We start from the raw sequence: 72,089 nt of genomic DNA, 5'->3' as shown, positions 1-72,089 counted from the left end.
GGAAACTGATGTAAAATGGGGATCTACGATCAATGTTTCTTTGTTTTTCTAAACATTGATGGAGTGTCAACGAGTTTGGATCAAGTTAATGCGACTAGGGAATTTGGCTCTTGAGAGCCATCTGTATTCTTTTACTTGAACTGCTCTGTATTAATTGTGGTATTTACTTATTCCTTTACTCGGTGCTTATTGTTGATAGATTAAAGTTCTAACTATGTGATTTCGACTGCATGACCTGTGGCACCTTATTGGGCGAAAGCTCACCCTGTCACATTTGTTTTCCTTACAGGGGCAAAGTTTTGGATACGTGATTTTGAAGAAGAGTGGAGCTAGTTCTATACTTTAGACATTTTTGGTTAAACTCCTCGGTATTAGTAAACCTTATATGTAATTGTATAAGTTTGAATCCTTTGACTTGTACTTTAAGCTTAAATTGTATAAAATTTTGGGTTGCGGTATTTTGAAATAATGTTGTACGTTTTAGTACCTGTGGTAATTTTGGGTTAGTTAGTCCTGACGAGAGTTGAGCAAACAGTCCGCTAACCTTTAGAGTACGCCCTAAGGGAAGGTGGGGCTGTCACAGTCTAGAACCACAAGTTAAACATGTTACTAGGAACATTGTTAAGGCTAACATTAAAAAATTACATGTTAAAGAGTTCTAATTGAATTTGTTTAACTTCTGATGCATGGACCTTTATAGTTATTGATGCATATTTGAGCTTGACTGCACATTTTATTGATCGGAGTTGGATACTACAGAAAAGAATTCTGAATTTTTCTTGCATGCCTCATCCACATAGTGGAGTTGCTTTAGTAGAAAAAAAAAATTATAGTTTGACTAGTGATTGGGGTATTGAAAAGAAGTTATTTAGTATCACTTTGGATAATGCTTCTGCAAATGATTATTTTGTTCAAATACTTGATAATCAGCTTAGATTGAAAAGTGCTTTGGTGCATGATGGCATTTTATTTCATGTGAGGTGTTGTGCTCATATTCTAAATTTAATTGTGTAAAATGTTTTGAAAAAAAATTGATGTTTCGGTGGATAGAATAAGGAAGTGAAATACGTTAAGGGCTCTCAAGCAAGAAAAGTTAAGCATACCCAATGTGTAGCACAAAAATCCCTTGATTCTAAAAAAGCCTTAGTTCATGATATCCCAACTAGGTAGAATTCCACTTACAAGATACTCTCAAGTACTCTTTATTACCATCTTGCCTTTGTCACTTCAAATTATGTGATTCCAATTTTCAATGTTGTCCAACTTAAGAAGAGTGCGAAAGAGTTGAAAAGATTTGCAGTTTCTAGAAAATTTCAATGATGCAACCGTTGCACTCTTAGGATCTAAATACTCGACTGCTAACTTGTACTTTCCTCAAATTTTTCTGATTCAATTATAGTTGTTTGAGGAATGAAACAGTTCATATGCTTTATGTAAAAGATTACTAAACTAATGTTTTTGAAATTTAACAAATATTAGTTTGAGTTCAATATTTTATTAGCCATTGCTATGGTATTTGATCGAAATATAAATTTCAGCTTCCTGAGTTTAGCTATCAAAAGATATATGGTTTGAGGTCTAGAGAACTAGCAAAAGTGAGGGATACATTTTATAGCCTCTTCAATGAATATGTTAGAGTTAGTAAGACGTCTTAGGCATCATCTTCGTGTTCTCGGGGTAGCAATGAGATGAATGAGATCCCTTATGATGCAACAAAAATATAAGGAAAAAAATCAATGAATCTTTTCAAGGTATGATGATAATATGTTTTAGTATTATTGATTTATTAGTTTATATAGTCCTATTTGGTTTTAAACATGTTCTACTGTCATGTCGAATATACCTCTCTTTCAATGTCATGCTCACAGGAATTTGAGGAATTTGATAGTATTATGGACTTATTAGTTTATATACTCCCATGTGGTTTTAAATATGTTTTGTTTTCATGTCTATTATATCTCTCTTTCAATATCATGCTCATAGGAATCTGATAGTCTTGAGTATAATGGTGGTGCACAAAATACTCAACTGAAAATGTATCGAGATAAGTCTCAAAGTAAAAGAAAATATGAGATTCATATTCTTGACTACTGGAAGACTCAACAATATCAATTTCTAGATCTAGCAAAATTAGCTATGGATGCCTTATGTGTTTCTGTATCAACTGTTGCACCAGAATCTACATTCAACCTTGGTAATAGAAAAATACCAAAAAAAAACTTTAGTAATAGAAATCTAGACCAATTCCATAGTTTGTTGTCACCACAAATAGTTAAAACTTTAATATGTACTAAAGATTGATTGTTTGGGGATAAAGGTAAAATTAGTAAATTAATGTTTTTTAATATCTACTTTATTTCTTTAGTCTTTTGCATTCATTTATTTTTCTCATCTTGTTAATGCAGAGATGACATATTTGAGATTGGAGTATATAACTCAAGACACCATATCTTTAAATATATCAAAAGATAAATGTATAATTTGTTGAAGATTCAAAATTTAATGTGGTCAACCTCTAAGTCATTGAGTTTGGTGAGTTGAAAATTGTAACATGATATGTTTTATTGTACCTATATGTGACAACATTATTACTGTGATGTTTGTACATACTGCAGGTTACTTAAAAGTGCTTGTGTGACGCCCCCACTTCTCCCTAAGGCGAACCAAAGGGTATCTGCGGGACGCCTACCCAACTCTCGCCAGGACTCACGCAAAACATTCAAGCTTATTACCAAACTAACTTCACAAGTACAATAACATAAATACAATAATGCAGAGATGACATATTTGAGATTGGAGTATATAACTCAAGACACCATATCTTTAAATATATCAAAAGATAAATGTATAATTTGTTGAAGATTCAAAATTTAATGTGGTCAACCTCTAAGTCATTGAGTTTGGTGAGTTGAAAATTGTAACATGATATGTTTTATTGTACCTATATGTGACAACATTATTACTTTGATGTTTGCACATACTGCAGGTTACTTAAAAGTGCTTGTGTGACGCCCCCACTTTTCCCTAAGGCGAACCAAAGGGTATCTGCGGGACGCCTACCCAGCCCTCGCCAGGACTCACGCAAAACATTCAAGCTTATTACCAAACTAACTTCACAAGTACAATAACATAAATACAAGCTTATTACCAAACTAACTTCACAAGTACAATAACATAAATACTCTCGCCAGGACTCACGCAAAACATTCAAACTTATTACCAAACTAACTTCACAAGTACAATAACATAAATACAATAATGCAGAAACGATCAAGTTTAACCATGGTCATCCATTGTCCAACCCGTACATCGGGTGTTCAAAATACAACTTTAAACCCAAATATACCTTATGCCCAAATACTACATTCCAATTACAAAAGCACAACCCAAAACCAAGAGGCATAGTCAAAATATGATAGAAACCCTAAACAAAAGTACATCAGGAGGGTTTCTCCAATATGTCTCCGAATCCAGTCCTGTTAAGGAAAACAAATCTATAGGGTGAGCAAAACGCTCGTGAGGCCAAGAACGCACAGGCAAGCACATTGCTCAAATAACAATCCCAATTTACAAGTCAAGCAATCATATTTTAATAATTAACAATTTACTGGAAAGATAACCAGAAACAATTCAAGGATACTGGAGCTCTCAGGAGCTATATTCCACTTGCACATTCAATAACCTCCACGAATTGACACTCCGTCAATCGGGTAGGTTTAGTCCGTAGAACTCCACTTAACCTGTCCCCTTTCACCTTACATACCCCTGTATCGGTCCCGCCTGTCATTTGTTTGTGGCGATACTACTCGAGTATGCCAAGCAAGACCTCTCATTAGGTCAGGCTTATATATCTCATGGCTCGCCAAGGTTCCCGACCAAGCCCCTGCCGACTCGAGTCCAAGGTCGGCCAATGAGATCTGGGCGTCCCCATGTGCATTTGTGTGTCGAGGAGATTCACTCCAACGACGTATGCAGTTATAGCATACTATTACATTTCATTCATTCATTCAATACGTTTCAATCATTCATTCAATACATTTCAATCATTAAAATTTCATTTCTAATGAGAACGAGTGTGGTAAAGTACACACTCGACTCCACTTTCAAGATTTCCAATCATTAATAACAGTTAAGCATGTAACAAGTTTACATACATTTGACACTCACCAAGTATTAAGTGTAAGTAAGGTCAAGGAAAGTTCAAACGTCCACCGTGGGATTCTCTTGAAGGTCCTCGTGTGCGCCTGAACAAATAATAGTGAATTATCATTCATATCCCAATTATCGAGGAATAATTCGTTCACTAGTATTAATCTAGGAAATTCCGTGAAAATGAATCTCAATTACTCGTAAATCGAGATTCGAGTGGGGTTCGATAACGTTCAAAAGTATTTAAGTCTTTATCTAGGAAATCGGGGATAAAACGTTTAGATAATATCAAAAGAATAAAGAGTTCTTGAAAAACCATATTTCCTTGAAAGTTGGAAAATTTCAGTTTTGTTATGAATCTTTAAAAAATCGTAACTCACTCGACATAAGTCGAGAATTGGAAAATGTTATACCATTGGAAACCTCTTAAAAAGTATTACAAGTTCCTAGAAGACACTTTTCCATGAATCGAAGAGGAAAGTGCTCAAAAATGAGCTTGAAGGTACTGACTCGGTTCACAAGGCAGAATTAAGTTGAATTTTGGCCAACTTTGAAAATTCGGCAAAATTCACACGTTGCGAACCGGCCTTTGAAATTTGTAACTCGATTAGAGTTACAAGTGAGGTTTATAGCAGAGCAAGCGGATCAGGAATCGGAGTTTCGAGTACCGAGATACGGTAGCTCAAAGTTGGGGAAAATTCAAGACTGGAGAAGAATTTCCAGATTTGAACTTCCAACATTGGAAGTTTAGTTAGGTATCGAAACGAACTTGGATTGTTACCAAAATTGGTAATATTTTACTCTTATATGAAGGGTATCTCTCTATCAAGTTTCACAGAAAAATACCTTCGGGAAGGTAGTCAACGAACCAACTAAAGTTTGGAAAAATTCTTAAGGCAATCTGCCTTTAATCCTTTTCTTTCCAAATCCAATCGTTTGGCTAAGAAAATCCTCCAATCATGGTTCATATGTGAATGGAAAGTCTAAGGAACATTCATGGTACATTTGGTAGGTGTTTAACACCAAGAATTTCATTTAGTAAGACCACAACAAGTCTCATCTCAAATCTGTCCAAAACTAGGTTTTTCCAAAACAGAGTAGTGTTCTTGTTTTAATCACAACTCAGTCGACTTAACTCAGAATTTAGCATGGTTTATGGCGTTGGAAAATAAATTCATAGGGCTAAAAATTCACAGAAGGAAATGTTCTGAAATTTGGCAAACAACCAGCTCGAAATTGAGCCTCAAGTTGCTGCCTCTACAAATCATTCCAGCAGAACAGAGAAACAGGACAGCTATCTTAAAACGAATGGTTCGGCTCCTACACATGGAATCAGAATGTTCATTTTATACCGTTGGAAAGATATGGATGTCTAGTTTCAAATTCCACTGATGGCACTCGAGTTCGACGTTAGAAGACAAAGTTATGGTCGAAATACTACCGCTGGTCAGGGTTATCTGAAAACAGTTTTCCAGCTTGACTAGTTCACAAATAAATTCATTTGCCCAACCAAACGTTAATGTTTTCCAATGAAAATTTTTACACATCTAATACAACATATAAACATCAGGTTCAAGCCATTATATCATCAAAAATTGGCCTTATCATGGCCGAACAAAGTAGGGGCAGTTTCGGAAATTTTTGTCATGGCCTCAACTTTGAGTTTCCAACAATAATACTCCATAAATCTATCATTTTAACCACTAAACTACCATTAAAACCAACATTAAACCTCTTATCAGCAACAACCCAAGAGTGGGAGTTCATAGAGCCCACTTTTCAAATTTCCAACAATATCAAGCCATCCATATACATGCAATTGCTTAGAGATGCATTTCTACTACCATAAACCAAGTTTAAGGTGTTGGATTATGTTATACCTCCTTAGTGCTTTAGATCAGAAAATTTCGGTTCTCAAGAGGCTCCAAGAAACCATGAAATGCAGCCCTTCAGTTAGCTAGATCCAACCTCCAAGTAGTTTGCTAGTTGAGCTACAAGTTTGGTGAAGATTGGTTGGAGTTTTGTTGTTGATTTGGTGAAGAAATTTTTGAAACAAGGGAGTTAGAAAGGGAGAGGGGCTGGCCGGCAACCGGAGAGAGAAGAAAGATTGAAATTTGATCAAGGTTAGTTTCCAAGAGAAGATTAAAATGAGTGGTGTAAATTCACTCCAAGGTCAACTCTCATTAGGGCTCGTTTGGTGCGTTTAGGGCTCGATTTCTCTCGCGTTTGGTTCACTAATGCACTAAACCTCTAAAGCACTTATGCTCATCTAAATATTATTCACTCTTAATTATCCCGAAATAAGGGTCTAAAGTCCCTCAAATAAAGTCGCACGTGTGAAAATGCGTACCGTCAATTTTAACGCGAAACCTCCGAGAAATTCTTATAACGATAATACTATTAACTATCACTTAAGTATTTAAATCTAAAATTACCTATTTTAAAACCGTTGTACATGTCTCAAATTTTTCCAGGCTAATTGTACTCTTTATTGGCAAAAATTTTCCAAACGCGTTTTCACCTTTTCTCTAAACAAGCTCCTAAGAAAATAATTTTTGAAACGAAACACTTTAAAAATGTAACGAAACTATAATATCATGTACTTAGGTCTAATGAGCCTAGAAAATAATAATCGGAGCAAATATTTGAATAAAAAATTAAATGAGCAAAAATTAGGGGTCGAAAAATAATAATTTTACGAGTCCTCACATCCTCTCCCCCTTAAGAAAATTTCGTCCTCGAAATTTACCTTGATTGGCGAACAGGTCTGGATACTTTTCTTGAATTGCTTCTTCGACCTCCCAAGTTACTTCCTCCAACCCATGGTTCTTCCAAAGGACTTTTACTAATGGTATCTGTTTATTCCTCAATTCCTTCACCTTCCTATCCAGAAGGTTAACCGGTTTTTCCTCATAGGTCAAAGTCTCATCAATCTTAACATTTTCCGGTTGCAAGACGTGAGAAGGGTCCGGATGATATTTCTTGAGTATAGATACATGGAACACATTATGGATTCGAGACAAATTCAGCGGTAATTCCAATTTATAGGCTACACTCCCTACACGTTGAATAACCTTGTAAGGCCCTACAAACCTTGGCTGTAACTTCTTTCCTTTTCCTGACATCAAACTTGCTTTCAAAGGTGTAATCTTGAGAAATACCAAATCTCCAACAGTAAATTCCAAATCTTTTCTTCGATTATCGGCATAACTCTTTTGGCGGCTCTGGGCGGTCTGAATTCTTTGGCGTACCAACCTTACTTTCTCACTGGCTTCTTCAATCCAAGATACTGTGGTCGGATCTAAGATTTTCCGTTCACCTACTTCATCCCAACAAATTGGAGACCTACATCTCCGACCATAAAGTGCCTCATACGGGGCCATCTGAATAGAAGAGTGGAAACTATTATTGTAGGCAAACTCCACTAAAGTCAAAAACTTACTCCAACTCTCTCCAAAGTCCAGAACACAAGTCCGTAACATGTTCTCAAGAATTTGAATTGTCCTCTCCGACTGTCCATCCGTCTGGGGATGATAAGTGGTACTAAAGTTCAATTTAGTTCCTAACACTTCTTGCATCTTTTGCCAAAATCTCGAAACAAATTTTGGATCTCTATCCGACACGATACTGACAGGTATTCCATGCAACCTAATGATCTCATCCAAATACAATCTGGCCAACTTCTCCAATGGGTATTTCATATTAATCGACAGAAAATGATGATTTGATCAATCTATCCACGATTACTCAAATCGCATCATGGCCTCTCTGTGTTCTTGGTAACTCCGATACAAAATTCATAGTGATATTCTCTCATTTTCACTCAGGTATGTCTAGAGGTTGCAAAAGCCCTGATGGTTTCTGATGTTCGGCTTTAACCTGTTGACAAATTAAGCATGTTTGAACAAATTGAGCAATCTCCTTCTTCATATTCTCCCACCAATAAAGACTCTTCAAGTCCTGATACATTTTATTCCCTCCTAGATCTACTGTAAACTTTGATCGGTGTGTCTCTTCTAAAATTTTCTTTCTAAGCCTTTCATCCTTTGGCACGACTATCCGATTCCGAAATCTCAATACACCATTCGGTCCCAAGTTAAAATTCGATTTGTCCCCCTTTTTAACCTTTTCCGACCATTTCTGTACTTCAGTGTCCTTTCCTTGAGATTTCTTGATACGTTCCATCAAAGGAGAATTCAATACAATGTTCCCCAGAATTACTTTTCTCGGCTCCAGTCGAGAATTCCACAGACTAACTTCTTTCAACAATTCAAATTCCTTAATCATCAATCCAGCCATCTGTACTTGGCGACTCAAAACATCAGCCACTACATTAGTTTTCCCTGGATGGTATTTAATCGTACAGTCATAATCTTCCAAAAATTTCATCCATCTACGTTGCCTCAAATTCAGTTTCTTTTGAGAAAATAAGTATTTAAGGCTTTTGTGATCTGTAAAAACCTCAAATATCACTCCATACAGATAATGCCTCCATTTCTTTAAAGCAAAAACCACAGCTGCTAACTCCAAGTCATGAGTCGGGTAATTCCTGACGGGATTTTTACTATCAATGCAAGTTTAATTCCGAATTTACACCCGTTGGACTGCAAGTATACAGGTCGCAATTGTAGTACAAGATGTGTATCGGGTCGATCCCACGAGGAGCAATTAAAACAATTATTAGATACTAATTTACTCTATTATTTAGACTTACAATTAATTTGAGCAGAAACTTCAGAATTTAATTCAACTACAAAAATTCTTAAATAGATAAATGCAATTTCACAATAGAAGTAGAATTCACTAAATATTAAGATCTAGGGATGTAGATTCCACATATAACACAAAAGATCTAAAACGAATGAATTTAACACTTGTTACTGCTCTTGTTTAACCAAGGATTCATTTCCAACAATACCAAAATCACATTTTCATGATAATAATGGGTTGAAACAGATTAGTTTTTCCTAATCTCTTGGAAAATACTAAATCTGTTTTGTGCATACCTGAAATATAGATTTTATCCACTTGAATGTATTTCTATTCTCATGAATATACTACTCAAGCTCTACTTATGTCATTCCATTATTTTTACCATTTCTCAATGAGTAAAAACAACTATAAACCTGCTATTGGTGATCAAGCAACAACAAGTAATCCAACATACACAAGTAGATAAGTTAATACAAGACATAACAAGCATAAATCACAATCACTTCATATCATTTGGCCATAAGCTTCATCTACTCCCTAGATAAAGGAAATTAGCTACTCATGAATGATTTAACAATCAAACTCACAAGTTTATTAATGTAAAACATCATGAAGTACAAGTATAAGAAAGGTAAAAGAAAGCTTAGCCAATTGAAGGTAAAGCTCTCCAATTCCTGCTATGTTCTTGTACAAGATGGTTACAAGTGAAAAACCAAATGCTTCTCTAAGAACTCTTAACTAGAGAGAAAACTTGTTGCAAGAAGGAAAACTAGCTACGTATGGTGATGCCAGGCTTCTCCCCTGTGTTTCTGCATAAAAGGTGGTAGAAATTCCATTCCTCTCACTTCATAATTTCCTCCACTCAGATTTTGTAAAAAGAAGTCAAAGATATGATGTTTCCTTTTTGTCCACACTCATTTGGTCTTCTCTTTTATTGCAGAAGCATGTGCACCAAATTCCCTTGCATCTTATAGCTGGAAAGTGGTATGAATACAAGAGAATTGACTGAGTCAAATTACAGAATTTCGGCTATAAAACGCGCCTACACAAAACGCGGCATAAACTCGCGTTTTGTCTACTCGCGTTTTCACTCTGGCCTTATTTCAACTGCGATTTTCTCCATGATAAAGGCCAAACTAGCTTTTGTGCAAAACACAAAAGTTGTAGCCCTTTGAGTTACTTTCCAATGCTTCAAGAATCATCCAAATCGGAGCTTTGTAGCCTGAGATATGATCGAAATACTGTCACCTGTTCAAACCTCTGTTTTAACTTCCGACCACAGAATGCAGCTTCTGTATTCCAACGTTTTTCCCATGAAGATGGCAGAAATGGATTTCGATGTCTTCATACGAATTGTAGGTCCCTTTCTTAGCTTTAAAATGGTATAAAGATCACCTAAATCCGATAAGTGTAGCTCCAGATATGGTCAAAATACTGAAGAGTGTCAAAACTGACTTGTATTGCATTTCCTCACTTGAACATTTTTCACTTCATTCTTCTTGTTGCCACTTGAATTCATCACCAAATCTCTATTTTTTACCTCATTTGACATCCTTTGGTGATTGAATCATCATTCCTGCATAAAAATGAAGTTTTTACCATTAAAATCAATAGAAATGCAATATTATCCACTTTTACCAAAAATATATAATTTTACCAAAAACCTCTTTATTTTATTTATAAAACTAAATAATCAACTCAAAATTAACTAATAAAATGCACTTAAAAATACGTAAAATAAACTCTTATCAATTCCCTTCATACGGTTTCAATTTCCTAGAGGCATATACTATCACTCTGTCATTTTGCATTAGAATACACCACAATCATTCCTTAGAAGCATCTGTGTAAACCACAAAACTATCCTTTCCGTTTGGCAAAGCTAACACAGGTGCCCTTGTCAACCGCCCTTTCAATTCCTGAAAACTTTCCTCACACTTAGGATTCCATAAAAATTTCCCATTTTTCTTGATCAATTCAGTCATGGGTCCAGCAATTTTCGAAAAATCTTGAATGAATCTCCGGTAATACCGAACCTCGGTAGGATTTTCCGGTCGTTTCCATTTCGAAACAGCCTCAACTTTAGCTGGATCTACTTTAATCCCATTCTTAGAAATTATGTGTCCCAAGAAAATCACTTCTTTTAACCAGAACTCACACTTACTAAATTTAGCATATAGTTGATGTTTCCTTAAAGCTTGCAGAACAATCCTCAAATGCTTCTCATGATCCTCCACATTCTTAGAATACACCAAAATATCATCAATGAACACTACTACAAATTGGTCCAAATAGGACTTAAAAACCCTATGCATTAAATTCATAAAAGCAGCAGGAGCATTTGTTAACCCGAATGACATCACGGCAAACTCAAAATGCCTATATCTCGAGTTAAAAGTAGTCTTGGGTATGTCTTTCTCCAAAATCCTCAACTGGTAATAACCCTATCTCAAATCCAATTTCGAGAATACTACAGCTCCTTGCAATTGGTCAAACAACTCGTCAATGTGGGGCAGTGGGTATTTATTCTTAATGGTGACGTCATTCAAACCTCTATAGTCTATACACAGTCTCAAACTCCCATCCTTTTTCTTAACAAACAAAACTGGGGCTCCCCACGAAAAATCACTCTCTTTTATAAATCCCCTTTCCAACAGGTCTTGCAGTTGTAATTTCAACTCTTTCAATTCCGCTGGAGCCATCCGATATGGTGTTCTAGAAATAGGTGCCACTCCCGGAATCACATCGATCTTAAAAGCTATTTCCTGTTCCGGGGGTAGAGACTCCAATTTTTCAGGAAAAATATCTGGAAAATCCTTTACTACCGGTGTGTCTTCCAAATTCACCTTATCACTAGGAGTGTTAATAAGAAAAGCCAAATACCCTTGAACTCCTTTACTTAATAATTTTCTAGCCCGAATTCCTGAAATAAGTGCAAACGAAGCTAATTTACCCCTTACATCTAGTTTTAGGGTTGTTTCTCCTGGAATACGCAACTCTACAATCTTCGTCCTACAGTTTAACTGAGCATTATAACGGGCTAACCAATCCATTCCCAAAATTACATCGTATCCCTTAATCGTCAAACCAATCAAATAGGCCCATAATTTTTGTTCCCCTACATAGATTTCACTATTCCTATACTCCAGATTAGCAATTAAGCTTTTATCTCCAGTGGGTGTTTTAACCTCCAAGTCATAGGGTAACTTAATTGGCTTCAAGTCTATTCCATTCATGAAGTTAGGGTTTACAAAGGAACGAGTTGCACCCGGATCAATTAAAACCCTAGCTAAACGGTGAAAGATTGGGATTGTACCTTCTACCACCTCAGTTGCCTCAGGAACTTGTTGATAATCCAGTGCATAAACCCTGGCCGGTACTTTCGGTCGGCTCCCTCCGGCAGTGGTCTGCTTAGAAGTTGACTTTTCTGGCCTTTGAGCATTTCCCCCTGTCTTTGGTGATTTTGGACAATTGGCGACTTGATGTTCAGTACTACCACAAAATAAATATTTCCCCGACTTTCTCCAGCAATCGTTCTCAGAATGGTTGGATTTACCGCAGTATCCACATGTAACTTGAGGAGTCACGGCTGATCCAGTAGGAGGCGCTCCCCCAAATTGAGTCGTCCCACTACGACTCCCTCTAGATAGAGCTCCCCTAGAAGCTCCAACAGACTTCATTCCTCCTGCTCCTCTTCCCATCTTGGAAGGTTGTGCACTCTTACTTGCTTGTCCAAAGGTATGGCTAGGAAAGTTTCTTTTTCTACCGTGGAAGTCTCTCACTTGCATCCTTGCATTTTCTACCCTTTGAGCTTTCTCTAGTGCCTCAGTAAATGTAGAGATTTGGGCTGCAGCCAAATCCTCTTGTATCTCCACATTAAGTCCCTGAACAAACCGTCTAATTCTCTTTCGTTCATTGACCACTAGCTCAGGGGCATACTTGGAAAGCTTAGTGAATTTTCCCTCGTATTCTGCTACGGTAAGGGTTCCTTGTTTCAACTTAATAAATTCATCCTCCCTCTTCTCTTGGATTAAGGGCGGAAGAAACTTTTCATTAAATTTTCTTGTGAAATTCTCCCAAGTCCAAGGGGTTTGAGCCCTCTCCCATTTTCCTTTTATTAGATCCCACCAAGCACGGGCTACTCCCTCAAATTGGAAAGCAGCGAAGTTCACTCGCCTATCCTCAGTGTAATCTAAAGCAACGAATATGTTGATCATCCTTTCTAACCAATTCTCCGCTACCTCAGGATCAGATTCGCCAAGAAACTTAGGCGGGTTAAATTTTAAGAACCTCTCTAGGGCTCTATCCTCTCCTCTTTCCTGACCCCCGGGTTGGTTGAACGGTCCAAGTCCTGGTATATCAGCTAAGCGTTCTAGGATATCAGTCATTCTGTTAATGGCAGTAGCCACTTGATTACCCTCTATATTTTCTTGGCCCTGGGTCGGTCCAGTTGCCGATCCCTGGTCATTCCCCTGAGGTTGGGCCAGTCTAGTTTCTCGCCCACGGTTTCGACCCCTTCTTAGCCCTTCCATAACTTAGGCGTGTCTAATGCAAGAAATAAATAAATAAATTATGCGGTACAAAGTAAGGAACAGGAACCGATCAAGAAAATATTGGAATTAACAATAATTTACATTCATTAGCATATCAAGTTCATACAATTAGCAAATCATGGGGTAGTCACAAAAATATAGCACACAAGTGCCACAGAAGTACTTTTAGTCACAGAAAACTAAAGTAAGAGTAAGTGCTTCAAAATAAGCCACACAGTATGTAAAATACAATGGTCTCAGCACTTAGCATCACCCCAACTAATTCTAGTTATACTGGTCAAAAGAGTGGTCAAACTGCCTAGACCTAGTCCACAGTAGGACTATCAGGTGGAACCTCCTCCTCAGGATCCTCCTCAGAGTCCTGAGCTCCACCCATCGCCTCGTCCACTAGCGTAGTGGCATCAACTACGATATCGGAAGCCCGACTACGGACCTCCTCTCTCAACTTAGTAAACTGAGCCCTAGTGCTCCAGAGCTCCTCATTAACCACAGCAGATGTGGCCACCTCGCCCTCAATCACCTCCTCAAGCTCGGCGACCCTCTCGCCCTGAGCGCTCACCATCTGTCGAAACTCGTCCACCTCAGCCTGTAAGTCCAAGTTGGCAGTCACCAACTGACGACGCTTGTCGTTCAAGGCCAGTACAACATGGTTTGGGTAAGCAAAAGTCACCCTACAAGCACATCGGGGGTATCGAGGATCAGGCGAGTAGCGTACACGAGCTTCCCCAACTAAAGCTCGGTAATAGATAGGCCTAAGAGGCACTACATCAACATTCGCATGGCCATCCCCGTTAGCTGCCGGAACTCCATTTCCGTTTTCCATCCCTGCAAAATAATAGCACTTTTCGAGTTTTAAATCACTATCTAGTTCGAATGTCGTTTATGCATGCCTAACCCGATCACTAGTATGTCCCAAATACCTTTTAAAGTATAACTTAATTATCCGGTGTCAGGTCTTAAGGGTAGAGTATCCAATATGTCTCCCATATAGATCTCTAACCTAGCGCTAACCTAGCGCTCTGATGCCAACTGTAACGCTCCCACTTCTCCCTTAGGCGAACCAAAGGGTATCTGCGGGACGCCTACCCAGCTCTCGCCAGGACCCACGCAAAACATTCAAACTTATTACCAAACTAACTTCACAAGTACAATAACATAAATACAATAATGCGGAAGCGTTGAAATTTAACCATTGTCATCCATTGTCCAACCCGTACATCGGGTGTTCAAAATACAACTTTAAACCCAAATATACCTTATGCCCAAATACTACATTCCAATTACAAAAGCACAACCCAAAACCAAGAGGCATAGTCAAAATATAATAGAAACCCTAAACAAAAGTACATCAGGAGATTTCTCCAATATGTCTCTGAATCCAGTCCTGTTAAGGAAAACAAATCTACAGGGTGAGCAAAACGCTCGTGAGGCCAAGAACGCACAGGCAAGCACATTGCTCAAATAACAATCCCAATTTACAAGTCAAGCAATCATATTTTAATAATTAACAATTTACTGGAAAGATAACCAGAAACAATTCAAGGATACTGGAGCTCTCAGGAGCTATATTCCACTTGCACATTCAATAACCTCCACGAATTGACACTCCGTCAATCGGGTAGGTTTAGTCCGTAGAACTCCACTTAACCTGTCCCCTTTCACCTTACATACCCCTGTATCGGACCCGCCTGTCATTTGTTTGTGGCGATACTACTCGAGTATGCCAAACAAGACCTCTCATTAGGTCAGACTTATATATCTCATGGCTCGCCAAGGTTCCCGACCAAGCCCTTGCCGGCTCGAATCCAAGGTCGGCCAATGAGATCTGGGCGTCCCCATGTGCATTTGTGTGTCGAGGAGATTCACTCCAATGACGTATGCAGTTATAGCATACTATTACATTTCATTCATTCATTCAATACGTTTCAATCATTCATTCAATACATTTCAATCATTAAAATTTCATTTCTAATGAGAACGAGTGTGGTAAAGTACACACTCGACTCCACTTTCAAGATTTCCAATCATTAATAACAGTTAAGCATGTAACAAGTTTACATACACTTGACACTCACCAAGTATTAAGTGTAAGTAAGCTCAAGGAAAGTTCAAGCGTCCACCGTGGGATCCTCTTGAAGGTTCTCGTGTGCGCCTGAACAAATAATAGTGAATTATCATTCATATCCCAATTATCGAGGAATAATTCGTTCACTAGTATTAATCTAGGAAATTTCGTGAAAATGAATCTCAATTACACGTAAATCGAGGTTCGAGTGGGGTTCGATAACGTTCAAAAGTATTTAAGTCTTTATCTAGGAAATCGGGGATAAAACGTTTAGATAATATCAAAAGAATAAAGAGTTCTTGAAAAACTCTATTTCCTTGAAAGTTGGAAAATTTCAGTTTTGTTATGAATCTTTGAAAAATCGTAACTCACTCGACATAAGTCAAGAATTGGAAAACTTTATACCGTTGGAAACCTCTTAAAAAGTACTACAAGTTCCTAGAAGACACTTTTCCATGAATCGAAGAGGAAAGTGCTCAAAAATGAGCTTGAAGGTACTGACTCGGTTCACAAGGCAGAATTAAGTTGGATTTTGGCCAAATTTGAAAATTTGGTAAAATTCATACGTTGCGAACCGGCCTTTGAAATTTGTAACTTGATTAGAGTTACAAGTGAGGTTTATAGCAGAGTAAGCGGATCAGGAATCGGAGTTTCGAGTACCGAGATACGGTAGCTCAAAGTTGGGGAAAATTCAAGACTGGAGAAGAATTTCCAGATTTGAACTTCCAACATTGGAAGTTTAGTTAGGTATCAAAACGAACTTGGATTGGTACCAAAATTGGCAGTATACTACTCTTATATGAAGGGTATCTCTCTATCAAGTTTCACAGAAAAATACCTTCGGGAAGGTACTCAACGAACCAACTAAAGTTTGGAAAAATTCTTAAGGCAATCTGCCTTTAATTCTTTTCTTTCCAAATCCAATCGTTTGGCTAAGAAAATCCTCCAATCATGGTTCATATGTGAAAGGAAAGTCTAAGGAACATTCATGGTACATTTGGTAGGTGCTTAACACCAAGAATTTCATTTAGTAAGACCACAACAAGTCTCATCTCAAATCTGTCCAAAACTAGGTTTTTCCAAAACAGAGCAGTGTTCTTGTTTTGATCACAACTCAGTCGACTTAACTCGGAATTGAGCATGGTTTATGGTGTTGGAAAATACATTCATAGGGCTAAAAATTCACAGAAGGAAACGTTCTGAAATTTGCCAAACAACCAGCTCGAAATTGAGCCTCAAGTTGCTGCCTCTACAAATCATTCCAGCAGAACAGAGAAACAGGACAGCTATCTTAAAACGAATGGTTCGGCTCCTACACATGGAATCAGAATGTACATTTTATACCGTTGGAAAGGTATGGATGTCTAGTTTCAAATTCCACCAACGACACTCGATTTCGACGTTAGAGAACAAAGTTATGGTCGAAATGCTACCGCTGGTCAGGGTTATCTGAAAACAGTTTTCCAGCTTGACTAGTTCACAAATAAATTCATTTGCCCAACCAAACGTTAATGTTTTCCAATGAAAATTTTAACACATCTAATACAACATATAAACATCAGGTTCAAGCCATTAGATCATCAAAAATTGGCCTTATCATGGCCGAACAAAGTAGGGGCAGTTTCGGAAATTTTTGTCATGGCCTCAACTTTGAGTTTCCAACAATAATACTCCATAAATCTATCATTTTAACCACTAAACTACCATTAAAGCCAACATTAAACCTCTTATCAGCAACAACCCAAGAGTGGGAGTTCATAGAGCCCACTTTTCAAATTTCCAACAATATCAAGCCATCCATATACATGCAATTGCGTAGAGATGCATTTCTACTACCATAAACCAAGTTTAAGGTGTTGGATTATGTTATACCTCCTTAGTGCTTTAGATCAGAAAATTTCGGTCCTCAAGAGGCTCCAAGAAACCGTGAAATGCAGCCCTTCAGTTAGCTAAATCCAACCTCCAAGTAGTTTGCTAGTTGAGCTACAAGTTTGGTGAAGATTGGTTGGAGTTTTGTTGTTGATTTGGTGAAGAAATTTTTGAAACAAGGGAGTTAGAGAGGGAGAGGGGCTGGCCGGCAATAGGAGAGAGAAGAAAGAGTGGAATTTGATCAAGGTTAGCTTCCAAGAGAAGATTAAAATGAGTGGTGTAAATTCACTCCAAGGTCAACTCTCATTAGGGCTCGTTTGGTGCGTTTAGGGCTCGATTTCTCTCGCGTTTGGTTCACTAGTGCACTAAACCTCTAAAGCACTTATGCTCATCTAAATATTATTCACTCTTAATTGTCCCGAAATAAAGGTCTAAAGTCCCTCAAATAAAGTCGCACGTGTGAAAATGCGTACCGTCAATTTTAACGCGAAACCTCCGAAAAATTCTTATAACAATAATACTATTAACTATCACTTAAGTATTTAAATCTAAAATTACCTATTTTAAAACCGTTGTACATGTCTCAAATTTTTCCAGGCTAATTGTACTCTTTATTGGCAAAAATTTTCCAAACGCGTTTTCACCTTTTCTCTAAACAAGCTCCTAAGAAAATAATTTTTGAAACGAGACACTTTAAAAATGTAACGAAACTATAATATCATGTACTTAGGTCTAAGGAGGCTAGAAAATAATAATCAGAGCAAATATTTGAATAAAAAATTAAATGAACAAAAATTAGGTGTCGAAAAATAATAATTTTACGAGTCCTCACAGTTTGCATCCCTTAATTCAGTGAAGTTTGGAAGAGAAGTATAAGTTTGACTATTTGAGTTTGGAACCTTGGATCAATGATTCTATTTCAATTTGTAACCATCTATGACTTCAAAGTCAGTTGTCTTTAATTAAGTTCACAATCATCAGCATGGTTGAAAAATTTTTATAAACTTTAATTTAGTGCTATTTAGTATGTATGGCTTGCAGCCATTTGGATTTGATGATGGTATTAGAACTTGTGATTATGTTATGTCTTTTTATGGTTTGTAACCATCTCGATTTGTATTATGTTTGATGATTACCTTTTGCATAGTAGCACATGAAACTATGATTGTTTGAATGAATTTCTAAATTCTGATAGGCAATTAGACATTGCTAATTATTGTAGGTAATTAGACTAATTAGTAGTTTTGTATTAGGTGATCAATTGATCATTATCAATGCATATTGAAATAGGTCACCTTAAGGTGATTAGTAAAAATTGCAATTTGTATTCAGGTCAAGGGATCTGACCCAAAAAAATTAACGGATCGTGTTTGGGTTGGTGACTTGTCTAGAATAACCGTGTTTCAACTCGATCCATCAGCCCATGACCTACCTGATTGCAACTCCTATGAGATACCAACCAAAAATGCATGAGACTGAAAATCAACTTTTTTTTTTCTTTCAATCCACCCAGTCAAGCAGTGGTAGCATTTATATATTATTTTATTATTGATGATTTGGACTAGAATATCTTATTTATATCGACCCAATCAAGCAGCGACTAGAATCAAATCAAATTTGGACTAGAATAATAAATTATCCAACCCAGTAAAGGGATTCAGCCTAGTTTCGATCTTTCTTGACTCCTTTTTTCTACCCAACTTCCCTAACAGGCTAACATATACTGTAGCTGTATTTTTTTTGGGTAAATTTCACACACGTCCCTTGTTGTTAAAGGATTAACTCCACTTTGCACCCCTAAACTTATATCACTTTCTCACTTTACACTTTAAATTTCAATTTTGGATATTTTGCACCATAAACTCTTAATTTTGGACATTTTACATCCTAAACTCTCAAGTTTGTCCTATTTATATCCAATCAATGATTATCTTCATAAAATTAACGTAATAAAGAATAGTGAAAATTAATGATAATGTACCGATTTGTTCCAATTGTGATTCCTCAGCTTTTTTGACCATTTTAGCACATTATCATTTATTTATATGGTCTCAACTATTATTATTACTAGTAAAATTTAGAGAGATAAAAAATGGTGCAAATTAATGATAATATATTGTTTTATTTTTCCTATGATACTTTGGCGCCTTTTGATTACTTTCGGTGCATCATCATTGATTTGTTAAGTCCTTTATGCCCTAAATTTTGCAAAAATTGTTATTGACTAGATTTAAATAGAACAAATTTGAGAATTTAGGGTGTGAGGTGTCCAAAAGTGAGAATTTAGCATGCAAAATGTCCAAAATTGAAATTTATGATGCAAAATGAGAAAGTGATACAAGTTCGAGGGTGCAAAGTGGAGTTTATCCTTTGTTAAAGGTTTTCAAGATACGTCTCCTGTGATTCAAAAATATTCACTTACACTCCTTATATCTTGATTTATGTTTTTTTTTTGTTTATTTATTTTTAAGCAGCAGAGGAATGGATTTAAGAAATGATAGGGAAGAGATATGGATCTAAAACTTTTAAGTTCTAGACCCTCATACCTTAGCCATTAGATCGAATCCTTCTTTATTTAAATATGAAATAGATAAAGATGAATTTCAATTTTAATTATTAAATTAAAACTTTCTCACCTTGATTTCAATATAAAATGAACAAAGATGGACTCAACTAGTGGAGATTTTCCATACATGATCCAAGAGTCAACACTTGATACTAGTGATATTACATATAACTAAAGTTTTTTATTTCAAAAATGCCTTTAAATAAATATTTGTAATATATAAAGAGGTTCAAACATTTTGTAATCTATAAAAAGGTTCAAATGCTCTACTAATGACATTTTAAACCTTTTTGATAGATTGCAAATGTTTGTTTGGAGGCAATTTTAAAAGAAAAACATTATAAAGGTTTCACATCATTAGAATTAGGTAACAAGTTATACTATCAGAGTACATAGGTGAAATTTCTATTATGGAGTCCATTTCCATTTATTTTCCACTTAAATCCAAAGAGGGATGTAAGTGAATATTTTTAAATTACAAGTGACGTACCTTGAAAAAGCACTTAACCACATGGCTATATGTGATACTAGCCCTTTTCTTGCTAGAGGATATTATCTTATCTTTTCTTATCTTACTAATCTTTTCTTATATATACTCTTGCACGATCTATAAAAAGCACAAGAGGCAAGAGGCAATACACATTGATGTTAATATACTGTGCCATTTTTTATTGGTTAGGTTTTTATCCTTTTTGTCGTTTTGTTAATTTAAGATAGAAGCAAAAATTATCATGTTAGTTACTTATTGCATAATAAATAATTTCTAACCATATTGTGTTTTAGTGTTAATGCTAAGTTTTATTTGTTTGATAACAGTAGTTATCAATTTAACATTCCCCATTTTTAAGGGAAAATGAAACTTTTGAACGATTATTGTCCTTAAAGTTTCACTAAAAACACATTTTATGACTATAATTTTAATTTCAATCAATTTAATACAATTGACGACAAATCAACAATTTGTGGAAAAAATAAATTTTGGCTAATAGATCATTTACCCTTTTAACTTTTTATCTAAAGTATCTTTAGTCTTTGATCTTTTTATTACCTATTTAGTCATTTTTTACCTTTTTTAATCAACACAAAAATAGTCTTATTTCATATCCCTACACCACCAAATTTGGTGATGAGTATAATTATTAGTTAATGATAAAATATACTGAATCTTATTGAGCTATCAATCAGTTCCACATTAACTTTTTGAACTATTAGTTGTATCAATAAGGTCCCTTGTATTGTTAATTAGCACTCCCTCCGTCCCACTTTGATAGTCCTATTTTCCTTTTTCGTATGTCCCAAATTATAGTTCACTTTTCAATTAAAAAATATAGTTGTCTTTTAATTTCTCTAAAATACCCTTATTCAATGTAAGTTGCTATTACTATAAATTGCCTTATTTAATATAGATTGTTAGTATTGAATATAACTTACCCCACTTAATGCATTTAGATTTTCCAAAACATATTGATATATGAAAAGCCAACTTTATTTAATGTAAGGGTATTTTAGAAAAATAGCAATCTAAATTTGTTTTTCCAATAAAGTTAACTATTTTTTCTTAAACTGTGTGAAAAAAAACTAGAACTATCAAAATGGGACAGAGGGAGTAATAAATTTAGTATAAGGTGCTTATGCACTCTTAACTACGTGAAACCTGTAGAGGAATAATACGAAAGGACTCTTCTACCCATTCCAAGCACAAAGATCCAAAGATCTTCTATTTTGGTTATCAACTTAATCTATTCTCAATTTTCATTCTCAAATCTAACCAGTAGGTGTACTATCTTTCCACCAGCAACATCACTGTATGTTCGAAAGAGATTGCAACATCCTTTCCATCCCATAATAAACTCACAGCAAAAAGAGAAAACTAATTTGCATACACATGAGAGTCAAGTAATGTACCAACTTGTGTTTAAATATCCTTTTAATGCTGCCAACTGGGAATTTTTGGAATGGACAATGCAAATTAATGTGATTGATAGTGCTCCTATTCATAAGCCTGTGACGTGACTGACAAAAGCGTCTTAAATATAGATATTTGCTGCCCAATTAACCAATGGATGGATTCATTTGACACATACAAGAAGTTGAGGGATAGATTGTTACAACTAAGTGTTCAAATTGGGCAATGTAGAATTGACCATTAGTTTAATTAGAATTTAGAAATAGTAGTAAGAAGTAAATAGCACAAGTTTCCCCATGAAAGTCATTTAAAAAAAAAAAAAAGCAAATGCCTTTTCCCAATCTGTAGTCTATATCAGTAGGAGAAAGATGAGGGAGTTTGCCTCGACGGGAGGAGGTTCCTTCTTTATTTAGCTGAATGCCCAGCAGTGCCCACCGGTGGAGGTTCCTTCTTTATTTAGCCAATTTGAGCTCGACTCGACCCGCTCGCAAGCGACTCGATTCGTATGTAGCTTTAGAGGCAACACATGCCATTAGAGTGAGTATTAGGCCAAGGGTAAGGTTTTCTGCCTAGGCCAACTCCGACTATGAGTCATTCTGACGCCTTAATAAAGATACAGGGCATTAGATTAGAACATCTAGTGCACATGGTTTGATATGAAATACACCCTATTTTAATTGAAACAAAATCCAAGGCTCAAATGTTCTTAGGCACAGTTATTATAGTTAATATTAACACTATATCATAGAGAGCACATGTCATGGTTACACATGTTTCAACCGAAACAAACTCAAGTATGTATATATATGTATATATACATAACGAACTTCTAAAAATCGCCAATATATATATATTGACCTTAAGTTTTTCTTGTGTGGAAAGAAAACTCAATACCTACACACATTTCCCCTGCTGCTTGTTGATCTTCTTCAAAGTTGGCACTCTTCGTTTACTTCTTCATCTTCGCTCTATAAACTTGACCAAAGAGTGACCTTTTGTTCAACTCTTAACAACATTTCAACTTAAGCAAAATTTTCTAGTTTAAAGATAAGAGTTATGGCTCCAAAATGTTCAAATTGTAATAGAACTCAGAGCAATGCTGCTAGCAGGAAAGAGGCCTCTTTCAGGAAGAAGATGAAAAGCCATGAAAAGTCCGAAACTCTAATAAGTACTTAAGCTTAACTTACTATTTTGCCGTCAGGATTGTGCTTGAATTTCACACTCTTCCTCATTAAAATATTTTTGTGCTGAAAGGAATTTTTAGCATTGTTGGACTTCCAAGCATGATATAGTATTGCTTCATGACCCAAAACAATGCATTAAAGATTCCTAAAGACAAAAATATAGTCCAAACTAACACATTTATGAACCACATGATTTTCGTGGAGGAAATGGAGTTCTTTTAATGTTTCTATCATAATCAAGGCAATAGAATCTTTTAGCCAACCACCACTTCTTTAAGTCCACAAAAGAAGTCACAGTGAACCCTTATCAAACGAAGACATGGACACATAATAAAGGATAGATTGAACAAGGTGATCGAGGTGAGAGAGTGCCTCTTGACTGAGCCAATACGGAACAAAGAAGACCTCATAGATAGCAAGCTTATAAGGAAGACGTATCTATTAATCAAATAATGATTAATTTTGCAGAGAAAGCCCTAATCATAGGGGTTTTCAATGTCAAAATCGAGAGTCTGAAAAGTTTAAATTGAAGGTAGATGTTCATTCTTTCAATAGTAATCTGGGTAACGAGAATTTTTTAGATTGAATTACGGAAATTAAGAGATTCTTCAATTATATGGAAATCACCAAAGACTGATAAATCAAATTGGTAAGTTACTACTTGAGAAGGAATGGAGCATCTTATTGGTGGGTGTAATTGCAAAATTAGAGATGACATTAGAGAAAGCAACCCGTATAATCATGGCTAAAGATGATGCTTCTCTTGATAACTCTGTTCCTTCTCCTAAACTATGATTAGTACCTATTTTCATAATTTCAATTGCACTCAAGGTAACTAGATTATTCATGGACACTATGTTGATTTTTGCACCTACTTCCCCATAATAATTTGATGGAGACTAAGGAACATCTCAGTCAAGATTTCTTAATAGGTTGAATAAATTTGTACTCGAAAGAGATTGGTATTCAATCAATTCTTACTGTAGCGAATGTGAACAACCTAGCTTTGAAGGGTGAATTAAATTTGGCCTACAAAAAGAACGCAAGGAAGAAAGTTGGCATAGATGTGTAGAGGAGTCCATAGAATCATTGGTTAAAAACGAATTGTGGCCAGTATTAGAGACTCGTTGAGGTGGTAATAGGGAATAAAAGATGAAGATTGGTGAAATGAATGGGGCTTTAAAGAAAGTTCATGCCAACTTGAATCCTCTATAAAATATCAAAACTAACACAAATTCCTATGCCATACCAATGGAGGGTAAGTAATAGTAATGTCAGTAATCTGGGCATCACTCAAACAACTATCCACTGCATAAGACAGTAAATTTTGCTGAGAATACTGGAGTGAGAGGCAAAGGAGAAGAAGAAGATGAAAAATATGTCTATGAGCCTGAGGATAATGAGTGGTAGACTATGAGTGACCTGTGCATGACCCAAGAAGGAACCCAAGAAGGAAGTTGACACACATAGCGAGCAAATCTTCTGAACTAGGTGTAAAATTTTCAATCAACTTTTTGACTTGGTGATTGATAGTGGTAGCTGTGAAAATATAATTTCTAGTGCTTTGGTTAAATTGTTGAGCTTGCCTATTGAGATACATCCTGTTCCGTACATTAATAGTTGGATAAAGGATGTACAGCCTATTAAGGTACTTGAGAGAAGTTTAGTTTCATTGTCCATAGGCAAATATTACACTAATTGTGTCATGTATGACACTATGGATAAGATGCATGCCATGTGTTATTTGGGAGGTCATGGGAATATGACTGGGAGGTGACATTCAATGGAAGGAAAAATATCTATTAATGTTTCATCAAGGATAGGAAAAAGATTGTTTTGGTGCCAACGAGATCGTGGTCACGGCCCAAAGCAGTCCACTTGGTTAACAATAACTTATTAATTTTTTTGCTATAGATTGTGATTTAAATGTAGGTGATGATCTAGATGATGTTCTAGTTAGCAAGCTACTAACTATTAAGGAGGATAAGGTGCATCCTAGCAAACCTTCAGATTCACTCTTGAAGGAGTTGATACAATTTCCCAGTGATGATGGTGTCGATCAAAGTTTGATGAATTTTCAAGCAACGGATGTCAAGATAAAACCTAATATAGTGAGGACTTTAATTGTTCAAGAGTTGAGGTACAAGTTGTGTCAACAATAATGGATAGTGTGGTTACTACTTTTAAGCTGGTGCCTAATTTCGTACCAGTACAACTATCAATCTACTTTTGATCCAATTTGTGTTTAGTTTATGTTCGTGTTCAAACCCTATAAATTGCAAGGAAAATTATTAAAGTGTCGATTTGCTCAAGTGTTGAAAATTCCTCATAGAACTCGGGGTCGAGTTCTTTTAAAGTAGAAGAAACTGATGTGAAACGAGTTTTGATCACCAAAAAAGGGATTTGAGTCACTCAACAAGGGGGTTGGAGTCAAATACTAGAAGCTACAATTTCGCACTGATCCATGCCCGATCAAGATGACAGCACCTCGAATCCGAATCTTAGATCTAGCCCATAATCACGTCTCTGGCTGCAATCGAGCCCATAATCCGTCCGTGGATTTAGGCCAGAAAGCAATAACTTGGATTTACAAAATGGATCCGCACCTAGCATATTTAGATCCATCTGCACCTTGCATAGTTGGATCTGTTCGCAAATCCCATGGTGGCCAAAATGCGATGTATTGATCGTTTTCCTATTTTAATTGTATTTCTTTTCCTTTTTGGTTTAAAAGATTTATATCTTATAAATAGGCTTTATAGGGTTTATTTTATAGACTTTTGACAATATTTATCAATTTTAACACAATTGTGTTGGATTAAATCCTCTTCTTAAGTGCGCTCAAGTGTTAGATTCTTGTTGAATCCTAGTTTTCCTCTTAGGGTTGGTTGTGAATCTCTCTTAGTTCATTTATTCAGATTATTTATGTAATTATTCTTACTCCTATGCTTCCGCCACTAAGTCATCCATCAACTTTTTTTTCTCCCTGTTTTTTATTTTGACATTAGTTTTCTAAATGTTTCAAAATTTCAGAATTGCATATGCGTTGACTATATGTAAACTGGCACTTGACCAACCTCAGCAACCAATTTCTACCAGAATTGTGTTTTAGAATTGATTAGATACAAAAAAATTAGATATTGAATTGATGCACAACTAAAAGCTAAAATATCAAATTAATATTTATAGAAAAGTTTAAATACCATTGGTCTCATTTATTGGAAAAAGTATTCACATAATGAGCACAACAGAAAGCAAGCAAAGCATTCTATAGCAATTTCAGCTTGTGCATCGACCTGTTGATTTTGGTCATCGCAACAGATTAGGGCATGTTCCTTGGATTAAAGGTAGCTTATAGAGATTCTTATGAATTGACAATTGCCTACCAATATAATCCTTACATCACACACCCTTTCTTAAATAGTAATTCAACCTTATCAACTAATCCAACTTATATAGACAACTTGTGTTGACTTTCAATCAATTTCCATGTTGGCACTAGTTGAAAGACACCACAGCCACCATCCTAAATATGCCCAATTTAAAAAGGAGTGAAAAAAAAGGAGCCCAATTTGTTAACTATTCTCTCTTGCATTTACACTCGACAAAAAAAATTGAGATTAATTAAAAGAAATTTTTGAGTCGGTTAAAATAGTTCACACATGGTTTCGTGTCAATTTTAAGCGGAAAAAGTGGAAGAAGATGAATTGAGATTGAAACCAAATTGGTTGGTTTTACTTTAGTAAGAAATATAACTATAAAAAAATATGTAAGTGTAAGAAAAATGTGAATGTCTTACATTCAGGCTATGAATAGGGTTGGGCTGACGAGATCACAATCCCTTTGGCCCTAATTTTACTAAGCTGATTTTTATGCAATATGAGTTTAAATTGAGCATGAATCAAAATATTTGGCCCGATTCGAATGTGGGTTGAGCTTGAATTGCATTAATCCCAAACTACTTAATACTTGGCCCAGCAATGATGGTATGGCATATATATATCATCGCTCATTTTAGAGTACCAAATACTAAAATACTAGAATTTTTAACTTATAGTTTGTTTTATAAAATATTTCTCTTTTTTTTAGTATTTTATAGGTTATATGGGAATTAAGAATATTTGTTTGTCTAATTCTAATTAAATAAATTTAAATTTATATGGCTAATTTTATGATTAATTATTTTTTTAATCTTTAGTTGATAAGTTTATGGACGATATGGTAAACTATATATTTTGCAAAGGGGCTAAATCCATACACTAACACCCTATATCCACACCCTAAAAATCAATATGACATTAAAACCCTTTACATTTAATTGTTCCTTTAGTCATTTATTCCATTACTTTTTCTTCTAAATGTTTTCAACAAAAGTCTCATGAGTTTTAAAAAATCTTGGGCTTATAAGATGTGTAATGTGTGTTTTTAATTTGTTTTTCTCTTTTTTAATATTAATTTTGTTTTTCTAAATATATAACAACCAAAATTATCATAGTACTATTCATGTTCCTTATAAAAATTTCTAATAGTTCAGCATTTATGTGTAACCTTATTGGAGGTTTTGGCTATTAATTAAACATTATACTAAATTTATGGATCATTGGATGTTTCTTTTGCATTTTTCAGTTTCTTTTATAGGATGCATATCTATTATGTTGAAATAATGAAGTTATTTGTATAGTAACACTTTTGAAGTATACAAGATCTCTAATTCAATTACCTAACTTGATCGGTTTCATGAATTTATTATTGTTCAAAGACACTAATGTGGTACAAATTATTAAAAACAACATGCAATGAATTTAAAAAATTAGAAAAATAATTAAAAGAATAGTGTTATGGCAAATCGTTTTTATTATATGAAATGATAATTTTGGAATTGTAAAAAAATTATAAGTAAAAGTTATTAAGTGATAGGGGCTTAATTGTCATATTGGTAATTAGGATCTGAATTTAGAATGGGAGGGTGTAGATTTAGATCCTCCCTATTTATTGTCATGAAATTCAAAATTTTATTAATATTGCAACTTTACTTAGATATTATTGGACGTTTGTGAATCGGCTAATTATTTGGTTTAACTATTTTGTAAATGTGTCCTTAAAAATTTTTTTTGTAAATGTGAAAAATATATGATGTGAATTAAAATGATACAAAAAAGTGATTGTAACTTAATTAAACTTGCTTGGGCTCAAGAGAGTGATATTTTCTATGAATTGAATTTAAACATGTTAAAATCCAACTCAAATATTCCAATTGACAACCTACTTTAGTCTCCTATGTGGGAAGGAGGGATGACGGTAGTGAAAGCGTAAGATGTGAGAGACTTTGTGTGCAATTTCCTCATAAACACTTAACAGAACTTCCAAGAAGAGATTTATCAGAAAAAAAAAAACTGTCAAGAAGAGACAAAATAAAAAAATTAAAAGAAAAAACAAAAAGGTTAACCAGCCGTCCGTACCACGTTAGCGCCCACCGGATCATATCTAACCGGGCCACGCGTAGTCTGCACTCTTCACTTCTACTCCCACCACTCCACTCCAACCCCAATTACCCAGCCAACCTCCGCCCACCCCACCCCACCCCACTCCCTCCGCCGTCTTCCGCCGGACCGAAAGATGTACAGGGACGTTTCAGCTTGCAGTACATACAACTATGGCGACGCGCTTTACTGGGACGAGCGGTATATTCAAGAAGCGAATTGTGGTTCTTTTGATTGGTATCAACGTTACTCTGCACTTCGCCCTTTTGTCCGCAAGTATATTCCAACTTCCGCCCGCGTCCTCATGGTTGGGTGTGGCAACGCCCGTAAGGAATTTCTTCCCTTTGCTCTTCCTTTACTTTTTTTGGCTGTGGCAAATGCTTTTAATGTCGTTGTAGACAATGGAATTTTATAAAATTCCATTGTCTACAGTCGTTTCCTAGTTATTCGCTAAAATTACGAATTTTTTTATGATAACAGTGTTTTTTGAGCTTTTGCTGCTCTAAATTTCGTTGGTTTTGTTTATTTTGCTGTATTCTTATGACCCATTTCAAAGCTAGACATATGCATGCCTTCCTAATTCATTTCCTTTCTCAAACTTGAGGTGAAATTTAAATTTTTTTTGCTGATTATAGCTGTAGTTGTTGGACTTTTGCTGCTTATTTTTTATGGGTTTCATTGTGTTTCCTACACTGAGAACTGCATAGATTTGTGCCATGAAACAGTTCAATATTTAGTAGAGTTTTGTTTTTCAGTTCTTTGTTGGGTGTAATTTTTACTGTTGTAGTTGTGAGTTTTGTGCATTATGTTGATATATAGGAGTAAAGATGGTAAAGTTCAGTGAGCTGCGTGCTAGTGATGAAAAGAACGAGTCTTGGAATGAAAGAAGTTGAAAATCAAGGGTAAGGATGGGATTTTAGCTACATGATAGTAATATTGTTGATTAAGTCAGGGAAGCTCTGATGATTTTGCAGGTAGTTAGTTTCCTTTTTCTTTATTGCATGGGGAAAGAATTTCATCATTTGGCAACCTTTTCCTGTGGTGGCTCTCCTTTGTTTTCCCCTTATTGTTTCTGGGGTGGACTACCTTTACTTGGCTGCATGAGGTTTTGAAACAATCCAAGAACAGGGCTTTAGGATAGAAACAATTCCAATTTTGCAATGAAAATGAATTTCAGCCGCAGAGATTGTATCTTTTTGAGATACTTCCTTAATTGATGTATTGGTTATTCTGCCCAAGTTTTCTGGGGCAAAGATTGCAGCTTTATTTTGAGGAATCCGATTTTGTGATTGTGTTCAATATCCAATGCCATGTATAGACAGGAAAAAGAATGCTTAGAAGTATCAAAAACATGAAGCCTAGAGGTTGTATTTTGAGCTATTGCCTTATGATTCTGTTGTGTTGGTACAATTGCTGTAGAAGCTAAGAATTTAGTTCTGCAGAAGTTGCCCCAGAATGCTTAGAGGAATCCGATTTTGTGATTGTGTTCAATATCCAATGCCATGTATAGACAGGGAAAAGAATGCTTAGAAGTATCAGAAACATGAAGCCTAGAGGTTGTATTTTGAGCTATTGCCTTATGATTCTGTTGTGTTGGTACAATTGCTGTAGAAGCTAAAAATTTAGTTCTGCAGAAATTTTCTGGGCCAAAGACTGCAGCTTTACTCTGGGGAATCAAAATTTTAATATTCTGTCCCATGTTAGGCACTGTATAAAAACAAGGAAAAAGAAAATGATTAGAAGTGTTAGAAAGATGATGCAAAAATAGTGATACTTCAAGCCTAGAATTGGCAGTGTTGGCTCTCATCTTGAAGACAATGCCTTAACTTTAGAAATGAGGAACATAAACTTCAAAAACACAGTGGAAAAGATAGTCCTCAGAGATCAAACAAAACCTTGGCACGAAGTAGGGAACTAAAAAACTCCACAAACCATAGAAAATAGTGAAACAAATGCTTGAAAAGGAAATCATGCAAAAATGAAATACAAAATTTAATAAACGAATGTTGGCTGACCTGACCTGGAATATAAACAGGATAATGGAAAGCTTTTTGGCAGTAGCTGATAGCAATAGAGGGAATGATGTCTAAGACACAATGGAAGTCCTAAGAACTGTGCAGTGAGATCATTGCAGTCCCAGAAGACTGGACAGAATGAACTTTTGATCAACGTGAACTCATGGTGCAAAGGTGAATAAGGTGACAAGGAACATAGAAAAAGTAGTTGAATATTTATTATCTTAATTTGGGGTCAGGTAGTTAAGATATAGTTTTGCTTTCCAAGGAGACTGGAAGGTAGACATCTTTGGTTGTGGGAACTGTAATTAGAAAATGATACGTTTGAGGATGAGTATTTCTGAGGAAAGGGATTTAACTGGGTTACAAATTGTCTAACTGAAAATGATCAAAGAAACTTCATCTAAGAAGAATACCTTTATTCTCTAGTAAATTGCTTCCAGGGAACTATTGTGGTGAAAGATGTATTTTAGATTATGGGAACTGGAAAGTTAGCAACCAACTGATAGTCCACTGAGGCCCTGTGCTTTTGTTAATACAATGGAAACATAAATTAAAGGTATGATGGAATTCTTCCTTGCAAGTTTAGTGATATGCCATGTTCCTAATGATGCTGTTTTAAGAGTTTCCAATCCTTAAAGCATTCTAGCTTTTATGATGCTGAGCTGTACATTGTGAAAGGTTTTAGTTTAAGAAGTTCATTGATTGGGATAGCATCTTAGTTGTGTAGATTAACCCATACTTGAAGTCAGCTGCTTATTGAAGTAGTCATGAGATGTAGACCTAGATTGACCGTTTGATTTGATAGGTTTCATCCTATTGCTTGTGGTATCCACACCAAAAAAGTTTCTGTTCAACAATAATAGGGAATTAGTATGTGTCTGAGCCGTATAGGTAGGGATGGTTATAAGTGGGCAATATGTAATGTACTTTCTTTGGACAAGTTCAATGCAAAAAAGTACTATTAGGATTTTTATCGGGAATAAATAAAAATATGGTATCAAACTGACATGTCTAAGCTGCTTCATGTCAACCAAACATGATATTCTAGATTTGTGGTTCTATATTTTCTAACTTGTTTGGTGATAGGGGTGGCTGCACTTCCATTTCAAACCAGCTTCCACACCGAATCTGGAACCATGACGTGAACCTTTCATGTTTTGGTTCCACCTCGTCAAAATGTGGAATTGAACTGGAGTCACAAAGCTGCAACCCTTGTCCATGCCCAGTTTTGCTACTTAAGAGACTCAAAATTAAGCCATTGCATTGAAAATGAATGACAGCAACTGTTATTATAGACGGTGCCATCTTTTTATTTTTTCAAAAGTTTTGAGCTAAATGCTGTAAAAATCTTGAGTTAAACCCTATAAAAACCTTATTAAAATTTTTGTTCTTCTTGTTAACGTAATTTTTATATCTTGACTCCCTTGTCCTGAAACATCTGTTGGAATTTCAGTATCATCGGTGTTGAAGATGTTAATTGAGTCAAAAATGCGCGTAACTTCTTTTTCCTTGTAGTTCCTTGATTTAGAAGATGAACTACTGCCACCAAAATGTGCCATTTTGTAGGAAATAAACAAAAGTACATTGTAAATATTGTTGAGAATTTAAAGGTATTAAATAAATCATGCATGCAGTAATATGAGAATATATGAAATTCAACATCATCAATGTTGAAGATGTTAGTTAACTTGGTATGGCGTGTCATAATTTTTTTTTGGGAGAATTGTGAGCTTTATATAAACAAAATAAAAGAATTTTCTTTCTAACAGTCAACTTCCGCCTATGTTCTTCCTCTACAATTCTAATAAGATTGCCCCCCCCCCTGGGGGGGGGGGGTGATTTGACTCAAAAATAACTTTATCTACCTATTGAGATAACCAGCCATAAAGTCAGCAGCTTGATTACATTGGCGATATACAAAATACACATTCACCTCCCTAAAGGATGGGATTAAGTCCTTTATATCAGATATGCAACTGGAACCCTCCAAGGATAGCATCTTTTGCTATTTTAAGATATCTGCAGTAAGTTTTGAATCAGTGTGGACTTCAATATGTCTCCATCCATTGAGTTTGGCAATCACCAACTCTTTCTTGATAGCTTCCAGCTCATGGATTAATATTGAATCATCACATACCTTAAGATTTTGCCATTTTCATCTCTAAGAATGAAGCCTTCACCCCCTATTTCACCTCTAACTGAATCATCACAATTCAGACATTTTAGTCCAGATTTGGGAGTTTACCGTTTGCACCAATGTATGGTTGGATGAAAGAAAGCAGCTTGAAGTCCCCATCTCATAGCTAGGGATCTGTTGCTTGGATTGTCCTTAACAGTTTCTTCCACTCTTCTTATGGATTTGATCCAAAATAGTTTGAGCTAATGCTGTTGGTGGTCTACTTTCCTGCCGAAACAAGTGTATGTTCCTTTCTTGCCATATGAAATAGACAGCAGCACAAAGAGAGAGCTTGTGTAAGAGACCTTTTAGTTCTCCCCCTCTGATGTCTTCTTTAAATAAATTATGTAAGTAAAAGGAGAATGTAAAATAATAATAGTACTAGTGTTGGACTTTAAAGGAATAAAAGAAATTATGGGATTATAATGAGTGAATGGGTAATTAAGAGAATTAAAGGGTAGAAGAGGGAGAAAAAATATGTGGTGTGGTGAGACCATGGGGGCTTTTATAGGGTTTAATTCAAAATTAAATAAATAAAAAAAAGATAGCAAATGCTATTATAGCCATTGCTATCATTCCTTGCCTGCTGTTTGTTAATGCAATAAATTTGTCTTTCGCTTTGGATTGAAACTGCTAAGTTTTGAGTCGTTGCTGTAGCATTGACTGGGCCTGGGCAAGGGTAACAGCTTATATGGTTCGCTTGTCACTTGGAACTCCAGTTTCAAGATTAAGTACCAGAACCGGATCCTGTAGGCAAGGTTCCGGTTACAGGAACTGCAGGTGCGGTTCCCAGTTCAAAATAGAACCATGGCCATCCCTAATACAACACATGTTGCAATAGGTTCCACTGTAGACGGATTTAGCCTGTAAGCTAAGATTTCTGAATTATGATAGGTTTCCAGTCCAATTTGACAGAGTCAACTTGGGATGGTAAAAGTCAACCTGGCTTACTACAGTGATTAGCTGCATTTTAACAGTTGACAGGTTTGCTTAGCTATGTGTATTACTTAGTCATAACAATTCTTAACTTCCAAGTATACTGTAGCTAATCAGTTGTAAATTGTAATGGCATTGGGAAGAGAGGAATGATGGGAAGAATTTTTGCTTTGAGCTTAAGATAATGTGTCCGGCTTTGTTTAACAAATGGGAGCAAGCTTTCCTCTGCGTGTATTTTTTAAGGAAATCTTGGTGGGATTCCTTGATTTCTTTCTTCTCCCATTTTTTCCTCTTTTCCTGCTCCTTGCTTCCTTTTAAAACCCCTATTGGTGCCCCTTCCCATTTCTAACTCTCAAAACTTTCTTCTACATTCTCAAAAAGTTTACAGTAGAAATTCTAAAACTAATATTACCTGCAAAACCTTCTTGTTGCTGCATTAGTTGGACTGCTAAATTAGTTCCCCAACCCACTTCCACACCCCCCTCCCAAAAAGAAGGACTTCTAAGCTTCAGCATCAAAATTTTCAGAAATTGAGCATGGAGGTCTGGATTTGGATTTGATAACCTAGAAGCTGCAAATGATTATGATCAAAACAGCCGATATTGTTACTAGCCTATATCTGTACTGGAGAAGTATGGAGGAAAGTGAAAGATGTGGATCAAAATATGGTTCCTATCATTGTGGATCTTGCAGTTAATATTGTAGTTAACTGCTGGATTACTTACAAGCTGATTTTGTGAAATTGAGGATTTAATCGACATGTGATATGGGAAAAAGATATTATCAACATGTTTATTGGAGTCATCTGTGAAACAGAACCTGCCGTAGTGTTGGGTACTTTGATCCAAGCTGGATTTTCCCATGCATCCAAGTGGAAAATTTGTCAACAAATCTATTTGGGAATCATTATGCCTTTGTTCAGTGACTGCAGATACTTTACAGAGTGCTCATAGCATGTAAATGCATAAAAATAGGGTGCAGTTGCGCTAAGCTTGGATTGCTCAGTGCTTCAGTGAAAATTGTGATTGACTTGGGGTTAGTCGAGCTTCCACTTGGAACTTAGTGATACATTGTGATTGGGGTTACTACTTGGTTTTGTTCAGCATTTATGACTTTTAGCCGAGATTATACATCACTGTGATTGATGTATGTTGTTATACAAATGTAGCATAAATTTTTGTACTGCATGTAGTATCTATTGACTTGCAGACTTATTCTTTAAGAAAAAATAAATGACTATCAAATTACATGTGAGTCTCAGATGTCCCAAGTCTAATTATTTTATTTTTAGTCCCTGCCTTCCCATATTCCTGTACTCAGCTTAGGATGTTTTATGCTTTTCAATAAGGTGCTATACCCATTTCTTATTGCTTCTTTAGTATTAGGCTATTTTCCAGCAATTCCACATCCCAAGTAGTCTTCATAGCATTTAACTCATGTAAAGTTTTGCCAAAGCCGAGTTGTTGAAGCTGTAGTTACCATTATATTTATTTCATCTATTTTCTTCAAAATACACAATTTCAAATGCATAAGTTTGTGATGGTGTCCAATAATGGCCAAACCAAAGAATCGAGCGTTAAAATCACAATTTGAGTTGTCAAATTCAGGCTCCTTATTTGGGTATCTTATTTTATGAGTTTGATGGTTATCTTTCTTCGTAATTCATGTTTGTACTTGTTCCATAATGTAGATGTTGACTTGTCAATGGTAATTAAAATGCTGACCATAAAAGAACTTGTTTTGCAGTTATGTCAGAGGATATGGTGAAGGATGGCTATGAAGATATAATGAACATCGACATATCATCAGTGGCTATTGACATGATGAGAAGGAAATATGAACAGGTTCCGCAAATGAAATGTATCCAGGCTAAGGAATAGTTTATTATACTGTTGCTGAGTTTTATCATTTATACTTTTTCTACTTGATTGAAAGAACGTATCTAGCCAGTAAAATTTCCTTATGAAACTCTATAGACATGAAAATGGATGTTAGGGACATGAGCTTTTTTCCCGATGACTCATTCCATAGTGTGATTGATAAAGGTAAGATGTCCATAGTAAGCGGTGAAGTTTTAATACTTCTTGAAGATTGAGTTACAGAATGTTAATTCTCTGATATATCTCTCAATTTGGCATTTCTGGTCTTGCTGATCCACATAGGAACTCTGGATTCATTAATGGTAAGTTATGTTTCTACTTTTCCCCTTGGCATCTGCTTAGTCCTCGTTAGTCTTGGGGTTGTCTAACTTTAAATTGTTTAATGCTTGCATTTCATAGTGTGGGAACAATGCTCCAATCAGTGCTGTTAATATGCTGGGGGAGGTGAGCAGGTTGTTGGATTTGTTTATTTTTTGAAGTATTTGTACCTCCTTGATGTGATTTTCAGTTCTCATTCTTCTGACCTAAGTGTATTGATTTTTCTCTGTTTCAGGCTTCTTAAACCCGGAGGAGTCTATCTGTTGGTAATGTTAACCCTAATGTCTGTAGGTTTTCTTCTTCTGAATCATAAATTAGACGTAAACTTGTGGAGTTTGTAATTACTTGCCAATTGCAGATTACTTATGGTGACCCTACTGTAAGAATTCCTCATCTAAATCGATCAGTGTACAGTTGGAAGATAGAACTATACATTATACGTAAGTGGATTTTTCCTTGATATGAAAACCTGTTTATTCTCTTTTACTTTTATGTTCTAGTCTACTTATATGTCATAGTTTGAGTATTTATGGGACAATAGTATTTTAATGTTCGCTATATCTTTATGTGAAACCTCAAGGGATATTGGGACATACTGATCTTTGATTACTACTCCTGGTATGCATTGAATTTAGAAGCTGCATGGGATGCATTCAGATTCATTTTCCTAGAGTGACATGCTGAGATTGTTTTTTAAAGCTAAAAATGGTGACCGTGTTAATCTCTCAAGAAAATGAATTTGAAATTATGTTTGGATAACAAATTTGCTTTTCCATGTCCCTTCCAACACATTTGGATATCAATCTAGTTAATAGTTGTCTGTCGCTAATTAATTTTCTAATTCAGTATGGCTAAACAGTGTGATAGTATATTGTGAGATTTCTTTATGACAAATCATGGACGTGGGGTGTCGATAAAAAATAGGTGAACAAGCAGTGGTAGCATTTTCTTATTCTTATTTACTTACACTTTAGTCACATAATCAATTTGTTAATCATTATTCCATCTCATTAATGTTGAGGAACGGCATGCCTATTCCTGTTATTGTGATATATGTTCCATTGCCATTACAGTTTAGGGAAGACAAATTATCCGGGTAGCTGCTAAACTTTCCGAATAGTCGAGTTTTGGCCACTCAACTATTAATAATATGTTTTTACCCATTGAATTATCAAAAGTGTAAATTTTGGACTATTCCATCTGATTTCACTGTTAAATCTACCAGATCGAGCTATTAATGGTATGTCTCGTGAATCATGCGGACCTTTAGATTTGGTGGAGTTAACGGTGGAACAAGATGAAATAGCCTAAAATTTACACTTTTGATAGTTCAGTGGGTAAAAACATACAATTAATAGTTGAGTGGTGAAATTTTAACTATTCAAGAAGTTCAGTGGCTATGCGGATGGTTTGCTCTTTAGGAAATCAACTTTAACTCTGTCATTGTTACTACATATACATGTATTTTACGGCTTACATCTCTGGTACATATACATGTAGTTTACGGCTTGCATCTCTGGTCAAATGGCCAAAGCACCCAGGATGACTAGGAATGTGGAATTTTTTTGTTTGCTGGATACTATTCTCCAGTTAGTCAACCTGTTATTCTCTTTATTTCTTGCAGCATGACCATTCATACTAAAGTATACCCTGTCCCTTAGACACAGTCCTCCAACCAGATTTAGAAAGCCCCACTAGGAGCTGATCTAAAGAAAAGATTGCCGTAAGTTGATGAAAATTTAAATAGTAAGAATTAAATTAAGATCATGATGCTAGAAAACTTAAAAGTACCTCAGTAAAAGTTTCTAACAAGGGTGGAATTTGCACAGAACAGTCTCTAGGCTATAAAGCATGTTTTCTGATTTCTGTACTTCACTATGTGGCTATGTGTTCTTTTGACCACTATTGCCATCAGAGATTTGTTCATTATGCTTGATGCCTGTGGTCTTGTTATTGGGTTGCGTGTGGCTTGGAAGAGGAAAGATGGGATAGGAAAAGTAACAACTGCTGGTTTATTATGTGGGCTTGGATAGAAAAAGTCAGGAGGAGTAGTTTGTGACTGTTATTTGACCTTGCAATAGAAACCACAATGGGAAAGTCAGAAAATAAACAAGGACATGTTGGTTCAGGGAAAGAAAGACTGTATAGTCGAGTGCCAAGATGAAAAATAGGACTGCCAGTACCACAAGACTTGATGAGCCATTATATGGTCAAATTTGGTGATGTTGACAGTGCAGCTTTTTTAGTGGAGCAGCAATATTTGCTTTTTGCCTGCAGGCTTGCTTCTTCGTTTTTACCATGAGAAAGAGAGAGAGAGAATCTTTTGGAGTATGTAGTGATCACAATGGGGACGGGGCTGTTTATGCCATCTTAGTTCATGTTCTTCTCTAATTTAAAAATGAAAAAAAAAAAGAATGTTCTGAGACTCTTTTATGACAAGAAATGGAAAGGTGTTTAATGGGATCAAATGTACTTGAAGTGGTAATGTGCCACAGACTTTATTTCGAGGGGTCTAATATAATTTGTTCAATTAATCTTTGCTTGGGTTGAAAATTGTTCTTTCGGTTTTATTTCTGATACTCTTTATTGGCCATCTTGGTGTGAAATTGACATTTGCTTGCCAGTATGACAGCATCAAGTATATTGATGAATGTGGAATGCCTGGTTGTTTTTTTGTAATTTGTCTCTTGATGAAAATTCATTAGAGCTATATTCTTGAATAAGTTGAGATTTATACTTGTATGACTTTGAAACAAGGTGGACAGCAAACTATCAAACATTAGGAACTGCATTGTGAAACTTCTTGAGCAAAATGTTGCTTCCTTTTCTATATTTGAGGAGAAAAAACAGTAGTCCATTCTAATTTACTTGCAAAACAGATGAAGGGAACCTATTGTTTTCCAAATCACAAATTTCGCCTCTTGATTGTTTTGTCCTCCTAAAATACTGGATGTAAAACTCAAAATGAATATGCTTTTGACAATTTTGTGACCTTTGTGACGTTTTTCTTGGGGAAGCCTATTGTTTGTTGTCAGGAGATTTATATGAATTAGTCATGTTAAATGTTCTTCATTTTGCAGCTAGACCTGGATTTCAAAAGCCAGCCGATTCCGCCTCTTCAGCAAAATCATTCTTGGAACCTGTTCCTATCACTGAAAAGGGACAACTTCCTGCAGATTATGTTTTAGAAGATCCAGATTCTCATTTTATATACATTTGTAAAAAGACTGGCGAACCAATTGATTTAAGCAACAAGTCTCCCTATTCTTTGTCACTATAGGGTGAACTTGGAGCTTAGGATGTTATTCATCTCTAAGCTCTGAGGTTGGCTGTAGTTTCATTGTGATTATAGAAGCTTCTAAACTTTCAGCTAGCTACCAGCTCCCTCCTCATAGGGGCATTCCTGTGATGGAATAGTCCTGCATTCTGGGTTGAGGAGGTTATTCTGTTTGGGATAATTTTTCTAGCAGTGATGTAGAATGGGGTAAATAATTAATAATTGATCCCTCACTAGAAATTACTAGCTGGGATATTCTTGCCTCTCAGGGCCCTTGTTCTGTACTTGAAAACAAGGATATTCTTTTCCACAGTAAAACGTAATAAAGTTTTTCCTTCTTTTTTTCTTCAGGGCAAATAGCAAGCAGCAAGTAGCAAGGTTAAAACCCTGCCTCCAATGCGGAATTAGGGCTCGGCCCAAATTTGGGGAAATCCCTCTTATAAGAATTGCATTGAAAAAACGACACAGATATATAAAGCTTTTTTTATCTCCACCAAAAATGAGAATAAAAAATGCACGAGCAGTTATAACATGATTAAGCAGTTTTATGAGTTTATTTGTCATTAATACTCCCTTCCTTTTTTTATAACTGACGTTTAAGGTTTTACACATCAATTAAGAAAAGTTTTTCATTGTTTAAATCTATACACTACTTTCCTTTTGTACCCTCATTAATTGTCCAATTCACCCATGTTTTCTCTCACTAGAGTACTAAATGGTGCTGTTTTACTAAGCCAAAAGCAATGCAAACTAACTAGGAGTAGTAATTAAGAACCCTGTATTGAAAAAGAGAGATAAAAGGGTAAAATTGTGAAAAAATAATTAATGCTGCATGGGGATAGTAAAACGACAGATAAAAGTACTTAAGAGCAAATTTCTTAAACGTCAGTTATAAAAAAAGGGAGGGAGTATATATTTAACATGATTAAGTTTTAGACGTGGGAAAATTGAATTTTTTATGTTAAATTTTAATCGTTCACAATGAAAATGAGCCATTTTATTCTTCAAGAGATTTAAATGCTCATTTTTTATTTGTGGTCATCTTTCCGGTCAAATTTTAATCTACCATTTTGAAACTAGCAAATAATTACTGATAACTCACTTAATCTACCATCTTCGGTCAAATTTTGGTAGGAGAAAGTCACGAACAATCACTGGCACCTTACTTAATCTATCTTTTCTTCAGTTTTGCTCTATTCAAACTCTAATTTAACAAACTGACCTATGCACCCTTTACCTTTGCGGCATTTCCCTCCTTCACTCCCAATCTTTCTCGACCATTCCCACTTACACCACCACCACCACCACCACCGAATAGAGAGCACCGTTCCCAATCCTCCCCTACCATTACCAAATAGACAGCACCATCACCAAATAGAGAGCATTGATGTTTGGTTGTAGACAATGTTTTCAATAATGGGTTAAACTTATTATTTGTTTTATTTTATATAATTTGGATAATACTAAAATAAAATAAAAATTAGTGCAAATCGATATAATCATCCCATTTTTACTGTTTTGACTGCATCAACTAGTTTTTGACTGGTTCAATTAACTTTTTAGGTTTAATATAGAATCTGACTCCACACCATATGACTACTCAATGGTTCAACTAGTTGAACTAATTGGTCCAATCTAGTTTTGAAAACATTGTTTAGGTGTAATTTTTGCATATCATTCTTAGCATTATTGTTGTCAAGGTTGGTATTGGGCAGAAATTACAAAATTTTACTTTGGTCATATGCTAAATGAGGTAGTAGCTTCACCGACCAATTAAAACATCATATAATTATTTAGATAGCTGATTCTATACATATTTTTTGATTTCAGAAAATAATTTTTAATTCAGAGTATAATAATGCTCATTTCTTGCAGTGATAAATCTACTCTTTCATCATTAGGGGCATTTGCCCCCACTGCCCCCACTGACCAAAGAAAATTTTCATTTTTAGGCATATAATATTTAGAAAAATATAATTTTCCCCCATCTACACTGCCCCCACTGACCAAAGAAAATTTTCATTTTAGGTATATAATATTTAGAAAAATATAATTTTCCCCTATCTAATTTATCAATTTGTCCCTACTGACAAAAGAAAAATATAGATTCTAAGTGTTGATTTGTCTAAAAATTTGTTTCTAATTCAATATATATGTTTGATAACAATGTTTAATAACGACAGACACAATATATCACTCTAATGATGAATATATGTATGCACAAACTCGATAGTTGAAGATATTAAATTTACTTGTGAAGATTCCCATACACAAAAAATTTATACTATAATGAGTCGTAGAATATTAGTGACATTCCCTTATCTTTTTGATTAAATATGTATGCCACTATTTCATATTACTTACCATGTTTATATTGTTATTGCCCAATGTTATGTGCAAAGCTCTATGCTAATTCTGCCCTCACTGAAAATGTTTTTTCTAGCTCCACCACTGATTTCTTCTATAGTTATTCATTTTCTTTTAGTAGTAGCATAGCATTTCTATGGTGCATTTTAAATTATGTAGGTACTACTATTAATTAAGTACTATTCATCAATTTTTGTTTTTATCTGTTAAAAAGCAAACAAGTAATTCATAGACAAATCTTATCTTTTATCTCTTGTACGTAGTTAAGATTCTAAGATTGTGTTTGGATTGCATTTTCCGTCATTTTTCATGGAAAAATTACTGTAGCGATTTGATATATGTGAGGGAAAAAGGTGATAGGGAAATATGATCACGGAAAAAGGTGATAGGGAAATGTGATCACTGCTTGAAATATTATATTTACAATTACATCACATTATCTTTCAATTACCAATCATTAGGCGATCCACAACTATAGAAGATCAGTTAAATGTACTTAAAAAAATTTCATGGTCTTTTTATTGGTACCATTGCTAAACTAGTATCTCTCACTAAAAATAATAGTTTATATTTAAATATTTAATAATGTTTAATCTAAGGGTCACTAACACATCTTTTACCATTCAAAGATAAATTTCACTTGTGGGTATAACACTCACAAATGATTGTAGAATGCCCTAAAATTATGAGTAAATCTTTCCTATACCGTCAGTGTAAACCTACTTTACACTGATGGCTCACCATATTGTGCCACCTCGATAATGAAGATTGGCAATCTGTTATTCCCAATTAATAATATTATTATGTTATTTAATTTGATATTCATAAATGACTGCTAAATAAAATTTGTCTCTTATGTCTATCCTCCCTCTGTCGTCATTCTCATCCCTATGTTTCTTTATCCTTTCCTTTATATCGCTCTTCGACCCTTCCAACATCTGTAATACAGTTCCGTCCTCTGTTCTACCAACGGCAAAAGCCGCTTTACCATTCTTCCAACTCGATTTTTCAACAATTGGTGATTAGGGTTTTTGAAAAAATGGTGAAAATCATATGGGAAGGGCAGCAAGCAAGTCCTTGTTTTCCTGGAGGGTTCGAGCATTTTTTGTTCATATAAATACTCTTTATATAAATGGTCATTTTTTGTTCATGCTTATCTTTTGGTCAAATTTTGATAGGAGAAAGTCACGGACAATCACTAGCAAGTCACTTAATCTATCATTTTCTTCAATTCTGCACCACCCAAACTCTAATTTAACAAACTTATAAATGCACCATTTCGCTCTTTCATCGCCATTTTCCCCACCATTCCCACTTACACCACCACCACCACCAAATAGAGAACACCATTCCCAATCCTTCCCCACCATTCTCACTTACAGCACCACCATCACCAAATAGAGAGTACCACCACCAAATAGACAACATTGATGTTTGGGTATAGCCAATGTTTTCAACCATATGGTTAAGTTTTTTGTTTTTATTTTAAATAATTGGATAACACTAAAATTTAAAAAAAAATAGTGCAAATTGGTATAATCATTCGACTTTTACTGTTTTGATTGCCTCAACTAGTTCTTGACTGGTTCAATTAACTCTTTAGGTTTAATATAGAATCTAACCCATGCAATATGACTGCTTAGTAGTTCAACTAGTTGAACTGACTGATCTAATCTAGTTTTTAAAACACTATTTAGGCGTGCTTTTTGGCATATCATTCTTTGCATTATTGTTTTCACAGTTGGTATTGGGCAGAAATTACAAAATTTTACTTTGGTCATATGATGAATGAGGTAGTAGCTTTACCAATTACACCTCTTATAATTATTTAGACAGATTTTATACATATTTTTTTATTTCAAAAAATAATTTTTCATTAAGAGCATACTAATGCTCATTTCTTGTAGTGACAGATCTACTCTTTCACGTGCTGCAATGAAAGGGCAGAAAGTCTCGATGGCCCTCGAACTATTTAAAAATTCAATTTGGCCCCCCAACTATTAAATGAATGCTTTTGGCCCTCCATCTAATTAAATGGTATATTTGTGGCCCTTCCGTGAGCTAGAGTCGTTAAGTCCAATTGAAAGAGCAACAGGCACGAGGCACAGGGGATAAGTGAAGGGCATTTTCGTCAGCACACCATTGCTGCTAGGTTAAAACATGAAATGAAGCCTCTTTTTTCATATTTTCATGGCTGTTTCCATGGTTTCCAAAGTTCACTTGCCAGAAACGGATCTAGGTTGTAATGAGTAACAAAGGCAACAGTCGCAGCGAAAAAATGTGAGCATATCAGTGTCTTTCAATCCTCAATTGGGGATGCGACAAAGCTTGTAAGATGATTATTTCATGGACCGACAGGAATCTGGGGAGGAGGTATGATGTTTGTGTGGATGGTGGCTGCCAGCACTGGCCTTGAATCAACAGGGAAATGTGTTGCCATTCCGTAGAGTTGATACTTGGTCTTCTGAGGAGAATCAATTGGATGGAAAAAGAAAGAGATAGAAGTGAAGATGTTAGAAGAAGGTTGAAGAGAAAGGAAGAAAACAAGAGAGTTGCAAAAAGAAATCCGATCGCATAAATGGTTGAACAAGATTCTAATGAAGCTACTTTTGATCACCTGGGTCATTGTTGATACCCGGTCTTCGTAGAGTTGACACTTGGCTACTTTTGATCACCTGGGTCATCATTCCGTAGAGTTGATATGTGGTCTTCTTAGGAGAATCAATTGGACGGAAAAAGAAAGAGATGAAAGTAAAGATGTTAGAAGAAGGTTGGAGAGAAAGCTGGAAAACAAGAATCAGAAAATAATAGTATTGCAAAAGAAATCCGATCACATAAATGGCTGAACAAGATTCTGATGAGACTGCTTTTGATCACCTGGGTCATTGTGATACTGCTTGTTTGGGTTCAAAAGTGAAGGAATACAACCTATATGCAACAAATTGAAGGTGGAAAATGAAGGCCTTTTTTTAGACTGTTTAGGTGTAGTAGCGAATATACACTGTTTTGAACTCTTCAGATATATTAGCGAATGTACATGGTGGATAGGTTTGTGAAATGTTTAGCTAATTTGGTGAAGCTGGTGTATGTTTAGACAAAATTTGTAAGCCTTGTTGTTGGTTAAGTAAATTAGCTGCTAATTCAGTCAAGAATGTTAATGATAGCGTAAGTTCAATTGAAACGTGTTGCTAACCAAAGTTCAACAGGCAGAAGAAATGAAAAGAACCAATTCCCATTAATCAACCGAAGTCTTGATCCCATATACAAAAAGTAGTTTACACCAAATAGCCAACCAATTGTACCACAAATCAACCCCTACAACAAAAAAAAAGTTTCCAGCCAACTAATTACAATTGATAACTAGCACATATCCATGAACAAAAAATTACAATTGACAAAAAGAGAGCTGTTGCTGGCCTTGCAGTTTGACATCATTTACAATTATCACCAAATGACAATAGGAGAAGTAGTTGTCTCTCATCTTTCACTCCCTTGTCTTCTTCCAGACCCTCTTCCCCGCTTTCCTCTCTCACTCCACTTCCTTCTCCAATTCCCAACAGTGAATAAGGGGTTCTTTTCTAAATAAGCATAGTTCAAATTTATCATTCCCCTATCTGCATCAACTAAGGGTCTCTAAAAAGCAGTCCTTCTTAGTCAATTGGTACGCTGCTGATGAGCAGGTTGCTGCGGCTGTTGGGAGTGCTCATGTGCAACCTCTTGCTAATGAGATGGCTCATGTGTAGCCTGTTGCTAGTGGGAATGCTCCTATGCAATCTCAAGCTGCTTGGATTGGTTCTACACAAGATAATAATGCGATCCTTCATTGGTACTCTGTTGTGCTCTCGTATGTTGTCTGGCTTTCCCTTGAACCCTTTTGATCTGTCATCATTTACAAATTACATGAATACATTATGTTTGAAAAATTAATACCAAGATGTAACAAGGTTTAAAGCCCCTGACCTGCTATGATGTATTTGTTGCTGACTGCTGCACTTCTATTTGCTGTTGATCTCCCTGAGACATCCTTGAATTGTCCACTTTTTTGCATGTTGCTACATTATGTCCTACTGCCCACATTTCCTGCAGTGTATCACAACTCTTCGCCTTAATTTTCTTCCATGATTTTTACCTTAGTTACGTCCCTTTTTCTAGCTTTCTTGGGCCTCTCGAGTTGAGTTACACTCAAAGGTGGGTCCAATACTAGCATTGATGAAAGGGGCCAATGATCCTGACCATTAATAGGTTCTAGCACATTATTGTAGATTCTAAGGAATAGCTCCTTACTGTAGCACTTATCTAACTCTTTGTACGGGTCACCATTGTTCATGTAAATAGAAGCAATGGCATGATAGCAAGGAATACCACTCACCTCCCATAACAGACATATATAGTGCCTTTTTTTCAAATTAACAGCAAATTGGGCCCCATGTGGGCCATGAACTTGATAACTATCAATTGAATTGAAGATTGGCTTCCACTAATTTGATTCTCTCTTCTACAATTTCTCTAATCAATGGGCCTGTGGGACCTCGTACCTTTACATTGCTAACTTTCTTGTGTGAATCCTTTCCATTAGCATAATTCTAATTGACTCTAGCATTGATATAATAGATTGTTCTGTTGCCTCCAAAATATGTGCATTAAATGACTCACACAAATTATTTACAAGTAAATCAAATTTTGTGTGAGTAAGGAAGAAAGTTTTGCACCTAAGAGGTGGAGCATTCTTGACCCACTGGAAGGCCTTTTTGTCATACTTTTTCAAGTCATCCATAGCTTTATTGTAAAGTGGGACTGTTGTGCTACTAGCAATATACCAAAGTCTGTCCTTTAAACCTTGTCTAGGATGTTTTTTCTTGAAGTTCCTATACATATACTGCACGCAATACCTATGTTCAGCGTTTAGAAGCACGTCTGAAAGTGCTGTCCAACCCCTGTAGCAAGGACAAACAAACAGATAACCGTGGCTTGCACAAAAAAAAATTATAGCTATGGTACAGTAAATGGCATACCTTCTACTGATCAGAAATAAATGTGTAGTGGAACTGATTATCAATTGCTAAGTTAGCCTTCAAAGTGTCAAGACCCACCTCCACTACTCAGTTGCTTCTTTTTCCACTACTGCCCATGCAATGGGCCACCAACCATTATTAGGGTCTACTCCAATTGCAGCCAACAATTGTCCTGGATAGGAGCTCTTAATGTGGCAACTATCCAATCCTTTTATTGGCCTACAACCATCATGAAATCCTCTCTTCGGTGGCACTAAACAACAATACAATCTCATGAATCTAGGATCCCTCTAGGAGTTCAAAATGGATTAAACATCACCTCCATAGTACTACTAGCATGAGTTTTCTTTATCTCTTCACAATACTCCTAGATTTTTGAGTATTGTGCTTTAGCAAAACCCTTAACAGCTCAGCTGCCCTTGCCTTTGCCGTAGTAGCAACCCATCTAGATACCTCAGCTTTGTAGTCCTCGTGCACTGTTTGTCTTAACTTCCTAATTGGCATGTGAAGGTTTGTCCTTATCCTCTCAACATACCTATCAGCCAATTATTTGGCATTTAAATTCTTGTTTTTCCAAGCGTGATTGCAGTTCTCATGCACATCATTCATTGTTTTTACCACCAGATCATTTGTTCCAAGTGCCTTCTTAATCGAAGCAAAAACAAACCACTAACAGGGTTCTTTGCATTTGACCCTCACTCTCTTTGACTTTTTTTTTGGTGCACACTGGCTTTCCCAGTATGATACCATACTCTCTAATAGCAACCTTGAATTGGGCTCTCGATTCAAATTTCATGCCCAACTCAAACTTGGGGTCAGCCTTGAACTTCTCCATGGAAAATCTTTATATCTCCCTTGGTACCCATCTTCCTCCTCGGATGATCCAATATCACTGTTTAGATGATCAGCCATGTAATCTTCATCCAATGGATTGCTCTCAACTTGTTCTCCAGCTTGCTATTGCTGTGTTAGTCTAGATTTTCTCTTCTTCACCTATTTTTTGTTGTCTATAGGCTACTGAGATGCTTGGCTTTCAAACATTGGTTCTTAGGTTTGCTGGTCATCTACATCAACTTGTTGGCTTACAAGTCTTTGCTGCTGCTGCTTGGATTTTGAACCCGCTGGTATCCTAATTGGCAAGTGTGGCTACTCTGTAACCTGGCTGTCAAGTAGATCTTCTAGCAGCCGTTCATCACCACAATATTTTGCACCACCACTAAACCCATCAAATTCTATATCTGATTCTGAGTCGGAAGCATCTTTAATGTGAACTTCATCTTGAATTGTTGTTGGTCACCACTAATATGCTGCTGAGTACTAGTTGTTGCTGCATCATTGTTTTGTCTATCTGTAGGCTGCACATTGTTAGGAATTGCTTCTCTCCCAGCATCACCATGAATTTGTTGAGTACTAATTCCAGCTGCATCATTGCTAGGACCTTTTTCCAGCCCTCCTACTTGAACTTGTAGTTGATTCAGTGAATTTGGTTCTCTTGGTCACCAAATCAAGACAAGGCTGTCTAACAACATGGTCTTGCTCATCAAACTCTTCAATCAAGACCCCAGATTTTCTCTTTTGCATGTCATTCTCAACAGTTGATTCATGTGTCAATATTTCCACAATTTCTTCTTCTATTAAATGGTTACACTACACCTCTATCACCTTAAAAGTTTAGGTCCATTCACAAAACATATTGATATGTTAGATAACTCCCTTAATCCATTTGATAGGTCTTTGTCTGGTTCAACAGAATAGTACATCAATATTGCATCAGCATGACCTAGTTCCTCAATTATTTTGTTTAGTTCATGAATAGACATTCACTCAGCATTGCATATATCCACATAGTCTGCTTCTCCATCAACATGGTTAATGTATTGTCCCCAACTAATTCTACCCCCATGATGTATCCGTATAGTGAACTATTCAGACCCAAGTGCTGCAGTCAATATGCAAAAAAAAAAATCAAATTGATTTATTATTTATTATTTATCAATAACTACTCCAATTTAATAACCCTGTATATGAACTACATTCCAATGTTGTTGACTAAAATAATGTCTACTTTAATCAACAACTACTAATATACAAATACATTATTATCTTAAACCCTGCTTCTTGGTCCATTTGCATAAAGACGTCAGGACCACATTTCTTGTCATTGTAAACGACAAAACCGCAATTTTAGGACCACAAAACCCCACTTTTAATACCACCCGTACAGATTAATATTTGCAACCCTAAGCCCTAACCCACCCACAGTGAACACCATACATCATGTTGTTCCCAACCCACTATACAGATTTGCATATGAATGACAAAAGAGATAGTTGTGAGAGTTTGAAGATCAACATACCGTACACCGTGTACAGTTCAATGAAATTGTCCCTTCTTCTGATCCTCCAGTCCATTATCGATGAACGTATTTCTTCTGCACTCAAACACCTTTGATCCATCAAGCAACTACAACCTAAATTTTTTGTGTTGAGGGGTTTGGGTTATCATCAATGATTTTTTTTTTTTGTATGAGATGTGGATTTTGGTAATTGACTTGCCATTTACCAGATAGTGAATTGTTTTACCCTATTTGGTGACTTGTGCTGACGAAAACACCCATCGTTTATTCCTTATGCCTTGCGCCTATTGCTCTTTCTATTGGACATAATGATTCTAGCTCACAGGAGGACCATAAACATACCATTTAATTAGATGGATGGCCAAAAGCATTCATGTAATAATTGGGGGCCAAAACTTGAATTTTTAAATAGTTCGAGGGCCATCGAGGCATTTTTTCCTATTTAGAAAAATGTAATTTTTTCTATCTAATTTATCAATGTGTACCTATTGACAAAAGAAAAATATATATTTTAAGTGTTTGAGTTGTCAAAAAATTGTTTCTAACTCAATATAAATATGTTTCCACGAGTGATTTGATAATAATGTTTATAATATGACGGACACAATCTATCAATTTAATGATGACTATATGTATGCACAAAGTCAATATGTACAAACTCTATAATTTAAGATCTTAAGTTTACTTGTGAAGTTTCCTATACACAAAGAATTTATACTACAATGAGTCATAGAATATTAGTGACATCCTCTTGTCTTTTTGATTAAATATGTATGCCACTATATCATATTACCTCTATGCTAATTTTGCCTTCACTAAAAAGTTTTTCTAGCTCCACTACTGATTTCTTCTACAATTATTCATTTTCTTTTATTTGCATAGCATTTTTATGGTGAATTTAAAATTAAGAAAAATTGTTCAAAACGTCTCTCACATTTTATAAAATGGTTTTTTTATTTCTTATTTTTAAAAGTGTAATTTTATGTCCATTACAAATTCACATTGGTCAAATTTGATCCCTACCTAGGTTTTTCGATTAGTTTTTGACTGGAATCTAGCATGTGCCTTGCACGTGATCATTTTTTAGGGACAAAATTATTAAATTACATTTTACATAATTCGATCCATAATTTCTCACATTTTAGAAAATGAATTTTTTTGTCCATCACATTTCACAAAAATGAACCTTTTTCATCTCTCATTGATCATATATACGAATAATTTTTTCTTATTTTTGAAAACCCATATATATGTCTATTTGATTTCACCTGAATAGTACAAATAGCATGTAATATATCTCTATTTGATTTTACTTGACCAAACTAATTGTAGGTTAAATCAAATAGAAATATATTACATGCTATTCATACTGGTCAGATGAAATCAAATAGACATATACATGGGTTTAAGAAAAAGAAAGCGATTTGCACACATAATCAATGAGGGATGAAAACATTCATTTTGTGAAATGTGAGGAATGAAAAATTTTATTTTGTGAAATGTAAAGGATGAAAAAATTTAATTTGTGAAATGTAACAAATTTGACAATTTGCTCCTGCAATGTGACTATGGATCGAATCATATAAAATAGAATTTGACAAATTTGCTCCTGAAAAATAATCACGTGCAAAGTATGTGGTGAATTTCAGTCAAAAACTAGTTAGAATCCTTGACAGAGACCAAATTTGACCAAAATATGAAATTATAAGGGATGTAAAATTACACTTTTAAAATTAAGGGATGAAAAAAGTTATTTTAAAATAGAACAGACGTTTTGAATAATTTTTCCTTAAAATTATTGTAGGTACTATTACTATTTAAATACTATTCATCAACTTTTGTTTTTATTCGTTAAAAAGCGAACAAGTAATTCATAAACAAACCTTATCTTTTATCACCTGTATATAGTTAAGATTCTGACAAAACTATTCATCAATTTTTTGTTTTTATTTGTTAAAAAGCAAACAAGTAATTCATAGACAAACCTTATCTTTTCTCACCTGTATATAGTTAAGATTCTGGCAAAACTATTATAAGCTACTTGAAACATTACAATATTTAGAATTACATCAAATCATCTCTCAATTACCAAACATTAGGTGATCCACAACTGTTGAAGATCAATTAAATGCATTGAAATTTAGAAAAAATTCTATGGTCCCGTTTTGGTACCATTCCTCAAGTTGTATCTCTAATTAAAGATAATAGTTTAAAATTTAAATATTTATAATGTTTAATCTAAGGGTCAATAAAACTTCTTTCACCATCTAACAATAAATTCACTTGTGGGTGTAATACTCACAAGCGATTGTAGAATCCCCTAAAATTATATGCTAATAAACTTGTTGCCTTCCCCCCCCCCTCGTTCGCTACACAAGCGAGTCAAGCTAAGTTTAACAACCAAAATTTGATTTCTATATTCTTGTAAAATTGATACAAGGACAATATTGAAGTTTGAAGTCTAGTATGCCTGGATATGGATTTCTTTTCTGCCCTGCTAGAATTTCTATCAGGGGCTTAATGTCATCTTGAAAAAACATTATTGGCTCAAGTACAATTTCTTCAAATTTTCAGTATCCTAACCAGCAGGGATAAGAAAATTACTTCAATGATTAATATGGAGATAAACTTGGTGACCAAGTAAAGATAGACTCCAAAGTTCAAACGGGTTCTTAGGAATCACTGAACTACAGTCACTGTGTGACCTAAATAAAAATACAAAAAGAAGTACAAGTCTATTTAAGGTAATATCCAGTTACACTTTCGAAAAAGTCAAAACTCCAGAAAAAACTAGACTTGTTTGGAAACCTTACCAGAAACTACTAGCTGGGATATCCTTCTCTCTCAGGTCTGTTGTTCTGTACTTGAAAACGAGGATATTCTTTTCCACAATAGAACATAATAAAGTTTTTCTTTTTTTTTGGTTTTTTATTTCCTTTTCTTCTTCTTCTTTTTTTTTTAGGGCAAGCAGCAAGTAGCAAGGTTGAAACCCTGCCCCTAATGCGGAATTAGGACTAGGGCCCAAATTTGTGGAAATCTCTCTTAAAGAATAGCATAAAATAAAGATACAGATATATAAAGCTTTTTGATCTCCACCAAAAATAAAATAAAAATGTATGAGCTGTAAGATTTGATCTCCACCAAAAATAAAAATAAAAAATGTATGAGCAGTTTTAACATGATTAAGCAGTTTTATGAGTTTATTTATCATTAATTTTTATCTAACATGATTAAGTTTCAGAGGTGGGAAAATTGGAAAACATTGAATTTTTTATATTAAATTTTAATCCTTCAGAATCAAAATGAGCCATTTTATATAAATGCTCATTTTTTGTTCATGCTCATCCTTTCGGTCAATTTTTGATAGGAGAAAGTCACGGACAATCACTAGCAAGTCACTTAATCTATCATTTTCTTCAATTCTACTCCACCAAACTCTAATTTAACAAACTTATAAATGCACCATTTCCCTCTTTCATTGCGCGCCATCCTTGCCCACCATTCCCACTTACACCACCACCACCACCACCAAATAGAGAACTCCATTCCCAAACCTCCCCCACCATTCCCACTTGCACCATCACCAAATAGAGAGCATCACCACCACATCCCACCATTCCCACTTACAACACCACCATCATCAAATAAAGAGCACCACCACCAAATAGACAACATTGATGTTTGGGTGTAGCCAATGTTTTCAACCACATGGTTAAATTTTTTTTATTTTATTTTAAATAATTTGGATAACACTAAAATTTTAAAAAATTAGTGCAAACTGGTATAATTGTCTGATTTTTACCGTTTTGACTACCTCAACTATTTCTTGACTGGTTCAATTAACCATTTAGATTTAATACAGAATCTGACCCCATGCAATATGACTGCTAAGCAATTCAACTAGTTGAACTGACTAGTCTAATGTAGTTTTTAAAACACTGTGTTTAGGTGTGCTTTTTGGCATATCATTCTTAGCATTATTGTTTTCACAGTTGGTATTGGGCAGAAATTACAAAATTTTACTTTGGCCATATGCTGAATGAGGTAGTAGCTTCACCAATTAAATCTCTTATAATTATTTAGACAGCTAATTTTATACATATTTTTTGATTTCACAAAATAATTTTTCACTAAGAGTATACTAATGCTCATTTCTTGTAGTGATAGATCTTCTTTCACGTGCTGCAATGACCGAAGAATATTTTCATTGTAAGGCATATAATATTTAGAAAAATATAATTTTTTTTCTATCTAATTCATCAATGTGTACCTACTGACAAAAGAAAACTATATATTTTAAGTGTTTGAGTTGTCAAAAAATTGTTTCTAACTCAATATAAATATGATTTCATGAGTGATTTGATAATAATATTTAATAATATGACGGACACAATCTATCAATTTAATGATGACTACATGTATGCACAGAATCGATATGCACAAACTCGATAATTTAAGATATTAAGTTTACTTATGAAGTTTCCAATACACAAAGAATTTATACTATAATGAGTCATGGAATATTATTGACAGCCTCTTGCCGTTTTGATTAAATATGTATGCCGCTATTTCATATTACCTCTATGCTAATTTTGCCCTCATTAAAATTTTTTTCTAGCTCTACCACTGGTTTCTTCTACAATTATTCATTTTCTTTTAGTAGCATAGTATTTCTATGGTGCATTTAAAATTAGAAAAAAATTGTTCAAAATGTCTCTCACATTTTATAAAATGACTCTTTCGTTTCTTACTTTTAAAAATGTAATTTTACGTCCGTTACGATTCACATTAGTCAAATTTGATCCATATCTAGGTTTCTGACTAGTTTTTGAATGGAATCTAGCACATGCTTTACACGTGATCATTTTTTGGGGATAAAATTATTAAATCACATTTTATATAATTCGATCCATAATTCCTCACATTTTAGAAAATGAATTTTTTTTGTCCATCACATTTCACAAAAATGAACATTTTCATCCTTCATTGTTCATGTGTAATAAAATTTTTATCTTGTTTTTGAAAACCCATGTATATGCCTATTTGATTTCACTTAACTATTACAAATAGCATGTAATATATCACTATTTGATTTCACTTGATGAAGCTAATTGCAGATGAAATCAAATAGAGATATATTACATGCTATTCGTTCTGGTCAGGTGAAATCAAATAGGCATATACGTGGATTTAAGGAAAAAAAAAAAAGCTATTCGCATACATAATCAATGAGGGATAAAAACATTCATTTTGTGAAATGTAAGGAATGAAAAAAATTCATTTTGTGAAATGTAAGGACAAAAAAATTTAATTTGTGAAATATGAGGGACTATGGATCAGATTATGTGAAATAGGATTTGACAAATTTGCCCCTGAAAAATAATCACGTGCAAGGCACGTGACACATTTGAATCAAAAACTAGAAAGAAACCTTAATAGAGATCAAATTTGACCAATATGAAATTATAAGGAATGCAAAATTACGCTTTTAAAAGTAAGGGACGAAAAAAGTTATTTTATAAAATGTGACGGACATTTTGAACAATTTTTCCTTAAAATTACGTAGGTACTCCTATTATTTAAGTGTTATTCATTAACTTTTGTTTTATTCACTAAAAAGCAAACAAGTAATTCATAAACAAACCTTATCTTTTATCACCTGTATATAGTTAAGATTCCGACAAAACTATTCATTAATTTTTGTTTTTATTCGCTAAAATGTGAACAAGTAATTCATAGACAAACCTTATCTTTTCTCACTTGTATATAGCTAAGATTCTGGCAAAACTATTATAAGCTACTTGAAATATTTCAATATTTAGAATTACATCAAATTATCTCTCAATTACCAAACATTAGGTGATCCACAATTGTTGAAGATTGATTAAATGCATTGAAATTTATAAAAAATTCTATGGTCCCTTTTTGGTACCATTCCTCAACTTGTATCTCGCATTAAAGATAAGAATAAGGATACGTTTGATAAAACTGAAGTTTGAAATCTGAAATATGAAGTCTGAATCCATTAAGTTATTGAAATGTTAAGTACTAAATTTAATACATTTGAGTGCATATCACATTCAGTGATGAGTGAATAGCTTATCACTTAACATTGAGAGCAAGTTTTGCATAAGAAATTCAGTGCCAGTTAATTAATTCAAATGTTCAATTTTTGGTTATCAAACGATCTGAATATGTTAAGATCTGAATCTATTAGTTTAAGTGCTGAATTGGATTATTAAACAAGGCCTAAATCTTATATATACTGACAGTGTATATGCTATTACGGTTAAATGCACGACACATGTGCAAAATTTGGGTTTCAAATTCAAATTCGAATTATGTGTCATGCATCCAATGATGAAAGTATATAGAAGATTAATTCTAAAGGTAATAGTTTAAATTTTAAATATTTAATAATGTTTAATCTAAGGATCAATAACACTTCTTTCACCATCTAATGGCAAATTTCACTTGTGGGTATAATACTCACAAATGATTGTAGAATCCCCTAAAATTATATGCTACTCCCTCCGTCCCGTTTTGTTAGTCTTGTTTTCCTTTTTCATCTGTCCCAAATTGTAATCCACTTTTCCATTAAGGAATGTAGTAATCTTTCAAATTGTCTAAAATACCCTTATTAAATATCTTGTTATTAATGCATTGTTATTAAATACTAACCCACTACATTGAATACATTGAGCTTTTCCAATACATAGATAAATGAAAAGTCTATCTTTGTTATTTATTGGCACTATTGGCGGTAATTGGAACAATCGGGGTGCACTATTGGCGGTAACTAATATTTATTGGCACCATTAGCTGTAACTGATATTAATTGGCACTTTTCCTGATTAGCATAAGGGTATTTTAGGAAATTATTAATCTAAATTTATGTTTCCAACCAAATTAATTACACTTTCTTAATCTATGTGAAAAAAAAAATCAAGACTAACAAAACGGGACGGAGGGAGTAATAAACTTGTTGCCTTTTTTCCCCACCTTGTTCGCTACACAAGTGAGTCAAGCTAAGTTTAACAACCAAAAATTGATTTCTATATTCTTGTAAAATTGATACAAGGACAATATTGAATTTTGAAGTCCAGTATGCTTGGACATGGATTTCTTTTCTGCCCGGCTAGAATTTCTATCAGGGGCTTAATGTCATCTTGAAAAAACTTTACAGGCTCAAGTACAATTTCTTCAAATTTCCAGAATCCTAACCAGCAGGAATAAGAAAAGTACTTCAATAATTAATATGGAGATAAACTCGGTGACAACTGACCAAGTAAAGATAGACTCCAAACAGGTTCTTGGGAATTACTGAACTATAGTTACTTTGTGACCCAAATAAAAATCCAAAAGAAGTACAAGTCTATTTAAGGTAAAATCCTGTTACACTTTCCAAAAAGTCAAAACTCCAGAAAAAGAGTAGACTTGTTTGGAAACCTTAAGCAATATGAACTGTCAAATCATAGCATATCTTTAGTATCTTTTATGTATATCCGCGTCTGCACAATGTTGACACATCAAATTACTACCTTAATCAACAAGCCTAAGGTTATGAGTTGCATAGTACTTCCTTGAAAAGGATAAAAATGGTAACGCTGCTATATCAATTGGCTTGAAATACAAGTAAAGTCTGACCAAAGAAATATCATAATGTGGGCCAAGGACATTAGATAAGGAAGAAGGACAAACTTAAAATGGAAATCGCTAAGTGTACAAAAGAAAACAGTATTATATTTTTATACAAAAGATGAAAAGAAAATAAATAAATAAATGTCAGAACCACAAACACAAGTTCACTTGCCAGATATATATATATATATATATTTTGTCAGTCGTTACTTATCTATCCTGCACTTACTTTTACTCCTATTCTAACCTATTATAGGGAAAGAGCCCAATTGAGCTTACAAGAGAACTAACGAAAATTGAATCACCATCAGACTAGATGGATGCACTACGCATCCGTATAAATTTAGAGAAAATCACATAAAGTGGCAAGTCACATATAATGGCAAGTGATAGGAGGTAAGATTTGAATTCTTGACCTTCCATCCCATCAAACCTTAAAGATTTTGGTGGTAGGGCATGGTATTGAGTTTCTATAATGTGACAAATTTTTAGAGGATTATTAAAGTTTGAACCCTTCAATTCCTACTCTACCAAGCCTTAAAGACTTCGGTGGTGGGGCATGGTATTGAGTTTTAATAATGTGACAAATTTTGGTCTTATTGGGACATGGTAATTGGAATGAGAAATTAGATTGATTTCTTTGTGACTTGGTGTGAAGAAAGTGATGACTATTAAGTCTATTACCAAGTGTGTACGTGTCACATTATTATATTTTGCAATTAGGATTTTAATTTTCGTCATACATTTTTTTAGTTCTCTTATATCAATGTAAGAGCTGCACCATCTCATGCCTAAAGTTGATTGAATTTCTCGTTGTATAGCAATTTTGGATACATTGTTAAATAAAATTGGTACTGATATTACTCAATCTTTCAATGTGTTCCCACCATATATTTTGTCTCTATACAAATTTTTAATGCGCGGTTACAGATCATTAATTGTCCAGAAGGGAACAAACTCTTTTCCAATATTGAAGTATCATCATGAGTTTCTAAATGCTGACCTCATAAAATATTATACAAATAGAAATTCGTCTCCATATAAACCATTTACATCCATTTCCTGTCCACCAAATAAAATACGCGTTAAGTAATTGGACCATATGCAGTAACATGTGTACTATCTTGAACAATTATCTAAAATTTTAATCCAATAATCGAATTGATCCATTCAATTGCCTTCCACATCTTGGGGAGATTAAAGTTTAAACCACAACATTCGCCAGCATGCCATGTGGTTTCAACTATACAGCATTTTCTTATAGGGTTTTTTCTAATGGATGCCTGGTGAGTACTTTTTAGTGCATCTAGACCATACCTATTTTCCTATATGAATTTACATATTAATAATTATTGTCCAATCTGAACTCCATCTTGACAATTGCCCAAGACAAACCCTTTCTTATATTAGAACATTTGTGAAAGTTAATGTCTACTACATGACATTTAATTTTCAAACTTTTGGTGTGTCAAGTCTCCAAGTTTATCCCTTTTCATTTTCCCCCAAAATATGTGTAAAGCCCAAGTGGAATCCATACTTATAATGACCATAGAATATTAAAATAAAAAGAGGTCAATTTCTATATTAACCTTATATAACTTACTATTACATAAACGATTTTTGTGACGAGTGCCCAACACATTTAAATCGCACCCAAACTGTCATGTATATGTACACACTAATAATTAATATTCTCTTTTATATTTATATATTTTCTCTAATTAGCTTTATCTTTCCAAATGTCTCACTTCTAAATTAGATCGAGTGTCCAATGAAAATATTTTTCTTTAAGTGATAAATTTTAAATTCAGAACCCTCTATCTAAATCCTTTCCCTCTTACCATCTAACCCAATCCTCCCCTTTCTATGGTATCTTGTAAACCCATTAGATAGACCCATACTGAAATAGAAATTCTTACCCAAATTGATTCCTAGTAAAACTACACATCCACAAAGTTTGACCACCTACTTTCGCAAATCAATATAAAATCCATCCATCCATATTTCCATAGTGTAAAAAAAAAGGAAAAAGGAAAAACCAAGTGGGACCCACATCAAGTCTCCCAACCAAATGCGAAGCTATCCCAAATGTGGCAACCAAATAGACGGATGGTTGACACAGCAGTCATGCACTGCATAGAAGAGTACCAAAACCATGCAACCAAAGAGTTAAAGAGCTTTGCCCCTTTCTATAAATTCGCCATTTGGATGCAGCGTTTGGTCTCACTTTCACAAATACAAATGCAAAAACAGTCCTTCACGCCTCTTTATCTCCCTCTCTTCATCATCTTCTCTCTCTATAATTAGCAAGCCATTAGTTGTTAATACTAATAATCTCTTGTTTATCTTTTTTAGCAGTTCCTCTCCTCCTTTTTACTCAGGCAAAAACCCCTCAAAAACCCCCTGGAAAAACCACATGCATGCACATGTATAGGGTCAGGAGAGAGAGTAAACTAGTCAAGAATCAAGATTACTTGCTTTTTATCTGCTTTTTCCTTTTTAGTTTTTCTGTTTTTGATCGATTGGCAGGAGGTGTATCTGCAGAATCACCACCAATGGGTCGTGGAAAAATCGAAATCAAGAAAATTGAGAATGCTAACAGCAGGCAAGTCACATTTTCCAAGAGGCGCAATGGGCTATTGAAGAAAGCTTATGAACTGGGCGTTCTTTGCGATGCTGAGGTTGCTGTCATCATTTTTTCCAACACTGGAAAGTTGTTCGAGTTCGCAAGTTCCAGGTATATGTCTGTGAATGCTCATGCACACCTTGGATTCCTCCTTTTTCCTTAATATCTGTGTATTCACTGTTTTATGTTTTTTTTCCTTTTGTTTTTGAGTAGCTGCACGGTTTCTTGATTTTATCGATTTTTTGGTAACTCACCTGTTCTATTTTTTTTTTCACTTTTAGTTCTTCAATTTCTATGGTTATGCTGCATATCTTTCCTTTCATGGGCTGTGGGACTTATGGTTATAATGGTTTATTAGTCTTACAAGAGTGTTCTGATCGTTTATATGCCTTATTTTCAATTTTTCCCCTTATCTGGAGCCTTGGATGTTTGATTGGAACCAAGAAGTACTTTGTGATGGAGAATTGTGCTAAATTATCACTTTTTTTGGTCAAATTTTAATTTTTATTAGTTTTCACTGTCCAATTGTTTGTTCTCGGCCTCATTTTCTCAAAATCTTTATTCAAAACTGATGCAAAAATTGGAATTTGAATATAAAAATATCTCCTTTATGTTACAGCTTCAAGGTATTCAATTTTTTTTTATTTATATGACTACCACATAGGAATGCAGTTGAATGTTGCCCAAAATTTGTCTTTTGCTTTGCCACATTTTTTTCTCTATTTTAGTCTAGGATAATTATGCATCTATTATTTGTGGGAAAGTAAAGTGCATTCGAGAAGGGTTGATTTGTCAATGCTGCTTTGATCAAGGACTGATATGTCATCCTCAATCAGATGGTAGTAATGGTTTTGATAAGTTCAATTGCTAGATTTCAAAATGAAGAAGTAAACTGCATTTATTTAGAATCCAATTAAAGTGTAAAACAACAAATGGAGGAGATGATGTTAGATAAACGCGTAATGCCAATTGACTCTTTTGTCGTAGCATAAAGCGGAAGGCAGTTCAACTGTTTTCCACTTTCACCTCAATTTAGTCTACATACAGAAAACTTTTTCATTTAGATGAGATTTAATATTATCGATTTTGTTTTCATAATTCTCATTTGGGTAACAATGAATGGTTAACGCTGAGCTTACTCATATGTATTATCCATTCTATTCATCAGTGTTCAAAGTAAAACAGTCTTCCTCTTAGTGCAGTCAATCGATTCCTGGTCTACATGTGAGAGTTTGTGGCTATTATCGGATTCAATGACATCAGTACCAACAAATCTTTATTTGTCAGCACTACACGTGTTGCTTCTCTGTTTCCGTAACGTTTTCTTGTGAGCCATACCTAAAGGGTCCACCAACTTTGCTGTCGCGCATTAATACTGATGAACTAATCCTTCTTCGCGCTTTTGTCTTTACTTAATTATGTTATTTCCTATTGCCTTGAGAAGAAACGGTTGATTATTCAATTCGCATAAAGCCAATGTGATTGTCCAAATCTAAGTGACAAGTTCTAGTGAAGTGTAATTACATGGCTTGCTGTTTTTCTGCTATACTCGTGTTGAGATGGAAAAAGTTCAGCTCATGGGTAAATTTCTTCTAATAGAACCACAAAATGAGACAGATATATTAACTGCTAGTAACCATCATGAACAGAAATCATAATTTTGCCATAGTAAGCATGGTGATAATTTATGTGTACTCATACGGCTTAATCCATTGGAGAAAAGGTTGAATTTGGTGAAGTTTAGCCCTTCACTTATGTCCAACTGTCAAAGTCAGTGTTATATTTTGTTCTCTACCTAAAGAAAGATATCCAGCTGACATATCTTTTAGCAAAGAGAAATTTTAATTGAATACTTTATTGTTTCTTAAATCTCTTGATTTAATTAACATTAGATAAACGATTTCTCATCTTAATGTGGGGCCTTGTTAGAGAAACAAAAGTTAATCTTCAAAGAAAATATTAGTGGTTAAGTTTCAAATAGGAAGTTCTGAAATTTATCAACATTAATGCCCTTCAACTAGTTCTTGGTCTTTGAATGTTTACTCATGAAGGCATCTACTCACAAAAAGTGCTACATGAGTCAATAATCTTTTTATGTTTTTATGTATCCATTCCAACAATGTGAGTTAGAGGGCAATCTCCTTAACCTGATGACAAAGTTTTGCCTAATGTCTGCAGGGGCTATGTTTTGAAAATATTTGATTTAAACAAATTGACTCAAGTGTGCAGCATTATGTGTTATTGCAGAATTGTTTTGGAGGAAGCCTTCTCAGCTTTCTTCTCTCAGGAATACACTGAGATGACTATGATCTAGCTTTGTTCAGTTTGTGTTGAATTGGTTGTTTGATGTTGGTCTTGACTTTGTTTCTGATGCTCATATAATTTATCTGGCAAACTAAAATTGCAAGACTCCATTTGCGAATAATGTGATGTTATGCCTTGCATAAATATGTTGGTTGGTTGCTTAACAGTTATTTAGCTTGGATGTATGCTTGTGTAGAGATATGATAGAGATGAAGGGAAAGTAACTCTTCTTTTCCATGGTCATACATCAACATTAAAGTACCAGAATGGTCATGATACTGTTTGGCGGTTCAAATGACCTGCATTTATACTATTTTATTCAGCATCTTTGTATGTCTGAGACAGAAAAGGGTGAAAGAATTTCATTTATTTTTGCTAAACAATGAAAATCAGGAAACAACAATAATAATTTACTGCTCACATTAGGGTCCTGCATTTTTCATGATAGCTGCATCAAAATTGATGACTTAGACAATTCAGAGACTGGGAATATAGCTATGCGGCAGTTAAACTACTACATAAGTGCACATGAATGCAGCATAATGTAGAACCTATTTTATGCAGTACAGTTAGTTATGAGATCATTCTGCAGTACACTTATGTGATCTTCATTTTAGGTATCAGTATTGTCTAATTCATGTAGAACCTATTTCATGCAGCATGCCGCAGATAATTGCAAGATACAATAAATGCTTTGAACCATCTGATTGTGCAACAGTTGATCATCAGCCTGAGGTACAATACTCACATATCACCTCAATTCTATTTTTCTTTTCATCTGTTTGAACTTTTGCCTTCTTCAAATTTTGAACTTGTCTTCCCTCCCACAGCGATTTTGACAAACAAAGAGTAGATAGGAAAATTAGGATGTATTTTCAATTTCTTGCCCACAAATAATCCTTAGCCATTCTTATTTTTCATGGTTGCTCCCTTGAATGACCAAGAAAATCATGATTGACAGTCATCCTCCTTTTATGGGTTTTGTTGCACCATACTTGGTTCTGCCCCTTCCTCAACCTGGAATTCTCAAAGACTCCATGACTCCTCAAATACAATGGGATTTCATCCCTGGTGAATCTTTGATGCTACTTCCTTGTATAATGTTATTACAAACTACAATTTTTGCCTAGAATGCAACAGATTAAGTATCATGATGGCATCGTAACCATACTCTGTCTATACTACACATCTTTAAATTTCAAGAACAAATCTTAGTTTGCAAAAGAGAAATATCTCCTTGTTCCTCTTTTCAATAATCTAGCAGTCTTTGTATTGCGGACAAGAGGTAACATATTTGAAATCCTACATAGTGCCAAAGGTCATGGAATCTCAGACAATGACAGTGATGCAATTTGTATAGTCTCCATGGTTGTGCTTATAACTGTTAATTCGACAATAAACATTAACATCCCAGGTAATCTATTGCATCAATGATGAAATTAAACGTTTACATCCATAGATTGACATGGCATTGGTTAGCAGCCCAGTAACTGAAAATTGTGAATCTTATGTAATTACAAAAAGAAAAAGAAAAAAAAAAGCTTTCTGTAATTACAAATATTTTTGCTGATGTACTGTTAGACAATTCTTGTTTCATGTCATGAGATGGGGTTAGCCTTAAGTTGAAGAAGGCTCCATAAGAAACCACTGCATCAATAGCTTAATATGTTCTGAGAATGGCTCTTGGATATCACTACATGTATTTGTGAAGACACATAGAAGGTCTCCACCAGGGCATTCATGACACAATAGTGAATTACAGAACATGTAATGTTGCTCAAATTACATGAATCTTGTCCTGTCAGCTATTAAGGATGGATGGCTTAAAGGTTAGTATTTTAGATCTGGCAGAATTATGTGGCGTTGTGATTTAGATGAAAGAGGAATGCCAACTAGCAAACTTGTAATAGGAGTCATTGCAGATTGTTTATGTTGAGCATCTGTAGTCTTTGTTTAGCTTGCGTAAAATGAAAGCTGCCAATAATTTTCTTTGGTTCCCTTAAGTTGCCTTCTAATGTGTCCAATCTTCAGCAGCAATTTAGAATTTAGGTATTATCAGAGAAAATGTTAGGACAATACACTATTAGTCAGAAATTAAACTTGTATTATGTTTATACATGCGTGGACTCAGTTCATCTGGTGCCACACCATACCTATTTGCTTATGAGAAATTTTCAGCTGTGCACAAAGCATAGAGATGATACATATTTGTATTAAGAAACAGGGAAACTAGGCCACATATAACTTTAGGTCTTGGTTGAATACTTTCTCATATATTGCTGATTGGTGTCCAAAGGGAAAACTGAACCTACAGAAGTAGAAAATCAGAACATCAATACTCAAGTTACATGCAAATGATCTTTTCTATGGTGTTAAATTATAGATCCAGAAGACAATGATGAGATCTGTCATGTAAGAAATAGCTGTATTATGGTTTTGAAATTGATGATTAGTTTTTCAGGACAGGTATGGGTTCTATGTACACTCAGAGGTACACTTTTTCATTTCTTATGTCATTTATTGGATACTTCGTCAATTGTGACCTTTTGAGCTTTTATCGTATAACATTGGAAACCTTTAAGAAAATTAAATGAGATTTTAGTTTTTCTTTTTCCACCATTAAATTTGAAGTTATGCTAGAAACTTTAAGGTTCTTGATGTCTCTCTTATTTGCAGCCTCTTCAAGGACCTAAGGAAGAAGACATTCTCAAGGAGGAAATTGAGAAGCTTAAGCTGAAACATTCGTAAGTTTTTGTCGATACCTTCTATCTGACTCATTGCCTTATAGTTTACTGAATCTAGGATTGTCACTATATGCTTTTTTATTTTTATTTTTATAACTTATAGGCAGATGTTGGGAAAGGATCTTGATGGTTTAGGTCTGAAAGAACTACAGGAGGTTGAACAGCAACTGAATGAGGGCCTATCTTCAATAAAGGCGAGAAAGGTTGGCAGTTCTCATTTGTCTGCAATTTGATATGAAACTAAATGCTGTGGTAGAAAGTGAAGTGTCAGGTTCAGCATATTGTCAACAGTTATCTTCAGTAGAACCTTTCTGAACTTTTATTCATGTAACACTTCATTTTCAGGAGCGAATGCTCATGGATCAACTTGAGCAAGCAATGATGCAGGTATACCAAAGTATTTCAATTTTTGCCTTCTGTGGATTGCTTATTGTACAAGTGAAGAGTCTTGCATGTACCTTCTGTTATTTGAGAGGAATAAACATTTAAATGTCATTAATAGAATGTAAAACCAGAATTTGGAAGATTGTTTTCTGTTCTTGTACTCCAGAATTTCATTTTTCATTTTCTTTGCTTATCACAGAATTATATTGAAAGATTTTCTAGAAGGAAAGTCAGACACTTTTTCTTGTTAATTGAGTTTGTGCTGTTTTCCTGTTTAGGAGCAAAGGACTTTGCAGGAGAACCAGAGTCTGCGCACAAAGGCAAAGAGCTTTCTTTGATTCATTAGATGGTTGTTTGAACTTAATGGTAAATGATTTACTGTTGACAACTTTAATCTGGTGTGATACAAAATGCAGATTGTGGAGCTTGAACATTTACTTCCATCAAGTGGGCATCCAGCTCCAAATTACATTGACTGCTATCCAGTGGAGAAAGCAAACATGCCTGCTAAGGGCCTTACTGCACATCCTGATAAAGCCTTAACTTCAGTTGAGAATGAAGATTCTGATACCAACTTGCGTTTGGGGTACATTGCTTTTGTCTTTCGCATTTCCATTTATGTAGCTACTTTGCCTTCCTTTTGGATTACCAGAGTTTTTAGCACCTTGTACTAGAATTTGTAGCTGAAACATGTCTTGTGTATCTCACTCAGGCTCTCTTCTGGAACTTTTGAGAAGAGGAAGGCACCTGAGGCAGCAGACTCTGGTGCTGTCGGTGCACAGAAACGGAAAAGGAGAACCCGTAGCAGTACATATGGGAGACAGATCAATTGATTATTTAACCTTTTGCTACCTCCCTTTGTGATAGGAAGAAACAAAATAGACATAATGCAGAAACAACTTGAGCTATATATGTAACTTTTGGATAGGCGCATGTAGTTTGGCCAAGAGTTGCATGATCCTTGGAAAGCTTAAAACATTATCAAAGTAATGAAACAAGTTTTCGTATTAGTTGTCTTTTTCTGCTGTGTTTCCAGTCTTTCTTATGGGATGAAGCAGCTTTGTAGAGAGTAAAATCTGGATTTCCGCTCCTTTTCACTGTCCTGATGTTCTTTAATTTGGTTTGAAATCCCCATTCAGGCAAATTACATGCTGGTTTGCGCCGGATTCGAGTGCTAGTTTTCTGTCAGTTTGTTGATTTCTCTGTTTGGGCTGTTGGGTTGATGATGTTTAAGATTAATCTGTGTCTCCAACTCGTTACTTCTCCCCTCAATATGCTCATTTGCAGTGAGACAAGCATAGTTTATTCTGCCACGCTAATTTCACAAACGGACTAGCGTGATGAAATTGAAAATTGAATATTATGAGCAAACCTGATTTACTTGTAGGGGCGTAGTGTGTGTGGGTGTCCTGTGTTTTACAATTTGTGAACAATACATATACATACAGGTATGAAAACTTAAAAATGATTTGTACAAATAGCCTAACATCTATCATTTCTTGAGTCGAATAGTGTCGAGCAATTTATTCCTTGCCAATAGAACTTCAGAGAACAGGCAATCCGTCTGCTTCCCAATTTTCTGAAGCACCTTCTCAAGAACCTGCAATCTTCTACCTAATATTTCTGCAGCTGCATCTCCTTTTCTATGTGCTATCTCTGTAGCTAGCTCAGCTGCTGCCTCGTTAACCTCTTTAATTTCTTTCAACATACTCTTCTGTCTGATCTCTTCACTAAGCAAGGAGTCCAGGCTTTCCAATGATGGATCATGCAAGTTATGAGCTGATTTTCTCATGAGAAAATACGGCTTAACATCACTGCACAGGCCTGATATCATAATTCCAAACAGCCACAATCCAGAGCTTATCATGATCATCATAGCTTCATGAATTATCGATTCCTTGCGAGAACTGAACTGTTCTTCATTCCTTTTGATACCCTCCACTTTGAAATCATTTCCCAGGTCATTAGGCTGGATTTTCTGAAGATGCTTCAAAGCCAAAGAAGGCGAACTTTCGATCAGGCTTAAACCATGGGCCAACGCTAGCCTAGCCTGGCTTAAATGTGAAAGTGAGGAGCTTATTTTATTGAGCAACTCCAGCACATTCAAGCTGTGCTTAAGATATGCTTCAGATGCAGCAGCTTCCCACTTGCCGATGGGGTAATCTACATCCACCACTAGCTTAGCAAAAGCCTTGTCGATCATCGGTAACGCCTCAAGGCACCTATGAACCCAGGCCAAAGACAAGAACTCTGATCCAGGCTTGGCTTCCATCATAATTTGGCTTAATAATTTGGATACCTTGGATCGAAAAGCCTGAAAAGAAGCCAATAAGGCTTCTTCAGCATCATGGTTGGGGTGATTGTTATGATCCAGTCTGTGATGAAACTTGAGGGAACGACCTAGCTTTTCTACCAAGATTACCATTTGGCCAAAAGAAACAAATAGGAGTATAGGACCAAGAAAGCTTTGAATGAGGTTTTGAGGATAAGGAGTATGAGGGCTGGTTTATATTATCTAAAAGACTAAAGGCAATCAAGCAAGTTGCAAAAGTGGTTTTTTTATTGGCTACTTTAGCTGTAAGCTTAGCCAACAAGGGATTTTGGGATGGACAAAACCAGCAGCAATTGACAAATGTGATATAAATTCAATACAAGGACTAGATGTTGGTGGTCAAATGTGCTCATCCGTGTGCAACTGAGCAAGCTTTATTGCTTTTTGATGTGCATTGTCGTGTGCATTTATTGTTTCAAGTCGCCATCGGACACGGATTTGGCGACCATTGGGTCCATTTTCTGCTTCTGTATCACGCAATTTTGGGTCCGGAAAGAGAAAGGAAGGAGAACTTTGAATCATATCATAAACAAGTAGAAGATAATTGATTTAGGTAGCCGTCAGGAATGTCAATTAGTTATTAAAGGACGAAACGTGTGAATGGCCATTGTTTGGACGGTGAAATTATCTGAAATAATATTTCGCTTGAATTATAAATATATTTTTTAACTCATATTTTTATATTTTCAATCATCTTTTTATCTCACATACATCATATTATAAAAGTGCTATAGTAATTATTCTAAATAATATTTCAAATAATAATCTATCCAAACATATAGTAGAAGTACTGGGAAGGGGTGAGATTTACTAGACGGGGTGGAATCGAAAACTTATATTTGAGAAATTTTACACGTTTGGAAAGTAAATAAATGTATATGTGGTTTGGTAACTTTTGTAGTATTGAAATAATTAGTGCTGCAAATTTTACTAGTGAAGTAAATAATTTTCATCTAAAGTGATGGCTAGTTTGGGATTAAAAGTTCTGGATATCTTATTTCTTTCCACTAAACTTATTGCAATTGTACACGTCTTTAAATAAAAACATAATGACCGTATTTGGATAGGTGATTATTTGAAATATAATTAAAAATAATTTCTACAATAATTTTTATAATGTGATATATGTGTGACAAAACGGTGACTGCAAAGATATAAAATTGATTAAAAAAACATATTTACAATGCAAGTGAAATATTATTGGATAAAATTTTCCAATCCAAAGTATTGCTCTCGTTCTCTCCCTCAACACATGCGTGGATTAGTTTACTCTGGAATACAATTCTTGCCTCAGCGCTTACTTATGGCCTATGGGCTTATAAAATTGTTGTTCAAAAGCAAGTAAAAATATAGGATAAGATAAAGTTGACGGTCTAAATGAGGCGAAGCCCAAGTCGACCGATGAGCTTAGGGTTTTGTGGTTGAGAAATTTCAAGAATTTCAACCCTCATCAATTATCACATTATAATATTGTTTGTTAAAGAAGACATTATAAATGTATCAAAATTTGTAAGAATTATATAAATAAAACACAAAGTAAATTAAAACTCAATTGGACCGACCTCGTTCTTGGAAATATCGATGTTGAATTCTTTAACATAGGGCTCCGCACATCTGTCATGACCCAACTTCATAAAATGGTAATTCTTCCAAAAAATAAATTAATAAAATTTTATGACTTCAAAATTACTCGGTAAATTGCAGAGAAAAAGATTTAAATTTAAAGATCATTAAAATAGCATGAATTGCTACACTATCAAGTAAAAAGGCCTCTAATTCAATTATAATTGTTATTTGACTTTGATTATTCAAAAATGTTAGAGCAATAAATACAAAGCTAATGCTCAAACTGAAGAAAATTAATTAGTATGGCCTAAAAAGTAGTACTCCCTCTGTTTTACTTTGAGGGGCTTGTTTTACTTCTTAATTTGTTACAAATTATAGTCCACTTCTCAATTGAAAAATGTAATGAACTTATAATTTTTTTTAAATGTCCTTATTTAATGTAGGTTGTTATTGAGTGTAACCTAACTTATTTAATATAAAATCAATTAGTCATACTTCATTTAAGGTAAGGGTATTTTAGAAAGATCGTAAATTAGATTTATTTTTTCAACAAAGTAAACTAACTTTTCTTAAATCGTGTGAAAAAAAAAATCAGACCTATCAAAGTGGGATGGAAAGAATAATTCATCAGTTGTAAGTGAAGCTTTCATGGTTTTGTGATTCAATTGGAGGATTAAGGCCTTCACTACTTAATTAATTCATATCTAAAATGTTCTAGGGTATGATAATCCTCAAATAGCCATATGTGTATGTGATTAACGCGTCTTAATTTAAACCTTCTATTTAAATGCACCTGATTATTATAGGCTTTATAGCGTGTCTTAATTCATACCTCTTATTTGATTCCACTGATTAGTCAACCAAGATGCACCAACAACTGTTTCCACCATCCCGCCCTATAAGGCTTCAATAAACCGCGTCTGTGGTCCGACACCAGAATGTTCAATGCCCCCATTTCGAAGCCCATTGTGATGTAACAAAACCTCTTTATTAAAGAAAAAGCCCAAGCCCAAGTAGATGGAGTATGGATGTGGAGCTTAATATTACCGCAACTTTCCCATTACACTTGGTCTTAGCCGAAAGGCTTCTCTATATATTGTGCAGTGTCGTAAAAAGAAATTATGAGTTTGCTTGGATAAGAGTTTATTTGCATGATTTATTTGAGATAATTACTGTAACACTTTTTGTGATGTGATGTATGTGAGATAAAAAGGTGGTTGGGAAAATAAAAAAATGGTTGAAATTTGTGAAGTAAATTTTTTTATTTGAAATTATGTTTATTTGTACCACCGACGAAGATCCTTATTGGTGCATTCTTATTGTCCAAAATAGTGGTTTTTCAGCAATGAGTTCATATTGGATAGTAGATTATTTGGAACGTTAGTTGGAAAAATTATTATAGCACTTTATGATGTAGTGTATGTAAGAGAAAAAGGTAATTAGAAAGATAAAAATATGTGTTGGAAAATATGTTTCTAATGCAAATAAATAATTTTTGAACAAATAATTACTATCCAAACACACCCTATATATCTTGTGTGAAAAGTTAGGGCAAGGGGCGGGAACGGTTATCAACCATTCTCGGATAGTATATAATATTAGTTGAATAAGTTATAAGATAAGATTGACTACTTGTATAATTTCGTAGCAATTATGTGATATTTCATTATTGTTCATGTAGTCCTATATATAATAATTGTGTCTTTAGTATGAAATTTTACAAATAATTAACCATGTCTTACGCCTGTTGCTGAGATGTTATAGCATTCATGAATGATTTAGTGACAAACATTTCTACTTCTTATTAGAAAAGTTGTTGTGCCAAATAAATTTTTGTCGTTGAATAATCGGGATAGTATAATCTGGATTCATCACATTTGTACTTTATCTCGTTATAATGTTCAAATCATGATTGCAATAATTGTTAGAGATTTTAAAGAAGAGACTAAAAGACTATAAAAGAACCCGTCTTTCGTGTAGGGGTAAGATGTAACACAAATTTGATTCCAAAAACTAGGCTTTATCATTTACACAACTCAAAGCCAACTTTATTTGGTCTTTCAATTTGAAGGTGAACCCTTTCGTCCTATGAGCTGCTAAAAGTCGTGTATACTATCGTTTACCAGCAAGCTAGTGAAGTGAAGGGAATAGGATCGACTTCTTTCAGCACAAATGATTTTTACTCTACCATTGCTTTCCAGATACACAAGCTAATAATGCAAAAATGAATAATTATATAACTTTCTTTTTTTTTTTTTCCTAACGGTGACCTATAGACATAGAACATTCAATTTACCAGCACACAATCAAAGCTGTTCTCTAAATTCATTTTCGATTTAACTTCACTCTTCTACTATATTAAAACTCGCACGGGCCATTGTGAATGGGTGCCCATTTGACACTCTATCTCTTCTCCAATAGATTTGTTCTCCATTTTCTACGATGCACATTTAGATACATGATATGTGTTTTCATTTTTTAGAAAAGGACATGATCATTTTAAATTTGATTAATCCGAAATTTTTGCCTTAGTTGTTTTCTCGCTTATTTAATAAAAGTCTTGAATCTTGGATTACTAATTGGTGGAATGGTGGGCAATCCGAAATGTTTTCGAATGATATTCAAGAAAAGAATATTCTAGAAAAATTCATAGAATTAGAGGAACTTCTCATCTTAGACAAATTGATCGAGGACTACCTTTCCTTGAATCTTTAGTACTCTCACAATTTATCCTAAAAGTTAGAAAACAAATTATTAAAATGATATCTTAACATAATTCATCCCTAACATATAGTTACTCTCATGAAATCTTGTAATTGAGAGCAAAAAACTACATAAAAACAAGATATTATACTTTAAAGTTGATTTTGATTCCTAATATCAAAATGATATCTTACCATAATTGATCCCCAACGTAATAATTACTCTTATAAAATCTTGTGATTGAGAGCAAAAGACTGCATAAATACTTTGAAGTTGATGTTGATTCCTAATTAAATTTATCTTGTCCAATGTCTTTTTTCATTGCGAAGCATAAATTTTATGTTTATGTTTGAAACAAGTTCAATGCAATTGATAAATCTAACTTTGTATCTTTAAAATGCAAGATTTCACTGGATTGGTTTTATATTTTCAAGAACCTGAATTTCTATGATTTAGTTATATTATATATTATATTTTATAACTCGACAGTTTAACCATTGAACTGCGATTGGACTACTAACCCACTAAACTATTTCCCTTATCAGGTTGACAACCAGGTTGGTTTTAATAACTATGCCTCCAGGTCCATTTGTCACACCAAGTCCAAGGCACGCCTTCAAAACCCATATCTAGCAATTCATTAGTGTTTATGAAGTTTCTGAAATCTTTAAAGCTATTTTCACATCTTTTCCTTCCTCTCCAATTTTCCCATCTTTTTTGTTAAAAATAATATCATTCATGTCTCCCCCTAGTCCCCACCACCCCTCCCCACCCCAAACTTGCTTCCTTTTGGTTAGCACTTACCATTCTTTTCTCAAAAAAAGATTATTAGCACTTGTATGCACACATACGCACCACCAATCCAAATTGACATCCTTATGAGCAATTTGAAGTCAATAGTGAAACTTGTGAAAAGGAATTTTTTGGAGCACCAGCCAAGCACAGGTGGGTTCACAACAAATAG

At 34.8% G+C, this 72,089-nt stretch overlaps 3 protein-coding genes across 5 annotated transcripts; 2 read left to right on the top strand and 1 right to left on the bottom strand.

Moving 5' to 3' along the window:
- The first annotated feature begins 28,393 nt into the window (after positions 1-28,393).
- On the top strand, positions 28,394-39,440 carry LOC113732379 (uncharacterized). Of its 3 annotated transcripts, none has more exons than XM_027258097.2 (8): positions 28,394-28,811; positions 35,362-35,475; positions 35,592-35,660; positions 35,778-35,797; positions 35,895-35,947; positions 36,049-36,100; positions 36,172-36,253; positions 38,894-39,440. In XM_027258097.2, the coding sequence occupies exons 1-8, from the start codon at positions 28,622-28,624 to the stop codon at positions 39,091-39,093; spliced, it is 780 nt and encodes a 259-aa protein (XP_027113898.1). In that variant the 5' UTR covers positions 28,394-28,621; the 3' UTR covers positions 39,094-39,440. The 3 variants fall into 3 exon arrangements, with proteins under 3 accessions (XP_027113898.1, XP_027113899.1, XP_027113900.1); XM_027258098.2 differs by having other exon boundaries at positions 28,396-28,811; positions 36,049-36,079; XM_027258099.2 differs by lacking the exon at positions 36,049-36,100 and having other exon boundaries at positions 28,396-28,811; positions 35,895-35,939.
- A 19,155-nt stretch (positions 39,441-58,595) lies between these two features.
- LOC140036973 (agamous-like MADS-box protein AGL15) lies at positions 58,596-65,534 on the top strand. Its single transcript, XM_072080323.1, has 8 exons — positions 58,596-59,203; positions 62,056-62,131; positions 64,073-64,140; positions 64,244-64,343; positions 64,486-64,527; positions 64,803-64,844; positions 64,941-65,110; positions 65,237-65,534. The coding sequence occupies exons 1-8, from the start codon at positions 58,887-58,889 to the stop codon at positions 65,355-65,357; spliced, it is 936 nt and encodes a 311-aa protein (XP_071936424.1). The 5' UTR covers positions 58,596-58,886; the 3' UTR covers positions 65,358-65,534.
- Positions 65,535-66,016: 482 nt separating this feature from the next.
- Positions 66,017-66,949, bottom strand: LOC140036217 (protein BPS1, chloroplastic-like). Its single transcript, XM_072077540.1, has one exon. The coding sequence runs from the start codon at positions 66,947-66,949 to the stop codon at positions 66,017-66,019; it is 933 nt and encodes a 310-aa protein (XP_071933641.1).
- Positions 66,950-72,089: the final 5,140 nt, after the last annotated feature.

This window comes from Coffea arabica, chromosome 2e (genome assembly GCF_036785885.1).
Source record: "Coffea arabica cultivar ET-39 chromosome 2e, Coffea Arabica ET-39 HiFi, whole genome shotgun sequence".
Classification (NCBI taxonomy): Eukaryota; Viridiplantae; Streptophyta; class Magnoliopsida; order Gentianales; family Rubiaceae; genus Coffea; species Coffea arabica.
This window is presented reverse-complemented; position numbering and strand designations above follow the sequence as displayed.

Excerpts from the sequence above, each read along its gene's own strand:
- LOC113732379 (XM_027258097.2), top strand. The coding sequence starts at position 28,622 with ATGTACAGGGACGTTTCAGCTTGCAGTACATACAACTATGGCGACGCG. Across the intron at positions 28,812-35,361 it reads GGTTGGGTGTGGCAACGCCC|TTATGTCAGAGGATATGGTG; the intron begins GTAAGGAATTTC and ends CTTGTTTTGCAG. Across the intron at positions 36,254-38,893 it reads GATAGAACTATACATTATAC|CTAGACCTGGATTTCAAAAG; the intron begins GTAAGTGGATTT and ends TTCATTTTGCAG.
- LOC140036973 (XM_072080323.1), top strand. The coding sequence starts at position 58,887 with ATGCACATGTATAGGGTCAGGAGAGAGAGTAAACTAGTCAAGAATCAA. Across the intron at positions 59,204-62,055 it reads TTCGAGTTCGCAAGTTCCAG|CATGCCGCAGATAATTGCAA; the intron begins GTATATGTCTGT and ends TATTTCATGCAG. Across the intron at positions 62,132-64,072 it reads CAGTTGATCATCAGCCTGAG|CCTCTTCAAGGACCTAAGGA; the intron begins GTACAATACTCA and ends TCTTATTTGCAG.
- LOC140036217 (XM_072077540.1), bottom strand. The coding sequence starts at position 66,949 with ATGGTAATCTTGGTAGAAAAGCTAGGTCGTTCCCTCAAGTTTCATCAC.